We start from the raw sequence: 60,948 nt of genomic DNA on the forward strand, positions 1-60,948 counted from the left end.
CTGAGTAAAGGAAGGGTTGCTTCCCTCAACCTCCTGGCTGATAATACAATTGAGGAAATGGACTTTCTTTGCTACCAGAGTACACTGATATATTTAGCTGGGGTCTACTAAGACCTCTGTGTCTTCCTCTGCAGAGCTGTTCTTCACACACTGAGTTTTCTGAGGCAGCTCTTGCTCAGAGTCCTGTAAGGCATTGCTGAGCTGGGGGAAGGTGATGAGTGATTGCCTTTGCATCACTGGTGTGGGGATGGTTTACCCACTTCTTTCCTTCACTCATAAAATTGTTGATGTCAATTGATTAACTTCTTCACCTTTGCTCTTGCTGTTCTCTCTCCAGTCCTGCTGGGAAAGAAGGATTGTGTGGTGCTTAGCAGCTGACCAGGGTCAACTCATAACAATTAGATACAGAAATACTGGGGATGGCAGTGCCAAAAGCCTTGCTGCAGTTAAGGTAAAAACATCTACTGCTGCCTCCTTATCTACAAACTCAGTTATGTTATTCTAAAAGGAACTCACATGCCATACCTTTTTTAAATCCATGCTGACTTTCCAAGCTTCTGCTCATAAGTGCATTCCAAGGAGACTTGCTCCATGATTTTTGAAGAGAAAAAAGAGAGGCCTGATCAGTCTGTCACTTCTTTAGTTGTCCTTTAAGTTTTAAATGAAGCCAATGAATATTTGCTCTCCTTCAGCTCCTGGGATCTTCCCCACTCTATTCAGTACATCAAAGATGAGAGAGAGCATCCACAGTGTGATGCACACCAGCCAGTTCTCTCAGCACTTTTGCATGCAGCCTGTCCACTCTTCTGGGTCTGAATGAATTGATCTCAGGTGATTCCTGACCTCATCTGACCTACATCCACTGTTGGTGGTTCCTTCTCTTTAAGGAGAGAGGCCTGGAAGACATTGCTGCTGAAGATTGAGGCAAAACAGCAACTGAGCATCTCCTCCCAGTGTGCTCCAGATGGCACTAGAGCACCTGCCCTGGTCAGCAATGGGCCATGCTTTCTTTGAACAGCCTTTGCCACTGATTTAGAGTTTTCTTGATGCCCACTTAATTCCTGATGCTCTTTGATATCCTGTATAGCATTCTTACATGAGTGGGCAAGGTCTCTTAAACCCTCCTTTGTTGTTTGTTTTTGCTGAAAAACAAATCTAGCACATATTTTAATGTGGCAGCAGCTCTCTAGCCACAGAGAGAAACACACAACTCTCCCAACCGTCGTCCTGGGAAAGGCTGTGAAAAGATCATAGAAAAGAATAAGAAACAATTCTTATCTTAACTTACTACACCTAGTATTATAAACATATAAAATGTATTATAGAAATTTGTTTACCAAAAAGTAATTTCCTAACTTACCAAGAGTAATAGTGTTTGAATGAAGAAACCAATCAATTCCATATCATAACTATCTATAGACCAATAAGTTTCTTAATAAAAAAAATTAATCAACTTCTATAAATCATAAAATCAATACTGATTATTGCCCCTTTGGGGACCAGTTATACTACAACATTTAATAGATAAAAGCAATGAGAAGGAGTAGGTAGGAAAGGAAAGAGAGTGAAAGAAAACCAAATAACCAATGCTAAAATGCTAAGGACAGGCTCAATGTTCTACATGCATTCAAGAAAATTTGAACTGTAAATAATTGAGCTGACTTGAAAAATCTTTTGAATTTCTGATATGTATTTATTTTTGGGAGAGCAGAAGGACCAATGTTCATAGAAGTTTCCCAGACAGGCCCAGAATTCCAGTTCCCAGACTCTTTCACTGTCTAGCTTCTGAGTCATTGTTGCCAGTGCTAAATGGCCATTGCTAAATACTACAATTAAGCTATACAAAGAAGCATAAATCCAAATCTGGACCAAAATGACCAGTCTTGGAAAATAAGTTTTTGCTCTGAAACACTTTCCAAATCATTGATGGTTTGGTAGGGTTTCTTTTTTATTTTTTCACTTTATTAGCAGCAGTATCACTACAAAATTATATCTCTTTAAGAAAAAAAAATAATAAACAAGAGCATCAAGATTGATTAATCTTCTTTATAAGATGTGACTTAGTGGCTACATGAGGAATTTGCCTTACCTTCTGTTGGAGATCAAACCTCCCATAGATCAATATGTAAGATTTCTGCAACAAGGGTGTTAAGAAGCTATTTCAGGCCTCAGCTGAAATATATCATAAATCAAGAAGTCCATCTGCCATTGCTTCTGAAAAGAAGCTAATTCTACCAGCTAAAAATGATAAATAGAAGTGCTTGAGGTTAAATTTGTTAAACAGTCTCTAGACTTGCAATCATTTGCAGCTCTTCTGAACCTAAATCAATGGACAGCCTCATTTTGCTTTTGCTCCTACTGTTTTATTTTAAAGCAATCTTTTACTTACTTTTTGACATTGTCATGATACTTTCAACTTTCCTTACAAAGGTCATCCCAATGGGTATCTCTTTATTTGCTCTCTCTCTGTATGATATAGATGCTATTGAGGCATGTTCACAGGAGCAGAAGAATACAACACAAAAATAAGAAGAGAAAATCTAGATATAGCTCCTGTGTTCTTTCTCTTACCCACTCAGGCAAAATAAAACTGTGACAAAAGAGTAGAGGAGTATAAAGTTAATGGCAGGTAAGTAGAACAGATTGAATATAAAAATTTGCAGAAATGAGATGTCAGGTATCAGCTAGACTAGAGCACAGACAACAATGGATCACAGTAATAGTTATTCATCATGACACAATGAGGATGGCACACTGCAAATAGTATTTTTAGTCATATGTAATTAAGACACAATGGATTTATTTTATGCTTTACCCTTAACATTATAATTTTTTCACCAGTGATTTCACAAAAAGACTCTAGTTACAGAGAGACTGTGCCACCCACTCATGATCTGATTTAGGACATAAAAACTGCTTGCTTGTGTCCAAGTACAAATTTCTGCTCATTGACAATATTATTTGTTCAGAAGTTCCATCCCTGTTCACTTCTGATATTCATATTTTGCCTTATTTTAATTAGAGTAACAATTTCCACTAAAGCAATTAGATTTTTTCTCCCTAGCAAATCTATCCTTAGTTTTTTCTCTTTTCTATCCTTAGTTTTCTTTCTCTCTACAAGATAAGGTCAGACAACTCCTTTTAACATCACACAGGCTGCTATTTCCAGAAGCCTTTTTCCCTTTCCATCCTTCCCTATCTTAAAGGTGGTAGGCATTATAAACACCACCAAAATGTTTCCTCTGGTGCGGCAGCTGCCCACGTCCCGGGCAATGAGTGACCAACGATGTTGTGTTTGTGTAACATGTTAAGGGTGTTTGAGGAGTGCAGGGAGCTGTTGATGGCCTCAGTAGCAACATGGGAACGCCTTCTCCCAAAGAGGTCACAGAAATCACTGAAGGCAGATGTGCACAGCACTCCCCAAAAGAGTATCTCACCAGGAACATGAGCTGTTTGGAAAGTATGCATCCTTCAAAGCAGGTGACTGACCGTCTTAGTTCAGCACATTTCCTGTATTGCTGACTATGGTGGAATTTTTATCTAACTTCAGCCACAAATTAAAGCTGATTGCAAGACAGCAGAGTCTGCAGCACCTGACAGCAGTGAAAGCATCCTCTGCATCCTCAGAGAGTAAGTCCACCTGTGGCAGAACTGCCTTCATTGTATTCCTCTGCTACAGTTTGCCAGCAGAGATAAACTGGGCTGTCTGCCTTAGGAAAGCCACTGTGTTTACTTTGAACAATCCAGGCAATGAGTCACAGGCACCCTGTCAAGGAATCTTCTCAACCCTAGCATGCAGCAGGGAGACAAAAATCTGACAATGAAAACCGTGTATACTGAAAACCAATACTCATTATACCTGCTTTAATGATCCTTCTCCTCCTTTCTTAAAAAAAAAAGGGTGATGAATATGCCAAGGGCAGATTCACAGCAAGAAAAATCTGTGCATGCTACATTGATCATTGATTGCTTATTTGCTGGCTTGCCTGGGGAATGATTTACACACACACACCCCCCCTGCATGGGTGATGATAAGAGGATGCACACACGTTCTCCTGTCGTCTTCCTCACCCCGGTGCTGGAGGTGCGTATATCATGTGTGTGTATTTTTTGTTTCCCTTGACACTGCATTATTTGAACCTGGAATTAAACAAAGCCAAAGGATGACATGGCTATCTCCATCACATTCACTTGGAGTTTACCAGCATCATTGCTGAAGAAAACAATAATACTCCATCTCTTTATTCTGAATGCTCTGTCATTTAAAAAAGAAGGGCATATCCTCTGCAGAGGACAACCCAGAGTCTGCATAAATTGCCCAGTACAAGTTCAGAAACAAAACAAAACAAAACAAAACAAATGAAACAAAAAAAAAGAAGAGACAAATAGAGTATTCTATTAAAAATGGGGATTTTATAGCAATTATTTCTGAAATACATAGAAAAATTTTTTCCATTGATGACTCCTGGTTGCTTTACACTTTATTGCAACAGAAGTGCCAGAAAAGAAAGACAAAATTCCAACCTCGATAATGCCATTGGAATTATTGCCATAAAACAGAAAAAAATATTGTCTACCCTGCACATCAATGTTACAAGCAAGTATCAACCATTCTCTTCAGATGTCTTAGAAATATAAGTGATCATCTGAAACTCACAATAACCTGGATCTCTTTTCAGATCAAAGCTGACTATTCTCTGGTGCTGCAGAGCCTCAATAAATGACTCAAAAAACAGCAGTGTAATCATTCCTTGCACAAGCCCAGTGGTAAAAGTATAAAACAAAATGTGGTTTATTAGGCCAGCTGGCATGTATACTTTGTCTTTTTGAAGCCTGCATGCACCCTTTTTTTGCAGCCTGACTCACAGTCAACTAGTTTATTTTTAATTTAGCTCTGCTGGGGATGAACTTCCCCAGATGTACTGAATTGCAGAAGTTCATACCATGCCTTGAATATTTTCTTTTAGGAGATTAATCTGGCTTTGGACCAAAACAAAGCAGGAGCACAAATCACATGTAGTCACATACCAGTGCTTAAGACGCTGTGCTGAAAATCTTATAATGGAAAAATACTGTTGAACTTCAACGCAGAAGTTTTATTAGGAAACAAATTGGTAATTTTTAAAGCAAACATCAGGGAAAAGGTTCTACTGGATAGATGGCAGTGGTGGTCCATTAAATCCCCTCCCCCAAACCATCCCTTCCAAATATGTGTAGGCACAAAGTGTCAGGAAAGCAAGAGACCACAGACATCATATAATGCTGTAGGTAGCAGAGGCACCAAGGAACAGCTCAGGCTCCCCAGTGTGCAAGTTTTGGGTAACCTCTACAGGACTCTCTCCTCATTTGCAGGTTTCCTGGAGGAATACCTTTTCAATGTCTGAAGCCTGTGCCTAAAACTATCTGGGTGAAACTACACTCCATGTAAGAGAGGGGCTAGCAGTTGTAAACTGGAGACAAACACATGCAAAGGTCACTTGCAAGAGAGATTCCTGTTGGCTCTGTGCTCCAGACTGTCAGAGCCCCCCACTAAAAGGCAGCACACTCTCTATGAAACAACACTGCACTCCCAGCTCTCCATCACCTGTCAGCTTGCTGAACCTGCACTTGCACCATCATCCAGGGCATTGAAGGAGTGCTAAACTGGACTGGACCCAATATTGTCCCCTGGGGCACTTTAGCGACAGGCTGAGCTAATCTCTTGTGACCAGCAGTTCAGCCAGTTTTCAAGCCACATCACAGTTATTTCTTTAGACACGATTTCTTCATTAGGACAGTGGTAAAATCCACATTAAAATTGAGCTCCAGGGATTTCCACTACTCTGCCCTGATTCAGGAAGGCTATTGCATTGGTCAGCTGCTATTTCCTCACCATCCATGGTGACTAATCCAGATCACCAATTTCCCCTTAGAAATGGTTTCCAGGAGGATTTTCTCTTATCACCTTCCCAGGGAACAAGGCAAAGCTGACCTTATTCAGATCTTCCTTGTGGTTCATCTGAAGTGATATTTTCTTTCCTCCAGCCCTTGGGAATCTCTCCTGGTAGTCATGACCTTTCAGTGATAATCTAGAGTGGACTCACAATCTACATGTTGAATACATAAATAGAAACAGTGGATAATAATGTACTCACAGAATACAGATTCCCTCATTCCCCAAAACTTTGTCAGCAATGTCAGTTGATTAAATGAAAAAGCCTTTATAGTTAGTGAGATTAATATGAACAAGATCAGTTGTGTTTCTTCATGTGTTTGAAAGCCTCTAGCATGCTACAGGCACTGTAAGAAACAATGAATGAAAGAAGAAATATTTCCACCACATCTATAGAACAGTTTACAGATTTATGCTCTCGTTTTTATTTACCATTTGTGCATTCATAAGTTTCTTTTTCTCAAAAAAAAAAAACAAACCTATATTCTTTTGATACCAATAAATGGAGGAAACTACCTGGAAGCTATTTTTTCTTGGAAGCATTCATTTGATCTTTTCTGAATTAAAGTTTGCATATATTTTATTAGTATATATAGCTGTGTAAACTGAAGGACACCGTTATCCAAACAGGGATTTCAAAATACATCTTATCTGTAAAGCAAAGACAAAAACTGTATGCAGATCTTGGCAATGCATATATAAAAGATGTATATTTCTATTTGAAGGTACATATATTTATTTGAATTTATTTTTTATACTTGGATATATACATGCACATCTACAAAGAGAAAAAAGATGTTTTACACACCCCATTTAAAAAAGAAAAAGTGAAACAACTACAAACTGCTGAGAGAATTATTATTCCCATGGCCTCTAGGTAATGAAAGTTCTGAATGGACTCTGTTAGCAAGTTTTACAAGCATGAAAAATGTTTACATTTACCTTAAAATGCAGTACTCTCTGTGTGCAAATTTGTAAGAGCCTTAACAAACTTGCCCATGGGTAGATAAATATAGCCATTTCTACTTAGGAATTACCTTTCTGTTTGGGAATATTTCAAAAATAGCTCAAAGAAATATCAGTATGTTCTGCTTCTCATAGGAGCAGATATTTTAAAAACTAATGTGTGTGAAATTCTTAGGCATCCAAAAATTTATTTAAAAAACATGACAGTGTTCATCTCTCCTCCTCCTATTTGTGTTTTCTCTAGCTGTTTTAGGCAAGGAAAATATAAAAAATTTACTACCATTAAGTTGTGCCTCTGGGGTGTCCATTGCAAAGCCACCCCTTCCCAACAAGCCTAGGAACTGTAACATGAAAAAAGGGAAAGAGATTCTGCCTTTAAAACAGTGTCTTACAAAGGCCACAAGCTGATACTTGACTGTAGTTTTGGTAGCTCATGTACTGCTCCTTTCTCATCCTTGCAGAACACAAAAAGGTGGCATAAAGAGTGGTTTATCTACAGGAACCTGTTCCCACCATAAGGAGGAGAGTGCAGTATTATCTTAGTCTCAAAGTAGTGATCTGTGAGAATCACAAGAAGGGAGCTGGCATTTATCTGGAAAACAGAGGGGTTTTTACAGACACACAGGATGTACAGATGCACACAGAAGTGCCTATTTCAACATCTGCCTCCAACCAAAAATGCTGAGTAGTTACAGCCCCATAATTCTGCTTCAGTCTGGTTTGATGTTCATAAATCAAGGGCAAGTGACACCATTTTCTCACAACATGCAAAAAACTGAAAACATTGAGGAGTACTGGAAGCAGCCTTGATGATCTTCCAGCAAGTTACCATACAATGCATTACAAAAAAATAAGGAAACCTAATCAATCATCCATGCAATTGAGTTAAAAGCAGATTAGAAATGAATATTGCAGACTGATGGAGCTCTACAAAACTGCTGTTTTCAAACCAACAGTAGAACCTCCTTTTTTAATAAGAACAATTGGCTTGGAGTGCTTTGTCAACATGACAAACCTTTTCCACCACAAATGAAGCATTTATTCAAATGCTAATGAAAGTGAATGTAATTTGTAGTGGTGCTGAATCAACTTTTCAAGACTGTAATTTGCATTTCTATAAAAGTCTGATTCTTTCAAAATGAAATATATTTGAATAGGGTTTTCAGACTAAACAAATTGATACACTGTTTTTTCCATCAATTCAAAAGCATTTTGATTTCTTTATGTGAGGCAACTCTAATAATACAGAGCAGCTTTTTATATTTACACTGTCTTCAACTAGAGAACAGACACAAAATTAATTAAAATTATCTATAGCTCTTATATTAAACCATTGTTATCAAATATCACAATTTCAACAAATCAACTTTTCATATTCTGCTAATGTAGATTCATCTCTTATTTACCATAACTGACCAGGGCTTCTAGATAGTAACTTTCGGTGATGTAATATTCTTCTTATAATCACTAGCAGGCGCACAGTGATTCTCCCATTTTCATTCCTCCATGACATTCCAAAACCCATAAAAGAATATAAAATTATATTGAAAATATTGTTGCTATTTATTATATAATGACTGTCATGTCTGAAACTGGAGTACTGGATTCAGAGTTGGTCTTCCCAACTCAGATGATGCATAACTGAATTAAATCGATCCAGAGCTGGAGACATAAATTTTTTTAATTTGAGGAGCAGGGATAAATCTGAAGATGTCAGGTTAAGATGCAGAATGGCAGCGCTACCCAGAAAAGAAAAGTCCCTTTTACACACAGTGAAATTGAGACACTAATAAATTGGTTGTGCAAAGCCATCAACATACCAAACTGCTGAATATATAAATATTCAGTGAGAACATCAATTTTTACATCATAGAAAATAAATGTTGCAAGCATATGACTTTGTGGGAGCCATAAAACTCAAAGCTGAGTTACAAGCAGGTCATCTCATATCTGCTGCTGTAAGTGTTCTTCTATTCTTCTTTTTAAAAACTCAGCTGCAGAATAATGGATCAAATAGGTCAATTTAGTACAATTCTTCACTACCTAGACCTGCAGCTGAATTTGTCCATTTAAACAGGGCATTTTTGAGTCAGATACATTTAAAATTAACTCTGGCATGGTGTTGACCAAGGTTTTAAAAAGCATGAAGTCTTCAGATATAGGCATCTGATATGCTATCTGCTATGGACACTACTTTAGCCAAGCATGGAGCCTGACAAAATATTTCCATCCTCAACAGCACAGAATTATTATCATCTGGGAAGCAGCATCAGCAAGGATACAGCACAACATTCAGATAAAACATGCAGTGTGCATTTTCTATATGGTTTATGTGACAACACATCCTTGTATAGTAACAGTAATTGTTATTAGGCCGCATCAAGTATTACTGCTGGAAAAGAATTTGCATTACATTCAGGACAGGTTTCCAAAAAGTTGAATTGAATATATTGGAATAGTAACACCTTCACTGTAATGATCTAGTTGAATAAAAACTGAACAACATAACCTGCCCAGTGAATGCTCTGAGAAGTTGTAATGAAAACCCATTATGATTGCTTGGCACTATTAAAAAAACCCCAAGAATCTGAAAGCATAAGAAATATATATTTAAATGATTATAGAAAAATGAAGGGGTGAGGAAGACACTTTCATCTGAAGAAATCGCCACATGACATTTCTGTTGGGCAAGGAAGACAGAAATAATTTTGTCCCATGAGTCTCCCTAAAAGCAGGACATATCTGAAGCTAACACCTACCAGTGGATGCAGTTGATAAAAACAACAAAAAACACACCTTGTCAAAAAACCAAGAAAACAAACAAACAAACAAAACCCAATGAGATGACTTCACTGCGTTCCTGAATATAAGCAGCAGCTGATGTGATAATTATCAGTTGTACAGCTATACTGAGAGTAACTGGAGAGTAAAAAGGATGTCACAGGAGTAAGGAATAGCTCATGAATTTGCAGAACTTCTGTTTATATATATATATATATATATATATATATATATATATATATATATATATATATATATATATATATATATATATATACACATGAGCAGTCATTTGTAAAATCAGAGCTGGGGGAAACCAGACACAAGGCCTCTGCTACAAAATCTGTGTTGTGGGTTCATATATATTAAAATGTACACATTCCCTATGTGGCCTCATCTTCAGATAAACTAGATGCAAACAAAACACTAAATTTCAGCAAATATAGGCTTGGAGGGTTATTTCAAAATGCATTTAAAAGTCCATTATTTCAGGGATACAATGTGGGACAAGAACTCGTATACTCATATATGCCGATCTGTATCAGGCAGTGATCTGAGCTGGGAGGCTTTGTTCATTTCCTACTTTACTTTAAGCTTTTAGACAGAGAAACATGAACATATAAAGATAGAAAGAAACTTATGAGCAGAATTCCTACTTATATTACTAGCAAAACCTACTTTAACTAATACTCTTATTCCTCATTTCCCGTTCCAAAAGTAAAATTTGAACAATTAAGCCAAAACCTGTGGCTTTGGGGCTTAATTTCCAAAGGAAACAAGCAGACAGCAATACACAACACACTCCCCAGGACTCATGAAAAATAGGACAGGGCTTCTGTGTGAAACAGATTCAACAAGCATAGCACACCAGTTGGTACTGCTCTCCTCACAAAGTTGGGCAGAACAAGGTACTGACAGAGCACAAGCAAATTTTACTAAATAAAGCAGTGTTTGCAAATCTACTCAAAAAGATTCATCTCAGCAATCTAAATCCCCTTAGGACAAAACATTTCATTTTGTGTAAAACACTGTGTGATTAATGACAAATCATGGTTGCTGATAACTGGAAATGGTGAAAGGAACAAGTTAGTTCTCGATTTCAAAATTGCCAATGAACTATTCTTTGCAACACAGCCCCCCTTACTCCAAGAGCTTATGAGACCCAATCAACCTGTACTTTTACTCTCAATAACCCCTCTCTCTCCAACCCCTCACCCCTATGCTGTTCAATATCTAAGGTGCCATTCAGTAATTTCAACCTTTAAAATGGACACAGAAGTGATGTTATGTGATTCTGCCATTTCTTTCATCTGGCCTTGTAATTTTCCAAAAGAAACTTCTCAAGATACTCAGTATCTTCAGACACTGCTAAAAAATCCTATTCATTCTATTTCTGCCAATATGCTAGATTTCCTGAATTGAAATCCTGAATGAGAGAAGAGGGAAGGAAAAGGAAAGGAAAAAAAGGGGTAAGAAACATGCCAATACTACTTCTGCTTCCAGGTGCAGGAAAGTCAGCTTTAGTTTAGTAGCAGCAAACTGAAAAAAATTGGCATGATCTTAATAATTTGATAAGTCAACCCTCTTTTAAAAACTGTAGTTTAAAAGAGAAATTTCAACGTTGACCCTGTTTCACAAATTCAGAATAGCACTAAGAAACTACTGAGAAAATAGGCCATAAGCAATGCTCTGGGACAGCAGCTTTAGCACAACCACTAGTCCTTGTTAGCAGCATAAAAATTGCAAACCTCTAAATGAAACTGCACACAATCTTCACTATTTCTTTTAAATAACAAAAGTATTGTGTAACAAATTCTGTAATTTTGAGGAAAAGCAGATATGTGGTATTTCTATAATAGAAGAAAATCAAAAGATGTTTAAAAAGCCACCCTCCTAAGTTGAGAAAATTTCGTAAAACACACCCTATATGCTTTTCTAAAAGAAATACTGAGTCATAAATCAGTATTATCTAATTACAGAGAAACAAAATGCAATTAAGAAAAACACAGCTTTTACTGCAAGCCTTTTCCATCTCCATGATTCCTGTATTTCAGAGGTCCTCCTCGATCAGTGTTGCTGAAGAAACTTCCTCCTCAGGTAACACACAGTGATGTTTGCTGGAGTTGTTTGAGCTTTGGGCTTTGCACCATGCAGTTATAAATTTAATAATAACCTGCAACAATTTTTTGTGGTTCTAAGATATCATAAAGCTCACAAGCTTAACTAAGGATTTACCCCTAAATCACCCAAATGTTTTAATTTTGCTGAGGATTGACAAAGGAGAGGAGAAATGCGCAGACGCCAACTGTACGTCTGTCAAATGCAACGTACACAGTCAGAAAAGGACACTCAGCTGTCAGTATCCCAAAGGGTGCCATGCAGTGACCTGCAGTATTGCCAAAATGGTCACTGCAACTCCTGGATTGTGGGATGGAAGTCTGAAAATGAATACCTGCAAGAGATATGGGGAAAGCTGAAGCTAGCAGTCAGAAAATCATTGCTTTTTCTGTAATCTCCAAGCACTTTCGAGTGGAACAGAAAACCCTAAGCTGAGAATGCACATGATACAGTAAGTGCTTTTTCCAAACAAGCCCCAGCCAACAGAAGGTGGTTAAAGATTTATCTTTATTATTCTAAAACTAGTAGGTTGTTCTTTCATTAATAGTTTTGAAAAATATGTAAAGCTGATTCACTGATGCGAAATGCTGACATTTGCATTGTGTTCATCATTTGCATGAGTTCAAAATTAGAGTACTTTTGAAGAAGAAACACTTCTGTTCCTTTTTATGTGCTTAAGATTAAAAAACGCAGCTTGCAATTACTGTAAGCCACCTCTCTCTATGGAGTATTTCTGTAGAGATTGCATGACAGAGATTGATATAACCACTCTGTTGAAGAACTCCTGCACAAAATTTTAGTTGATATCTTCCAAGGTTACTTAAATAATCACTGCACAGGTTATATCATAACCTTACTTCCAGGAACTTCACTGGAATGTTTCTTCTTTAAACACATGGTTTTATTCTAATGGATCATTCTATTTTTTCCATTTTTTTTAAAAATTTACCTACCAGTTAACTAATAATGACTAGAAAACAACAAAAGTTGCAGTAAGTGATGTGGTTCTGATTATGTGTAAGTCAAAACAAAACAACAATTCCTCCCAGGAAATAAATAATGATTTGCCTAAAACATTTACTCACACTTTGTGTTTATCTTTAAAGGCCTAAGCATGACTTGGAATCGAGGAGACAACATGGATGTTTAGAAGTCAGAAAAAGCAGAGGGAAGAGAGCAGGGCTCTGAAGAGAAGCCTGAATGACTTAATTTTACTTTTCCACCTATCTGTACTCCAAATCTCTCTTGTTAGAAAGACAACCACACACTTCAGTAATATACTTCCAGCCTCTTTATTTTGCAGCAGGTGGCCATACATAAGGGCAACTACTTTCAAAATACCTTATTTTCTATGTCTTCAATTTCAGAAGATTAATTTAATAATCTGAGAAAGTACTTACCAAGCAATATTATTCCATCAACCAAATTCAACACAACTGGTGAGTTTGCACATAAATTAAACCACAAATGTTTCAGAGACAGGAATGAAAACAATTTCAAAAGAATTATGCAGGAAGATCTAATAAGCATTAAAATGCTGTGTTGCAAATTTTGAGACATGATGTGATGGAAAAGCTAATTATTTAAAGAGAACTTTGGAGTTGAAATTTTTCAGTAACCTTTGTGTGGAACATCCTTGACATTCATTCCCTTTGGCAGTTATTGTCATTGTGCAAGAAGAAAATATACAAGCAGTCTCAGAAGTATCGAGGAAGTGTTCAAGTAAATATTGGCAAGTCAGTAATATATTTCATGATTCACAGATCATTGTGCAACATATTTATTCTGTAACTTCTTTATGTATATATTACAGGAAAAGATACATGATGTAATGTGAACATACAGTTATGCTTGTACAAGTGCAGAAGTTTTTAGTTTATACAGGAACCCAATCTTAAGACAAAAAATCAAGGCACTGAGACAGTCCAATATGAAACATCTCTAAAAAACCATACACTTCAAAGGCCAGCCTGGTTGGTTGTCATTTAAAAGGTTTCATGTTCCTGTTGGAAAGGTCAATAGGGAAAGTTAACCTTTGTGCGACTACTGACAGAACTTTTGGCAGTAACTTTTAGTCAAAAACAGATGTGTAAAAGGAAGTATTTTGTATTAAAAAGATATAGGAAAAGCTCAACATTTAGCTCCAAACATCCTGCAAATATCGTTTTGCTTCTCGAAGCATGGCCAGGATCTTCATTGCTTCCAATTTGTCAGCTTCCATTTCCATGCTCAAAATGTCTACTACAGCATCACTTACATCATCAGCCATGTGCTTCTTATCTCTGAAAAATAAAAAATAGAGGAGGAAAAGTGTGATAGTGTATTTTTCCATTTATCAATAGCTTCAGAGGCAGGACAACAGAGGAAAGAATCATTAAAAAAATCCCAAACAAAAATAGAGTTTTTATATTGTACAGCATGATTCTCAAGAGTTTTCCTGTAGCTGAGCATTGACATTAACTAGGGTTTCTCTCAATCAAACACCACATAGTTTTCAGTATGCTGTAATTCATAAGTAAAAAACCTTGCCACCCTAGTTGAGCTGGCAGAGAATAATTGGTTTCTTTAAGGAAGAACTGGACCTGCTGAATGAGTTGATTCCTGTATCACTATATGGTTCCAATATTAAAGAAAAAAACCCCAAAAATTGGTACCAAACCCCTCACTTATTAATAATGTTATTTTCAATACAAATAGCTGATATTTACACCTGCAGGAGAACACATTAACATTGGGCCCTATATTCAAACAGTTTGTCCATTTATCAACAAACTTTCTAAAAAACTTGAACCTCCAGGTAAGTTAGCATCCACAAACAAAACCTCCCCCTGTAAAATTTTTTACTATGATAGAGCTTTAGCATTCTGGAGCACCTAAACCTGGAACACAGATGACTGCTATTGTCTCACAGATGAGGAGTTTCTCATCACATCTACTCACATATATAATTTTCCAAAGAGAAATCAATTGGCTTGAAATCTCCTATTATTTAACTGAATACTGAACAATAAAAGGAAAATAAATAATAAGTGACTAAAACAATCAGTGGAACTGTGGTTACAAACTGTATTTCAAGATTATACTGGGAAACAGAGGTCACAGGGATGGCAGTCTAGCTCTGCAGGAAGGCTCTTTCAGCATCATATTGGTCCTTTCTTTCAGACAGCTCTAAGTCTTTCCAATGCCTCAAACTTCTGCTACTCTCTTTCTGAACAGTCCATTTCCACTCCACTCACCCACATATATAGAAGTAACCTCCATCTTTCAGCAGGACTCTGGCAACTTCCTTAGCACAAAGCCTAAGGAGATCTTGCACATATTTAGGTGGGGCCACTTCCGCAGTTGAAGAGTCTCTTGAGAAACAAACCTTAAGATGAGTTAAGGTTCCATTTTTAAGAAAACATCGGAGCTCATCTCTGAAAGGTAATAAAAACCTGTTAGCAATGGCTCAGAGATGAGCATTCCCTCATGAATACAAAAGAGATGTTAAATGGTGAACTTGCTTGAACAAATAGTCTCGATCGTGATGCCGGCAACCAAAGAACAGCCATGTTTCTCCAAATTCCCAGTCTCTATGTTGTTCCCTGAGCTTTTGCCTAAAGAAAAAAAATTCAATCATTTTTTATCAAGTGCAGAATCTGAAACATATATAACCTAATTTTTAATTATAATATTTTAACAAACCTCTGGACTGGCAGAAACGTAAAACGATTTAGGTAAATCAAAGTCAAACCCTCATTTGATTTTCTTGACTACTCACTTTCAGACTAGCTCAAGATCAATCAATTTTTTTTTTTTTGCCACAGTTTCATATTGGAATAGTCAAGACTGACACATCCAAACATCTCACAAAATAATCCTGACTGATTCACTACCTAGGTAATCACTGCCTTTTATCCTTCATTGGAAGCTATGTGAAACCACCTGGGAGAACTCAGCAGTTTTAGGCAGCTTTCCATTTAGATGTAGATACCTGCTAGATATTATGAATAACAATTTATTAACCACCACACCATCAGAAAAATTATTTCATTTTCTTGAAATAATGCTGGAAGTGTTATTTTAAAGGAGTTTTAGCTGCCATTTTCTAGTTACACCACGAGAGAGATATTTCATTTATACTTTAAAATAAAATGCAAAATACTTTTGAGAGGTAAAGGTATATTTGAGAATCAAAATTAAGGAGTACACAATGATTTGGCTAAAGCAAAGCATGGAGTTAGATACACCATGTCAAAATTTCACTTTTCTCTCAAATAAAATGTTTTGAAAATTGCTATAGGACCCAAGAAACTCCATTACCTTGCTGGAACTAATGAGTCACATTGGAATATGCATTGGTTACCTTCAAAACTTAGAACCATTCCCACCCAAATACTTCACTCCTACTGTTCTTTTCCTCAGAATGATCAAGGTTTTACATATTCTTGGTGATGTGCTGTCACTTTTTGAACAAACATCTCTTTGCCTTGCAAAATTACATTGCTGTAACTGGAGAGGGAAAATAAAGAGATCCACCTTCCCTCACACACAAACTCTCAAGCACCAAGACTACTGCTGAGTTGAAGGTTCTGGTGCCAAGCTCCTTATCTTAAAACACCAAAATGTAAACCACACAGAAATAAGAGAATATGGGAGAAATCTAGACATTCACCATGCCTTTTAATATAGATGCTGTTTCTCAAGGAAGTGGATTGAATAAAAAACTTAAGCCAATCAACACATTATAAAGAACTATCATACTCTTACAGGCCTTCCACCAGCAACACAAAGAGATAAAGGATTGAATTTCTTATTACTATTTCTGTAATTCACCCAACTTCTCATATATCTACTACGAATAGTAAATACAGTCAGATGAAAATGTAAGTTTTACTACTTTGAAAAACAAATAAATACATGAAAAATGCTTGTTTAAAATTATTAAAACTGCTTATAATCAGGATATCACCATTACATAAAGGAAAAAAATTAACTGCATTTACACTCAAACCCTCAGGCTGTATTTCTCCTCGACATAAAAAGGCTGCTCTCCAGATAACAACTTGGTACATACCTATGTTGTAGGAAACCAATAAATGGTGCAATTCCTGTTCCTGGACCAACCATAATGAATGGCACAGATGGGTCTGTAGGTAAGTGGAAAGCATTGTTTGGACGAGGAAAAATAGAGATCTAAAATAAAATCAGGTAAAATATAATTGATGGGTATTCTTAAGCCTTAAAAACACCATGACATTTTTAGAACCTTCAGGATATTTACACAGCATATGTACCCACACACCCTTCCAAATCCTGAGCTTGAGAGTTCATCTTTAATGCCACACAGACATTTAGAATAAAATCTTGCAGAAGTCTCCGGAGGAAAAAAAACCAAACAAGCAACAAAACCACACCATATTTACAAACCTATTAATCCATCTGGAGGAAAACTGGGATATAAACCTCACAGACATGAGTTGCTGAATATGAAAACTGACTGCACCACAAATTTGGGGAATACTGTTAGAGAATGCATGGAAAGATTGCTGTTGGCATTCAAAGAGAAGCAAAGCTAGTTTATTGCTATCAAAGGCAACTCAACCTTTTTTCATATTGTTGGAGGTCAGGATTTCTTTATAGTGAATTGAAGCCTGCTGGTAAAGAGCCTGCTTTCTTAATTTTCATAAAAGTTTGACATGATTTCCAAAAGTGCATATGGGTGAGGGGAGGCACATAACAGCTCTAAGATCTTGGAAAATGTTTTATATAATCCCAGTGATAAACAGTAATTCTAATTTTCATATCTGTATCAGAAAGGAAGTCATATTTTCATATGAGCTCCATAGCTATCCTCTGACACACAGTCAAAAAAATCTATAGAAAACAAGAGATTACTGTTTTTAATTCCAAGAGATTATTCAAGACTCAGCAGCAGCCATAGCAAAGCTTCATACATTAAAGTCATAAGTAAACATCTAATTTGTTTTGTACATTAATTATGAAAGGATTTGAATTTACTTTCAAGTTTAATGAAGGAGAAAGGCACTAGACCAAGTTATTTAAACTACGTTGTGTAAATCTGAAAGGTTTAGCACTGCTAATTTTTTAATAGCTTAATTCACTACAGATATAACAATGTTAAAGAGCACTATTTTCCTAGTTTCATGATGATAAAAAAATAGAATAATTCTTGCTGGTGGGGAATGATACTTTATATACATACACTTCACACCACACTTGAGTTAGGAGGATATTTACCCTATTAATGATTCCAAACTGGTCATTCGTTCAAAACAGACTGCAAATGGTAAACACATTTATACTGTAAAGTGTATTCAATTAATCTAATATATTTTTGCATAAGATCACACTCATCTGTTTTGCGTGGTTATCCCATATATTTCTGCAATCTATGTGCACTGCTGGCCATTTATCTATGCTGAATTCTAGGTTGTGTGATAGACAAAATTGTTTCTAAACTTTATCCAGACTAATTTTGTAATTCTATTTTTTTTTCTTTTTATCCACCTCTTTTTCTTTTTTGATCTTCAATTAATTTCAAATCAATTATACTTTAAATAAAGAGCAGACATGAATACTGGAATAAGATATATGATGCACATATTTATCTTTGCATTAGTTTTAAAAAATGAAGATAACTTGTATGTTTTTTTTCCCTATTTTGTCTGGCTGATACCTTGAATTATTGGCACAGTTTTCTTTCAACCAAATTCTACTCTTGTCTCCATTTTTCATAATCAAATATAGATTAGGCTGCCAGTAGTTCTTTTAGAGAAAAAATATGTATATCACACATATCAATTATATAGCAGAATTCCTATTTTTAAAAATTAGCTTAGACGTAGTGACTTAGAGATGGATTAATTACACAGAATCTCTGCCACAAAATGAAATGAGGGGAAAAAAATAAAGAAGTACCTTCTCCTAGTAATATCAACTGTGCCAAACAATCACTGATACATGTCAGAAAAAACCACAGAGGACTGTCCCCTGCGTCATATTCAATAACTTGGCCTTTGCAAACTCTGGAAGACCTGACAAGAAATGTGAGTTTTACAGTTTCTCCCCTATTACCTGCCACTGCTTCCTGGAAATGACCCAGTGCCTCATTCTTGTGATGCAAACAGTCATGACCATTTAATTACACAGTAGTAGTTTAGTCCACGAAAACATCCTTCAAGATACACTTAGAGCAACAGAGGGGTGGAAAACAACTCTGGCCTTTCAGCAATGGGAAATTTCACAATTTAGGTATGCATAGATAAGTAAAATTTAAATTTAGTGTTTAAGAATCAAGTTCTGAACATGTTATACAGAAGTAGGGTAGAACTGCAAAATTAAGGTTTATGCTGCCAAACCACATGCACTACATCACAACAGTGAACAAAGAAACCTGCAGTTTTTTCAGACATGCATACATTTAATAGTTAATGACTTTAGAGCTAATATTCATACCTTTTCAGTTGAAGAGCTTTCTCCTTTTGTACCCTGAGAGTTTTTACTGGGGTGCAGTAGAGGTGCAACTAACTCAGCAAGCCACCCTGTACAAACTCCTTTCCGTGAGACTGGTCTAGAGGGACCGGCAGGGAACTCCACAACATTAAATACAAAGCACAGCCTTCCTGGCTGATATAAGTTTGAACTGCAAAGACAAAAATATTAAAAACCAACCTAAAACCTGAGAGACAGCTGTACAGTGTTGCAGTGGGTCCGTTTGCAGCCCCAGCCATTTCAATTGAATCAAGATTCTCAATGTTCAGCTAGCTGCATAATATTTATATTTAGTTGGAAATTGTTTTAAGGCTGGACTCAAAAGCCAGTGTCTACAGAAGGGAATCCGAATTCCTACCAGATTTACCTGTGTGTGAGCTTGTTCTTGAGACCTTTACCAAAGTCTTGTCACACACTCAAAAAAATATTCTTTGAAATAGTCTATGTTTTTTGCAATAGGACCACAACTATGTTTTCTCCTTTACTCCTCTCCTTCCTCAGATTCTAACGTACACAAACATATTTGGGAAAAACCCCATATCTAAATAACTAAGAAGATACAATTTGAATATTTCATTACCTTGAGACAGAGTAGGATCTGGCTTGTAATTTAGGAAGATGTTCTGAAGAACAGAAAAAAAAAGTTATCACTTATTAGATTCACCCCAATGAAGATATTGTATAATGAGTGTTTACACTACAACAGATTACAAGGTATTTTAATTGAACTGTAATTTTACTCTAGTAACATTCAGTGTTTGTGGTTCAGAAACAAGCAATTAAGACCTGAACTCTGTTTTGAATGCGTTTTACACTTTGTGGAACATCAATTAGAGATCCTATACAATGAGACTATAACACTTAATTTATGAGGTTCTTGGTCAAGCAAAAGTGACTGTAAGGTGTACAGAAGAGCTGCCAGTTGCTTTACCTCAGATGATGTGAAGCTTGAAATTTAATTTTCCCCACCTTCCCTCTATGAGCTCAAAAGCTCTCACAATAGAAACTGCTTTATTGAATGTTTTCCCATAATGTCCTAGAAGCAGATGTGCCAGCTTAATTTCAAACCACTGATTACCTATGCAAAGTTTTGAAGTCTTAGCTGAAAAAACAAGACACAGGAATTCATGGGGCATTTTTTGAACAAGCAACCCCCTACATATATCACATAAACATTTTTGTCTATGTATGTACAGGAGCAGAACTACTCTTTTTGTCAGCACATGCACACCCTGACATATTTTAAAGGTGCTCTGCTACATAATATAGTTGCTAGGCGGAGTTAAGAAAAGGTAGTGCAGTGAAATTACTAAAACAAGACACTAAACCCTTTCAGCAGTTTTGGGTAAAGGTGGACAAAATGACTGCAAGAACATGGAAAGCAATTTCTTTTGACTCCTATTATGAAACATATCAAGAAACTCTGGATTTTAATTTGAAAAATAACTGCCAGCAATTTCAGATGTATTTGACATCGTTACAGCTGCAGTCCCATCCTTTCAGTATTTTATATCAGTGTTAGACCAGTGAGTGTGTTAGACACAGCATAAATACAGATATACTGGGAAGAGCATTCTGTTTTAACAGGTAGAAGTGCAAGAAAAGACCATGTAGGCAGAGAAATTAGGAGTTGCAAAAATATGTCTTTTATAGTTGTAACCAATTGATGAACTAATTCACAAAGACTCTAATCCTGCAAGCACCTTATGCTTACTTTTTATGTACTGGAGTAATGAAGAGTCAAAGCATTGGTATGAACCTAAATGTTTGCAGAAAGAAAGCCAAAGACTATGAACCATAGAACAGAGCTATGTTCCTCAACAAGACTTTCAGCTTGATCACTATAGAAACTATATTCCTAAATCAGTTAACTCAACTGTTACTCCCCTTTCTTGGGAAATTGAACATTTAGCCTGACACATTTTCAGAAACCAATCCTAATTAAATCTAAATCAGTCTTTTACCAATTAACAGGCTAAGTGAAGGCTTGCAGCTTGGAAAAGCATGAAGTAAATCCAGGAGGCAAACATTAGAATCTCTAATAAAGTGAGTATAATCAGAGGCTCCTTGTCTGCTGCAAAGCTCTTGAAGTCTCCGTTTTTCTCCCGCATCACTGGTACATTCTACAAGAGCTCGCAAAAATGCCTGTAGAGAAGAAAGGAAAGAGTGAAGGGTAAAAAACTTGTCCATTTGGGAAAATTATCACAAAACTGGGAAAAACTTGGGTTGCCTGGGGACAGGAATTAGGTGAATGGATAATAGACTTTTTTTTTTTTTATTGCTCTTCTAATGTCTACAACAAGTAGGCACATCAGAAAATCCTACTTAGCGTGGGCGAGGAAGAGACAAAATACAGGCACAAGCCATTTCCCCCCAAAATTCCAAATTTTTTAAAGGTGTTCTTTTGCCCCTATTTACACTTTAGTTAGGCAGCTCCATAACACAATTCAAGACAAAACACCATTTGCTAGGGTAGAGAAGCCAGGAAACAGTAACAAAAATCTTAGAAGAGGTATGACTATAAATAAAGTATGGTATTAAATGAGTCATGTTAACATTGTTGTGGTGCTTTATTCTATACTTTATGCCTACACACTGGTAGTGTAAACTTTTCTTAAAGGGAAGCTAAATTGAACATTGTAAGATAAAGTGAAGATCAGATGTAAGTAGTTACAAGGTTTTTTTTCAAAAAAGAAAGATTGAAATAGACACACTGCATAAAAGAAAAGTGATAGAAAACACCAAATGCAATCAGATGACACATTCTACACAAAGGAATACTTGAAAAATAATGTGTGCTCAACCATAGAGCTTCCAGACAATAGTTTTGAGTATGGAGTCACATAAGCACACTTCAGGCTGAAGACTTAATACAGCAGACAGGTTATAAAAACTGGCTTCAGTGATATTCCCCAGCCAGTACTCTCTGCCTACTCTTATTGCTGAGACGCATTTTCAAAAATATTAAATGCGGATTTGAAAAGGTTGGAATAACAGGAATATTCCCTTCTGCTGCAAAATCCACTAAATTGAGTAAAAAGGTCCTCCCAAAAACTGATTTCCCTCAGAGACCTGACCACACAATCATTTAGCTTCACATTTAGCTTCATCTTTCACATAAAGTTATCTTTAAATATGTTTTGACAATACCAGAAATACAGATACGTTTTCAGTTAGAAGCTTTGATTTTTTTTACATGCACAAAATGAAAGGAAAATAATACATACATGTTGTGAGAACACATACTAAAAAAGCAAAAATCTTTTGAATTCTTCTATGTTACTGAAATGTTAAAGAAAAGCTCTAAAATTTCACAGATTTCCCACAACATTGTGAGTTGGAAAGGGCTGACAAAGAACATCAACTCCAGCTCTTAAGTGAATGGCCCACCCAGGGTTACCAGCACCATGCTCTGACTGAGCTATTGTAAAGGACACTGTGGTACTTTTGTATACAGCAACATGTGTATTTTAGCAACAGAATTTGACAGATGTGGCTTCCTCTGATTAAAAAAACTGTTTACTTTAAAATGACTGTGGGGCTAGGTTCAGTCAGCCTTCCCAGTTATCTGGCACTGAGTCATCTAATACTTTTTTGCTTACTTGCAGACTAGTCATGAATCAAGATACTGCAGAACAGGAATGTCTGCCAGATAAACTACCAGAAGTGACTTTTCTCAGAGTAAAGTACAAACAGTAGCATACAAACTGACAATCCTTATTCACCAGGAGATACCATAACTACACACAAAGCAAGGACAGATCTGTAAGAGACCATATAGCATAGAATGACTGATTTGTTTTTAGAAGAAAAAACACATAAGCACCTTTTTGGGAATTGCTCTTATTTCCAGACACCAGGTTAGAATGAATCTGAGAGTGCTTCTTTCAGGGATGTGTTGTGGACGAACTGCTCCTAGTTCAGGGGGAGAACAAAACACAAAAAGTAAAATGTGCATCTATTAATATACAGAAGCGGCATCACACATCTCATACTTAATGGACAACTTGTGCAGCCCTCAAAAGTGCAGGGAATCTTGTGGTGAGAATTGATTTACCTATAAACCAGAACAACAAAGAGCCTTCCACCACCCTATGGAAATAAAGGCACAACTTGGCGGCACTATTAAGACCCCAACTGCAATACAAGAAAGGAGTAATTCACACAGGTCCAGCGAGCAGTGCACAGGCATGCTTTGAATCTGAAGCCACTCCTTCTAAGTATGACATCCTAAGACTCAGCAGAACACATCCATAGACCTACAAGTCCATTAAAAGGCACCTTGCAACAGCATTAAAGCTTGTCCTTGAGGAGTGCGGACCTCTTAGGATGTAAAACAGACTGACATGCAGTGTTGTGCAAGGAGATTTTACTTTCAAGTAAGGGATTGTAAGGTTATGTGATTAAAGCCTTATCTCCACAAACATGAAGGAGCACAGAGTAAGAATGAGATGGATGGATGCCAATGCCAGGCTGCCGTTCCCAGTCAAGAGCTCAACTACAGTAAAACCAGCAGCATTCTTATGCATCCTCTTTTTTAACACATCACTGTGAGTTCCAACATGCCTCCATGAAAGACAGCTGTGTTCCCATACTAAAGGTAAAAATATTCAAAAGTATGTACACCAACTCCTACCAACACAGAAAGGAGTGCTGTTCCATGAGCAGTGCATCACACCATACCTTTTTTTTTAGTGCCCTGCTTAACTTTTACACAAATGATGTCATCTCCTTTTTCAGAAAGCCCCAAAATGTGAAGAAGATTTTCCACTTCACTGACATTGTTGGGACATATTACACAGAAGGCATCTCCAGGCTGGTACTCAAAAGCTGTATCCTGTTTTAAAACATGAAACATTTCTATTAAATCTTACTACAAAACAAGGCATTCCCATCCCTGACAACAACCTTCCTACTATTGTGCTCCCATTAAGTCAAATTTTTTTACTCTGTAGTAACACTTTGCTGTTTTGAGCACATCAGAAATGAAGTAGTCATGTTTTCTTTTCAGGCTTAACCTTAACTAATTAGAAAAAGTCTTTCCTTATCTGGTTTAAATATTTGGACACTGTTTAATGAGAACTGCTGAGCAGCCCAAACAGAAAGAAAGTAAATACGCATTAAGAGGTTGTGTTATATAATCAGCCCAGATCATTAATTACTGATGTTCTACATTTTCTGGTTTGAGAAGAGCAGAGAAATAAAGTCCTCATAATTAATGTAACTTTTTATAGATACACATTATCACTAAAATAAAATTTGCTGGTTAAACTATTTGATGAATTGTGACAGAAATGATCAGAATTCCTTTTATTTTTTGGAGGAAAAGAAGAAAAAAAACAGACAAATGCACAGTGAAAATTCAAATCTTAAGATCTAGATTCTAGTTAGCCACCTGAGATTCTTGTGTGCAACTGCTGAAACTGTTGTGTGCAACTCAAGCTTCTGCCTGTTAAAGGAACATGCAGAATTATACTTACATCATTATGTTTCCCTTATGCATCAGGTGCTGTGTATCCATTATGCATACACAGACTAGCAAGAATGTTAGGTGAAAAAGGCAAGAAAATGCTTATATTTTCAGTGGGGGCTGATGACAGAATGCATGTAAACATACAAATGCATGCAAAAAACCATGTCACTCAAAGAATCAGTTGCTCAAAACTTAATAGAATCTATTCATAAGAGATTTAAAGATGTCTCATGCATATTGAGACAGATTAGGCTAAGAGAGTCCAACAAAAGGTGCTGCCAAAAGTAATATTCTATCAATTTGGGAAACTGCTCAAAAGTAACATTCTTTCCTTTTCAAGCTTTCCTATAAAGTAATATCAAGCACTCTGTGCCTGCCTTTCATCTTCAAACCAGTATACAAAATACGATCTTCACTGAATAAACTAAACCAGTTTTTTAACTGAGGGTAACCAAGGTTGACAGTTTGAGTAGCATGTTAACAAGGCAGAGCAAATGAATGTCAAAGGCAGAAACAGTGCTCAAGGGCTAATTCCTATTGCTTGATACTGTTAATGAAATTACTGCTTGTGTGAATTACCCACCATAATAAACAGCCACAATTTACTACATAGTTCCTGAATATCCTTCAAGTTGTATACTTATAAACTGAACAATTACTCGTTTTCAATACTCCCTTACTGCCTTTCTCCACTGCAAATTCCCTTCATAAAGGTATTTCACTCAATATGATATCCGTGGAACAACAAAGTAATTAACTTGACACTTCATTCCTGTTTTGACTTCCATGGAGTCCTGTTTTTCGGCAAATAAATTAACCTTTACATTTACAAAATGGATCAGCATAAGCTGACATCCTATTGAATACAGAAGTATTTTTTCTTTTTGAACAGTCAAATAAATAATTTTCCCCCCTCAGTTATTATACATAACATGTTTTTCACCCTTTATTTTAACCCACTAAAGAAAAAGCCATCACCAACTTACTGCAATATCAAGCTCTAAGAGCAATGCGGTCTTTACTGCATCTTCCCTAGTGAGCTGAACTGCTTTTGTAACTGGCACTTCAAAGGTTCTTCCCTCTGAGATAAGTGAAGACAGATGCAGATTCTGAAAAAGACAACACAAAAACTTACACTAAAAATGCAAATCAGCTTTATGACATCTTACTATGACATACAGGAATTGGTGTTGATACAGGTTGTTTTTGAAACAATCTTAGAAAATAACTCAAAACAATAAGGAAAAACATGAATCTTCTATACACATATAGTATTTTGCTCTTTTTAAAAAATCACATCTAAGCAATAACTGGAATATATTCAATTACAAACAGTCAGTAGGCTTGAACAGTCTAATGGGCCTACATTATTATCAAATGCAGCGAGCTGTTTCATTTTTCAAAAACTGCCTTGAAAATAGCCAATTAGAGAATGGCATTTATGTTAAACCCCAGAATACTCCTGCCTAATTAAAGCATTATTAGGTGTATAGAATGGACATAAGAAGTAAGAACAGAAGTTACATCATTGTAGGTTTACAGCTTAAGGCCTTGGGGTCCATTTGGGGTCTACTATTACAGGCAACTTATAAAAGGATTTTTAAATTAGAGCTAATGAGCAAAACCCACTCTACAAGTCAGTATCATGTTATAACACAACATTTCTACACAGGTAAGAATGTGTCTCAAGTATGACAAATGGGCACCAGAATAATTCCAGATCACATATGTCAAAGGCTGCCACTTTAAGATCAGAATACAGCCCTCACTTTTCCATCACTATAGTAAGCAAGTTTCATTTGAGATCAATGCAGACAAAAATAAAAAGAGGCAGGAGGGATACCAAATGCCTTTAATAATACTCTGTCAAATGTAAAAGAATCATCCTACTAATAGGAGAGTATTTGTTAATCTGAAGATCTATTTAAAAAAGGAGACAAGAGCATCACTTGAGACCAACAGTTGGAAGTTTCTTTGTTTTCTTAGGATTTTAACATGGTGATTAATAGCTTGGGCCATATCAAGTCATTGTGCATCAGCTGGACTGTTGTAACTGTCTATATTTGTATTCCCTTCAAATCAAATTCAAGGCATAATGAAATCAAGATTTAAGCTAAATTGTATTATCTTACACTTCCCAGAAAGGCTTTAGATCAACTCACTATTCTGCTCTGCTATTGGTATGCAGCAACTTGCTAATTCAACTCTGAGACTCAACAGCCCAAGACAAGATCATTTAAGTAACTGGAGAGATCATGTACCAGGCCTTCTTCAAATGGCAGGAAGTCTCTGTTTGGAAATATCCAAACCTCACCTTGATGAATTTCAAAACACATCAACCTCAGCTCTCCTTGGCAAAAAATATTCATAGATGCTGTTGCAACGTGAAATACCAAAAAAGTACATGAACTGTGTGTGTTATCTGCAAAACTAAACATGACCCTACATAGACTCTACTTGTTGACAAGGTCTAGCCAACTATGTCAAAAATAGTTCCAAAGGAAAAAAACCCACAAACATGCATTTGATTCTTTCCAGGGCTCAAGATGATCACCCCGTTTTATATCTGAAATCTGGACTATAATCTGTCACTGAGTTCCAGATTAGCAGCTTCAGCTTTTTCCATTTGCTGTTCCAAAGCAAAAGTACCTTTTTTTTTCTACATACAGAAAGGGCATCAGTATTAGAACCTGGTGAACTATTTCAGAGATCAGTCTGAATATATGCTGACTTTAAGAAAATGGGCTCTTTTAAGGACTGTAGCAGCACATTCAACCCAACACCTGTAAATCATAAACCTGAAGAATTTGGATTATTAAATTTAACAACCCGAGCAAAAACAACAGTATGAGGTTTAAAAGAAAAGCAAAATTATCCAGTTTTTAAATCGATACACTCTTCCATAACTATATTAGCTAGACTAAGTGATTCTCTCAGCATTTTCATTAACAGTCTCAATAGAGAGAGTGTCAGAGTCTGAGGATACTAAAGGACTTTCATGATCATGAGCAGCCACACCAGAGGACTGGGCCCAGAACCCCCACCTCAGCTCAGTACTGGTTCTTCAGCCCTGGCCTCAGCTACATTACAGCAGCACTGGTCGGCAGCTGAACCACAACCATGCCCATGACTGGACACAGATCCTGGTGATCCAGGCCTAGATCTTGAGACCAGTTTCTTGGCTTGGGCCAAGATTCCCACAAACTTGCCTGATGATCTGCACTCTTGGCTGATCCGGGCTGCCACCTCCTGCTTTGCATTGCTTACAAGAGAGATATCCAGAGAGTGGATAGCAATGCTGGATTTGTTACCACACTCAGGTCCTGGCTCCCTGTCATTTAAAGAGCAGCCAGACTTCACTGCTTCCTTGCATGGATAACTAAAACATCTGCCCTCTGCAGGCAACCAGAAAAGTTGAGTCACTCCTGCCAAGTGGAGATGATTTTCAGCTCATGATAATTCTCTTAGTACAGCAGGTCTTTGTTCAATGTGGCTTCAATAGGAAAAGCATACCAGCTTTTGATCTACAGTTCATCTTCCATTTCCCTCAGTACAATAATGATCATGTTTTCACAATGACAAGTTTCTCCATTACTAAGTATGCAGCAAGATTTTGAGCAATTTTACAGCCTCTTAGTGCACTCTGAAAAGACGAAAAATTTGAACAGAAACTTTACTCCTCACTACAGCAAGATGTTTTCACTGTTATAAGCCACAGAGGTTTTGAATTCTTTCCTTCCTGACAGTGCAATACCAACTTACTATTTAGCTGAATTATATCTTGACATAAGTGTCCATAACCCATATGGTGGCACCTACATTCAGTATAAATGGACTTTTTACTTAAAATTCAAAAGCCTCCTGCATTTGGGGACATATTTCTGTTATGCAAGCATTCACTTGCTCTTTTGAGCCTCATGTAGGAGTATACACTCATACTCCTACAGGAGCTAGAGGCTTCCATCACTCAAAGGGAAGTCCTTACCTCACCCTGGGTGTCCTGAAACTCCACCTCTATATATTCTGGTGGCAGGGCAGGAATATTAAGAGCAGACTGAGAGACAGGAGGGACAGAATGAACAAGTGAAGGTTCGATGTCTCTAGCTGGAGCCACAAGATTGATGTCATCCAGTTTCTGTGACAGAATATCAGACCTCCTTGCTCCCTCATCTTCTAGCTTCAAGTTCTGCACTTCAGAGCTTAACTTTAGCTCATGCACAGCATGTGGAGCTGTAGAGAGAGAGCTGGAAACAGCATTGACAGCATTGTTCATGCCTTCTTTATCTTTCTGCAATTGTAATGCTTCCTTGAGAGCAAGCCAAAGTCCATCAATCCAAGGATCAACCACTAATTCCAAACTGGGAATGGAGGGGAAAAAAAAAGAAGAAATGCACAGATGAATTATTGTGACTTCCTGGACTGGTAATTTACAGATAATGAAAGACCACAGAAGCAAAAAACACTATTCACTTTCCATTTCTAATATATATCTGCAGCTGTTATCAAGATTACTTCTTTGTAAAAAAAAAAAATTTAGTTGTTACCACTATGCAAATTTACAGAGTCTAAAATGTCTAAAAGCCTGGCTCTTCTATCAGTTTCTCATTTTTATTTTCATATGCTGAACTTTATGACAGAAAGTTGAAGGAATGGCAGCAGAATATGCAACTTTTCATTGTGCAACAGCAACATCAATAGCTTACACTAATGGCCCATTTTTATTATTTCAGAACACAAGAGATAAGTTTTATGGTTATGACAATGTTTGTGTTCAACTGCCTTGCACAGAACCAATAAAAGCAGCAGCTGAAAATAACTAAGCCAAGACTGCAGCCTACTGGCCAGAAAGAATAGCAGAACAGGGAGTTGTTTTCTTACATAATTCCTCTACAGCAAAGAGAGAAATCTTCTTACATAATTACTCTAAAGTGATCCTCTGCCCATCCCCAAAAGAGAAAAATGAAAAAAAAAAAAGAAAAAAGAAACTACATTTTCAAACCCCTCTACTTACTCTAACTTATTTAATTTCTAGAACTGCTAAATACTAATTTTCCAGGCATTACAGATGTTTCCTCACACTTTAAAAATGGAATTTTAATTAATGGCAATCAAGACTGAAAAGGCATACTGTGCTCAGGCAGAACTCATTTCTAGGAGGTGCTGAGTATCCAGCTTAAATGGACTTCAAACAGTTCAGAACATTTAGCCAAATGCCTACACAAGTATTGCATCATGAAGAAATAAAATCCAAACCCATTCAGCTCTTACCCAACACAGTCATCTGCTAATCCTGTGTCATAGAAGTGCTGGGCACCAAGTTCTTGAAGTCGCCGGTCTACTGTCCTTCCCCCATTACAAAAGAACATGTACTCTGAATCTCCCAGACCTAGCAAATTCAAGGAAAGAGGAATTGTGTCAACCAGGCAGCTTCCCAGGCTACACAAAGTCAGGACAGACTTTTCTTGCAGGCAAACAGAAGAATCAGGTATGTTGGAGCAAGTCCACAAGAGGGCACCAAGATGATTAGAGGGATGGAGCACCACTCCTAGGAGGAAAGGCTCAGATAATTGGGTTTGTTCAGCCTTGAAAAGAGAAGGCTTTGGAGTGACCTAACTGTGGCCTTCCAGTACCTGAAGGGAGACTGCAAGAAAGACACAAGGGATTTTTTACAAAGGACATGTGATGACAGGACAAGAAGGAATGGCTTCAAACCCAGAGTAGGTTTATACTGGATGACAGCAAGGAATTCTTTACTTTGAAGGTGGTGAGGCACTGGCACAGGTTGCCCAAAGACGTTGTGGATGCCTCCTCCCTGGAAGTGTTAAAGGTCATGCTGGATAGGACTTTGACCAACCTGGTCTTGTGGAAGGTGTCCCTGTCCACAGCAGGGGGTTTGAACTGGATGATCTTAAAGGCCCCGTCCAACAAAGGCCTTCTATGATTCCATGATAAATATAATTATGGTATCTAGATATACTTAAACACTTGCATATATAAGTGTATTATTCAGAGGCTACATTGAAATATACATACGTGTATATGAATTTCAAACAAAATTGTGTTTGTCCCAAAATAGGGCTGAAAAACTGTCACCCTCCTTCCCAAATGTAAGACAGAGAAATACTCTGAAAACACTTTGCTTTCAATATTTCACGTCAGAAGAATGGTGCTTTAGTTTGAGGCTTTTAAAATATACAAAATTCCTCTAACAGGAAAAATATAAGGAACTGAAAACTGATAAACTATGTGTGAATTACCAAAATAAATGATCTTTCAGGATTAAGTTGTTAATAATGTCAACAACATGAAAAAGTATTAAGAGAAATTAAAAAGTATTAGAAACTTGAGGGGAAAGAAAGGATCAAACATAGCAGTGATTTTAAACAAGAAGAAAGCTGAAACATCTGCATGAGGGACAACAGTCCAACAACTTCCTCTGCAGGAATCAAAGATTTCTTTGCAGATCTTGTTTCACCTGCATTGGGTTTTCTGCTCCCTAACTGTTATGAAGCTGTTTTCGATGAATATGCTCCTTGTTACCAGTTGAACAGTCAGTGCACTCAGGAGGTTATGTTCATGGAAGATCCAAGAGTTTAAGAGGTCAACCAAATCACTGACCCACCCCACAAAAATTACCAAATATCCTTTAGAGACGCTTGCCCAGCAATCTTAAAGACCATTGGTTTTAGGTCCATCTTCACAAATTCTCTAAGTAATCCACACCACTGGTTCACTATTGCTATCATAATTTTTCACAGCCTGACCCTTCCTTGTGTGCAATTTCAAACCACTAGATCTGGATTATTTCCGCTTGTGCTGGTTTTGGCTGGAATAGTGCTAGTTTTCCTCATCATAGCTAGTATGGGGCTGTATTTTGGATTTGTGCTGGAAACAGTGTTGATAACTCAGGGATGCTTGGTATTGCTGAGCAGCACTTATATATATATATACATACATATATATAGCCAAGGCCTCTCCCCTTCCCTCCCCTCTCCTCTCCCCACCAGCAAGGGGAGTGAGGGCGCACAAAGCGGACACAGCTGGGACAGATGACCCCAACAGAATGACCAAAGGGACATGCCACATGGCATCATGGCATCATGCTCAGCACATAAAGCTGGACAAAGAAGAGGCAAGGGGAGGACATTTGCAGTGATGCCATTTATTTTCCCAAATCACTTCTACATGTGATGGAGCTCTGCTTTGCTGGAGATGGCTGAAACACCTGCCTGCCCATAGGGTAGGGTGAGTGAATTCCTTGTCTTGCTTTAACTGTGTTCATGGCTTTTGCCTTCCCTAATAAACTGTCATTATCTCAACCCACAAGTGTAATCACTTTTACCATTTCCATTCACTCCCCCATCCCACCAGGGAGGACTTGGGTGAAGGAGAGAGTAGCTGAGTGGGGCTTGGTTTCTGGCTGTGGTTAAACCATGATGCCAACTAATAGAGGAGCACTCCCCTCTCCTTTTAACACCCTTTTATTTTTTTTTCCCTTTTAAGAGGACTTTTGCTTTCTCTCAAGTACAGTACTTAGAGCAAACATTTAATTGGAACAATTTAGATGGACACCATGAATATATTTTAAGACTGATAACTTGTTAAACTTGAATCACATTGTAACTTAGACACCTTAATAATTTCTGCCATAATAAAATTCAGGATTAATATAATACTTATCTTTACACATACAAATATGCATGCAGTCAGCTGTGAAAAACCTGCCCATTTCACAAACTGCTATATGTAACTAGGCAATAGCATAACAGCTTCTCAAAATGCTACATGATTAGGATGCATATCGTTCAGACTTCCACATTATATATCCAGGAGAAACTTCCCTCTAATGAGTCCCTTCCTTATTAGAAACTTAGAAGTTTCCTCATTCCCATCTATCAAATTAAATTTGTCAGGTAGAAATAACCTAGGTTTAAATAGACATTTCTTGAGTCTGTTTATAAATGAAATTTGAAAACTGAACAAACTAACCTTACAATCAGCTCAAGATAGATAATGTATTTTGCCAAATCTGTATTTTGCTTATCCATCTTTAAGCTGAAGGTACATTCATACATGTTGATGAGTACAACATTCAAAACTAAAGTATTATTGCAAATTTAAATGGATGGGAAGATTTAAGGTTTTTACTTCTAAGAACATTTTATACTGCCTTTTCCTCTGTAGAGAAAAAACCCAACGACTCACACAGCCAAGTAAACTAATCTAGTTTACTAATCTCTGTAGAGACTTGACATGAAATTTAAATTTCAAACAGCTATAAATAGCTTACATCATATAGTTTTTATGCAGAGAGAAAATTAAGCTGTAAAATATTACATTGGTAGCTTACATTCAGATAATTTTTGTGATGTTTTTCCTTTATTGCTCATAGAAGACATTACACAAAACTGCTGTTTATAAAAATAAATGTTTTATGAGCACTTAAAAAAGCCGAAACCACCTATTCAGAAATAAAAGAAATATAAAAATTATTCACTGACAGACAAGTTCTGCAATAATATAGAAAATACTAAGTCACCTAGCAATCCATACTGGAGATGTGCGAAATGGTCAGGAGGCAAGGTCTTGTCTTGAATTTTCTTCACAAACTTGCGGGCAGTGTCTGGTGGCTCTCCTGTCCCAGTAGTGGAAATAACAATAACTACAGGATCCTTTTCTGTTTCCAGGTTATACTACAAGCAATAAAACAAGTTAAGTTACAAGGTGCCATTTGATACATAATTGTGCCCTTAGATACTCTATCTCCCACTTTTCTACTTCCCAAGTGTACACAAAACCCATTTAATCACATTTTACCTATATTAAGCCACAGGAAGTCTTTCAAGTTAATTACAAGCAATTTTGGGGATGTAACTTATGATCATATTTGGAATTTTCAAGACCAGACTTGATAAAGTCCTGAAGAACCTGCTCTGACCTCAACTGACCTAGCTGCAAGATGACCTCATGAAGCTTCTTCCAACCTGACATATCCTATGATCCCATATACAGATGTCCAAGGGCAGCATTTTGAGCAGGCTAGTACGTACATGAAGAATACTTCACAACTGCACTCAGACAGCTTAAATACACAGTTCTAAAAGTATTTTATTTGTCAAGTGGAAGAAGTATTTTTGTGTATATGATCACAGTCACACAGCCAAAATCCTCATGATTTCACGCAGATAAGTGGGGTGTGGCCATACAAACTGAAGGGATAATTTCTAAGTCCCATAAAATATGATATGGTCCTGTCTGATAACTTCCATGTTATAGAATCACAGTATCACAGAATTAACTAGGTTGGAAAAGACCTTTGAGATCATTATACCCCAAAAATCTCCCAGTCCTTTTGGGAGAACTAAGGTAACTCTGAACAGTGTAACAGACACCGTGCTCTACAGTCTGATTAATTCTGGCCCATTCACCCTTCCCTCAATTCACTTGTCTCTCCTTTGCTAATACTGGTCTCCCACATTCCCCAGAGTTCCATGAAGCTACTCCCATTATACCAGCTTGAAAGAATTGCCTGTAGTAGGGACTGTGTGTCAGTTCCATAAATTCACATCTCATGCAACCATTTATTACTTCTCAAGTAAAAAGCCCTCAGAATCTTTGACTTTCCCATCTTTAGCAGGCTGCAGCACTGTGCCAGTGTGCTGTCACTCAGGGCACCCATACAAATGGCTCTTGCAGCAACCCCTACAGCCTGTGGGTAGTGACCTCTGTGACACACAGCTCCAATCTAGTGCTTGGGAGTGACCTCTGGAGACCACTTAGTCCCACCTCAAGTGAGACTAACAGACAGTGCTGCACTCGGTCAGCTATAACTGGCTGAATTTTGAAAACTTCTCAGGGTAGAGATTTCCCTTTTTTGGGCAGCTTCTTCCATGCAGAACTTCTCCACCAGTGTCAAATCAGAGTTTATCAGGCAGCACCCAATGGATTTGGCCTCCTGTTGTCCAGTTTGGCTCACACAGGCTGCTATTAGAGCATTCCCTAGCCACTTTTTTGCCATAATAACCTAAGCTCCTTCTACTATTCCCTGTGGGTTGTAGTTTAAATCATCTCCCAGCACTCTAAGTTTAATAAAAATAACAGGACTATGAGAAAATAGAAAGATTGCAAGAGGTGCTGTGTTCCACTCAGCAGTTTCAAGACTGCAATTCAAAACTTCAGATTTTGAGGAGTTATGTTCTAAACACCTCCCTCAATAAATCACTCAAACTTTATCTCCTTGTCAAGCCATGTAAAAAACTACCTGATACCTACAACCCAAAAAGGCCAGGAATACACAGAAATAGACTAAAGCAGTTTTGCTTTTGGCAATGTTTCCAAATCTTTCCTGAAGAAGCTAAAAGCAGTTGCATGGTAAACTTAAATTACTACGTGTCTTGCTTCAGACAGTGGCCTAAAGCAGAAGCCTAGAGAAGCACAAGTAAACAGAGTAAACGTACAAGGATATCCCAGGGCACTTTGCCAGACTTCAATGAGTTGTGGCCCAGGAACCTTCCAAACACAGCTTTTGTCTTTTACAAGTTCAGGCAAACCCCATGTACTCACAAAATCCTGACACTTTCAAAACTGAACTCTAAGTTGTACAAAAAAAGGCCTTAAGGGTCCTGTTGCAATAAGGACTCATATTTTCAAAGCTTCCACAGCTGATTTGATAACACAGACCCAGAGCTTCTGCAGTGCATTGCCACAGGTGACTACCACATTCACAAAGAAAAGCAAATTCTTGAAGTAAAGAAGAGAAGGGTCTACTGGTATCACATGAGAATATACACTAAAATGAGCTCCATTAGAAAACCAAAAAAGATACAAGCTCAGGAAGTATGAAGTGGTGTATTAGAACAGAAAAATGATTAGCTCACTACGTTCTTGCTTACTCCACTGCAGATTTTCATCTGCAAACTTGGACACCTTTTGAAAACTAAACATTTGGTGATACAGGTTCTGCAATAATTTGTGTCTGTCACTTTGCTCTTGTAAACTTCTTCTAAGCCTTCTGATGTTTACATTTTTGTAATGGAGTTTCTCACGCACTTTTCATGTAAATAATGATTGTTTAGCATTCCTTTCTGGAGGAGGAGAGAATTGATGGACTGTTGGTTTGAACAGTGTGGTTGGAGAGGTGGCAATTTCATCCTCCAATCTATGGTTACTTTTGGAATTCTATAAATATTGAGGTCCGGAAACAAACACACCTTTTTTGCCTTGGACATCTCAGTGTGTGAGTGTTGTTCATTTCGTGTTGTACTGCGACATGTGTCAATTACTGTGAGGTTTGCTACATTACCAGACCAGCAAGAACCTAATACAACTACAAAGTTTTTACTCTACCTTCCACTTTCTCCTATATCCTTTGTATTTCAGGTTTGTCTCCCTCTTTCTCTTTCCTTCAAACAATCTCCTCAGCTGAGGACAGCAATGCCACACAAGAGCAGTGAGCAGCCTGCTCAAGCTGCGCATAGTTGCTGAAAGAAGAGGATGGGCTCAAAGCAGCCAGGTTTGTCTCATCCAGAATAATACATATAATGACAAATGTACTTATTCAGATAATTCATCTAAGGCTGACTACACACTGTGAACCAAGATGACCTCCATTTAGCCTCCCATTTTTTACTGCTCCTCACTTCCACATAATTTCAGTCTTCATAAAATGTAATCACCATAATCAACTAAAGATTTATGACCTTATCTCACCCCAGGACTGTAGGTGAGAAACATTACTTGGAAACAGCCAGTGTTCCTGAGACCTGAGCAGTATTTGACCATTCACTTTTGAATGGCAAGAATTATTATTACTGGCTCTGCAACTACCTACTCCATCCACAAACCTTCACAAGGTCTGAAAATACCCAAAAGCTACATAAAGACAGACTTTCTAACTGCAAGTAGAGGGGAAAAAACAGAAGCTTATCTGTGACAAGATTTACAAAGCTGCAGAAGTTACTTGTTTCCTCAGTGCCCAATTCTCAGATTCTCAAGTCATGATTAATTTGCAGCTCTGAATTGTCTTGCCAAATTTGGCAAAATACATTTATTTAAGTGGCAGGCCAATAACAGGGCTAGAAATGTTCTGACTATCACTTTCCTAAACTAATCTCCAAACCTGTCAAATGCAGAAGAAATTAAATGCAAGAATATAAGGAGAATCTTCACATTCCCTGCTGGCTGCATCAAAGACTCTTTCTAACACTCAGCTCTGTACTTAGTGCACATTCATTCAAAATGTCTCACATATTCAAGTGCATGAAAAAAAAACTTTTAGATGTTATTTTCTCCTCATTTCATATGGAATACCAGGGTATCAAGTTTTGATTGTTTGTTTTTTATATGTTTTTGTTTGAGGGCATACAGTTGAGAGTACTTTGTGAAGGAAATTACAGTCCAAAATGCTTTCAGTTACAGAACAAAGTTTTCACATTCTTACTCTTGGATAACAGCAAGTAATAAAAAGCCACTTCCTTGTCCCAGCCAAGCATTTTATTTTGTTCTAGAACATAATTTGAAGTCAGTCCTGTGGGAATTGAAATGAATGCATATGCTAAGCAACACATGAAGACCCACAAAAGCTCCGGGACATGCTGGAGCCCACAGTTAACACAAAACAGAACATCAATGCAACAAAAGAAAAAAAAACCCAACGAAACAAACAAAAAAACCCCACAAAAACAAGCAATCAAACAAAAAAAAAACCCAGAAAAACCAAGAAGAAAAAGCATAATTTCTAGTAACAACAGATCTGACCTGTAAATACAGAATTTATTCACTACTGCATACATAAAAAGTTTTCAAGAAGTCACCGAATCATTGTTAGAAGAGAGATAAAGACATATTAATTTACAGTTCCAATAAGAAAAATCATAAGATTTATCTTTGGCAGAAGACTATTAAGCAACTGTGAGTATTGGTTGAAATTACTGATTCACAAAGAAGAATTTGACACTAGGTGGTGTTTTTCAGGTGGGTGCATCAGCTAGCCTTCGTGACATCCAGAGCCACCACTCTAGCATGCAAAGAAGAATTCAGTTCTTCAATACATATTTTTCAAAACAGCATGGAGTATCTCACCTTATCCATTTCACTTATACAGTGTATATCAGCTTCAAGTCCATGGGCACCTGCTTGCTGCCATATTTCCTCAGCTATGGCTTTTGCCTGCCCCTTTTGTGTTGCATAGAGGAGTAAAAATCTCCTTTTTGACTCACAGCACATTCTATTTTTTTTTAGAGAAACTGCAGGGGAAAAAAGAATTAAAAAAGTGAATTTCCTGTAAGCAGAAAAGCAAGATTTTACTCTGCTTATGAGATTAAAAAGAGATAAAGATAGCAGCATTGGTGTTTAACTTGGAAATGAGGCATCTGCTCTAAAGTGAAGCCATTTCTCACAAGCAAGCTTTGTAGATCAGGTTGCAAAGGATGTGTGGTGTTGGTCTATGTGCTGTACTGCCTTGATGCTCCAGTAATATAGCAATATCTCTGATATCAACAATTTAGTTTGTAAATAATGTAACATGAAAACTTTTAAAATTAATTATATACTATTTTTATTATATTATTATATATTTTCTATTTCAATTTAGTGACTGTTTTGTTCACTTTTCGGAGCTGTCTTTGAAAACAAAACAAAACATAGACCTAGTGAAGTCAAACTACAAAGCCTGATGAAAAAAAAATAAACTCTCAGTTTCTTCTTTTCTGAAATCAGTATTTTTTTGCTGCAATGACTTTACACTTTATTGTCCACGATGTATTTTGGAGAACAAACACTGACTTCAATCTTGTATTTCAAAAGGGAGCTCCTTACACAAGTGCAACCTGACCGTGAGGTTAGCTCAGGTGCTCAGAACACAATGCTAATAACACCAAGGTGTTGCTTTTGATCCCCATATTGGCCATTCACTTTGGAGGAGTTGGACTTCATGATACTTCTGGGTCCCTTCCAACACAGACTACTCTGTGATTCTGTGAACTACAGAATTGACTCTTTGGGGTTTTATTCTCCTAAGAGTAAGAAACAATCTTAGAGAAATCTGTCGAGGTGTCACCAAGTCCCTTGCAAGCAGCAGGATGAATGAAATGCATATCCTTATCCATTCACCTGTCCCATGAAAATCTGAATGCAAGAAGTTTTCCATTATTTTGACACAGAGAACACCACAGATTTAACTTCAGGCAGCAGTTATGGAAACCTGTGGCTCCATAATTTGAGATATCTCTTTTTTCTCTTTCTCTCAAGGGAAAACAAACATAGTTCAATTGTATAAGAATACTGTACTCCATAGATATGGCAGGATATTTCTCCCGACAGTACTGCAAAAGGTTTTTCCTACAGGATTTTTTTTAAAAAGCATAATTATACATCAAAAGTAGCAAAACTAAATGATAGGTTCTTAAGAATGCCTGTAACATATGTGAATTTCATGAAAAATGTAATTACTATAAAATGTTGAGGTTTTAATTGCATTTTCTTCTACTGTGTAGAAGAAAATTCCATTTTAGTTTTCATTTTAAATTAATTACATATATTATCTAAAATTATAAGTAATTACCTTAACAGCCACCTTTAAATAAATTCATTTACATAACTGGTTTTATGTGAATGTGTGCACAGAAGGTGCATACAACAAAACAATGCTCAAAATGATTCTTCACCTTCCTTTTCCAAATGAAAAAATGTGCTAATTATGATGATTCATATAAAATAGCATAAATACAGTTTAAATACTCTCAGATCCCTGTAGTAATACAGATTCATCCTGGTCATGTGCTGTGTTTTCACCTAACCCTCTTGGCAGCAGGTGGCATCACCCGACCACAAATGAACAAAACCAAAAAAGACAAAGCAGCACTTCATTACTACACTCTTCCTCACACCTCAAAAAGGGAGAAAGATAATAAGATCCCACAAAGATCACACCATAGCACAGAAACCTTCTATACAAGAAAAGCTGAGGGGTAAGCTGCCAACATTATAGCCCAGGCATTACCAACAAGTCTGTTAGAACAAGAGTCAGCTTGGGAAGCTGTTAATGTTTGAGAAACACAAAAATTTGCAACAGCAGGAGAAATGGAGAGGGAAACAGAAGGAACAGCAGCCAAGATGTGGTCTGACATGGTCAGATGTTGCCTTAACAGTGCTATGTTAACAGACCCCTAACAGACCTCTGCCTAGGTCAGGCAGAGCAGCCTGGATTCCTGTAAGACATTGTGAGCTTTCTATTCCATCTAGAATAGCAACAATAAAGGGTGCAAAAAGTAGCCACACACATTTTCGGTACATATATGTGAACCTAAAGAGAAGTTTTTTCCACTGGTGAATGGTCCAGTAGGTTGTATGAAGACACAAAATCTGGAGCAACTGCACCTCTCACAGACAGCATGTGGAAACAAGACAACCCACACAGCCAGAAGATCCAATGATGCTGGAGATGCACATGCAAGACCTCCTGAGACAGGGTACTGTATGTGTATGCAACAGTGCAAATGCATCCTTGTGGCAATTGGAGAGAACACAATTAGACAATTCCTTGGAATTAGATACAGAAAGCTGTTTATATATTTGTGGCATTTATTAACGTTTTCTGGGAGCTTAGTGTTACATGTGTTGCATTGTTGCTATTAATCTTAAATACATAATTCAATTAACTGACTAGTTTATTTAATTCCCTAAAAGTTAATTATGTCAACAATACACTAATAAATTCCTTTGATCATGATTTGATCTAAACTGGACGAGTTGAAGAGTTTCACCCTGCAAACACATCTCCTCTCTGTCATCAACCATAAGATCTTTGTGCACAGACTGCCAAGTGACGTTGCTCAAAGAGAAAAATCAGTCATGCCTACCTGCAGATGAACAACCATAAACCAGGAAAACACTTGCTCTCAGACGAGCATGCTGCCCACACTGTTCTTGCTTTGCTGTTCTATACACTCTTCAAAGATGCTACGCCAATTCCACTTACACAATACAAGTTCAACTGGAATAAAGAAGGAAAAAAGCTAATTCATGAGCTATCGAGCTTTCTGAAGAATCCCTATAACTTTAATAGTACTACCACACCAGCAGCCTTTAACACGTTATCGTAGTGGTAGACACACATCAAAATACAATGTTTAAGCTGGGAACACGACCTGTGATTTGCTGCATCACACCAGGGCTTAACAGGAAACTAAGAATGAAATTCCAAACAACAGCTCTCCTGATCCGATACTTGGAAAAGTCAGAGAGCTAACAGTCCATGGAAGAATAGCAGGGAGTCCAGTGGCTCCCTAAGGCAACAGAGTGTAGGAGAATCCATGCAGGAATGCCGCTGAACCAACCACACGTGCTGCCCCAGCAGTGCCGCAGCTGCACGGCAAGGCCAGACCACGCACGTCACCGAGCTGCTCTGTCAGATATGAACTGCGCGGCCAGGGACCGGGGAAAAAAAGCAAGAAACGTCAGTGCACACACTGCTAACTATGTCATCAGTCGAGGGATAAACTCCTTAGATCCTCATTCAACCTGAGCTGTACACATGGAGGAGTTTCACCCTTCTGAAAGTTAGAAGAACGTCTTCTGTCAGTAACCAGAAGAGCTTCACGCACTCCTCTGTGGCTTTAACCCAGGTTGTGGCACCGTGCCTTGAGCCACGAAGCCATTCCCAAGCCACTTTTTCAACAGCTTGCGACTTGCCCAGAAGCACTATAGGGCCAAGAAAAATATAACACCGAAATATACACCCTCCGCCCCGCCCACCCACTCCGCCGGGCTCCGGTGTCCCCCGAGCAGGGAACGGCAGTACTTGCGCTGGAGGACGCGGTGACACGGACACGAATCCCGCTTCCAAGCAAGGGCCAGTGCCAGCCCCCGTTCCGCGAGTGCCCGGGCAGCGCTGGGCCGGGCCGGAGGCGGCGGCAGCAGCAGCAGTGAGGGGAGGAGGCAGGGCCGGGGCGGGCGGCGGCGCCGGAAGGTCCCGGCAGGCGCCGCGCTGCTCGTGATGGCCGCCGAGGTGAGGCGGCCGCGGTGCCCCGGCACGGCTGGGTGCTCCGGCACGGCCGGGTGTCCCCCGGGGCGGAGCGGCGCGGCCCCGGCCCGCGGCAGCGGCACTAGCAGCAGTAGGTGCTGGGGCGGACGGGGATGGAGGGGCCACGCCGGTGTCGCCCCGGCCGCAGGGGTGGCGGGCAAAGTCTCGTGGTCGTCTGCCGGCGTGTCCTTGCGGGAACACGGGGCAGCCTGTCACACGGGGATCGCCGTTCCCAGCATTTCTGCTCTCTGTGCTCGGGGAGAGGGATCATACCCATTTTTCCAGTCATCAAAAGGATTGGGGTTGTTTTTTTTCTGCATTTTAGTGACCCTGGTGGTTTTGCAGACTACATATCTGTTTTTCTCCCCCTAGGTATCATTTCAGAACTCACTTGATTCAATATGGCTTTGATTAGCCGAAAAAGCTTCCAGCTGTATTCATCCAGCACACCAGCGAGCAGGTCTGCTTTGATGACCCTAAGCCGAAGGTTGAACTTCATCAGTGGGCAGCGAAAACCCCAAAACTGTAGCTCTGTGGCCATGAGGATGATGTGTGTCGAAGATAAATCTCAGTATACGTTTTGTAGGAAAAAGCATGTACAACTGCAGATGCAGTCACTTTCTGTTAATGAAGCTGTGCATCTTTGTGGAGATACGAGGAACTGTACTAAATCAAATAATGTGTGGATGGATGAGCAATCGTTTTTCAAGAGGTTGAACAGCCTTTGTACATCAAAAGAGATTTTATATTTTCTTAGCTCTCTAGAAGCCATGTCTGATACAATGGCCTCAGCAGCCCTGCAGAAGATTTCTGAACTTGAGGTGGATGACAATGGTCTTAAAAACCCTGCACTGTTAGAGAATGAAGTTTTCAGGGCATTGTGCTTCCAGTTTGAATTTGAATCCTCAAAACTGTCAAACACGGGGCTGCTGAATGCCTTGCAGGCTTTGATAAATCTGCGTATAGACCCGCAGAGCACGCTGATGACAAGCCTGCTTTCGGAGAGCGAGGAGCGGCTTGGCAGGGGACAGCTGACTGCTGAACATCTCTGTGCTCTTGGAGAGAGTTTGCTCGAATTAGAAGGCCCAAGCTCTGCGACGCTGGAACAAATTGTGAACCACATGCAAGAAAGAGACGTTAAGAGTTGGAGTCCCAGGGAAATAGTAATGGTTTATAAGATACTGGAAGTGACTGTGAGGGAAGGGAAACAATGGCAAAGCTTGCTAAACAGACTGAACGGTGTCACTTTACATGCAGTTTCCCAGCTGAGCCCAAACTTTGTAAGTGTAATACTGAATTCACTGGTGGTTCTTCATCAGACTCAGGCAGTTCTCTTAGTCACTGCACTGTGTAAACATTCAGTGCAGCATGTTCCCTATTTCACAGATCATGAACTGGTAAATGTACTGGAAGCTTTCCTATACTTTGGTCAAAAAATGCAAATTTTCACAGAGGCACTGGAAAGACATGTCCCCAAGTCCATCCACACTATGCATCCTCAAACGGTCAGCAAGGTCATGCAGTATTGCTGCAAAAAGATGATCCTTTCAAAGCCCATCTTTGATGCAGTGGCAGAAGGTTTCATTTCCAGTGCTGACAGACTTACCACTGACCAGATTGCTGCATATGTTATCCCATTTGGGACTCTTAACTACCTCCCTCCAAGTGTTTCTTCCTTGTTTAGGAAGCTTGAAACTGTGCTGCGTACCCGCCTGAGGCACTTTCAGCCTCACACCTTGCTGAACCTGCTACACTCGTGTGTCCTTATTCAACGTTACCCGATAAATTTCCTGCCAAAAATATTTAGTCCCTATTTTCTGCAAAAGCTTCAAGGTAAGGAGCAGAATTTCTCCCAGGATGTTCCACATTTGTTTCTATTATGGAGTTTGTCTCTTGTCAAGCACCTATTTTTTTATCAATTTAATTTGTCAAATCAGCAGTGACCTAATTGAAGTGGCTGGAAAATTGTGATCACAAGGCCAAAGGCTGATGCTTCCTTGTCACAGTTGCCATTGTCTTTCATGTATGTCATTTAGTTGAGTTTGAAAATTGCACTGTACAGTTTTAAAACTTGAATTTTAAGACTTGAATTTCCTTAAAAGAATTATTTCAGTTAATCCTTCCAGTTTTCTAAAAAAATGTGACCTGGTGTTCCCCATGTTTGTCCTTGTCTTATACATGATGCTAGAACATCCCCCATGTGGTGGCCTGTTCTTGACCCTAATTATTGCATATTTCAATGCTTCTGGACACAAATCTATTATGAATAACACATCATTTTGATATTTGATACGAAAGCATTTTTTAGCATTTCAAAGCATTTCATTGTAGAGAGAGGTAAGCTATGCCAGCAAGAGGACTGACTCAATAAGATTTCAGCTAAGATTGCTCTACAAATAAAACTAAGCTAAAGTTTTCAAAATGATTAGAAGTTTTGGTCACTTAATTTTTCAACAACATGAAATACCTGAAGGAGTTGATTTTTTCAAAGCAGATACATCTCCAGAAATTTTTTGGTATTATCCACAACTTGCAGATAAAAAAAAAAAAAAAAAAAGAAACAAGAAACTGTGAGAAAGAACCTGGGATTATAACTTGGGGAAAAGTGGTTATAAGAAGGAGATATTTATCTAATACCTCAACTCAAATTTATTCTTCTGTGTAGAATGTCATGCATCTTTTGGATGGTCATTTTTTTTGTGAAAAAATATGGCAGTTTTAACTAAGATCTTGCTAGTTTTGTATTTTTGTATTGATATTTCTGTAAATAATTTTCTCATTTTTCTACCTGTTTAATTTCATACTGATCTTTCTGTTAGTTTAAACAAATGCTGAGAATTTTAATGATTAAGTAGCTTTTCTGCATATCATACTGAATAATTTTTCCTAATTTCTAATTCTGTCGTTGGTAAGTATTATGGTTTGTGTAAAGATACTTTATGGAAGATACATATTTCTGCTCCTGAAAACCTGAATGTTGTTGTTTCAGCTCAGCCACCTGGTTTGAACAGAGTTGTAATGTCCCAGCTAACCCAGCTTTTTCTGACTGTCACCCTGGAGTGCCCATTTTATGAGGTACAGTACATGTGAAACCAGAAGTGATGTTAACAAGAGGTGATTAAGGTCATTAGGGCCCTGCTTTCACTCAGTTGTGCGTATTTCCCATAAAGCGCTTTGGAATTAGACAAACCAATTTTCCTTGATGAAAATATGGAGCATTTCTACCTGGTTGAATGACTTGATATATTTGTATGAATGGAGACAGCTGTGCATTTCTCATGAACATGATAGCATTGAAGCTTCCTGAGGATGTTCTGGTGGTTGTTTGGGTGATTTTAAGTTTCCAGCAAATCATACCTCAGACTGTAGGTCTCTCAATAGACTTGGCTTTGAAATGCACAGAATACATTTTGCTATGTTAATATGAGGTAATTACAAAAATGTTATCTCCCTTTTTTGATTTGGTCTTCTGTCCCTATCTAGGGTCCAAAACTCCTTTCCAAGTACCAGGTAAAGGCCTTTCCTACACCTCAGAGTTCTCTGGATGTTCACCTCTTTAAAAGGGTGAAGACAGGATTACTTGATTTACTGAAAAAAAGAATATATTTTGCATCAGAGGTATCAACACCATATTTCTATGTAGTTGGTAAGTATAATTTCTTTAGATTAGTAATTAAGTATGTGTGTGTATGTTGTCAAAACTATCATTTCCTTTGTGGGCAGCCTAAATTGTGCAAATACAGAAAAAGTAAACTGGGATACCAATTTCTGTAAAAGATCTGAAATTTGGGAACTTTAAATAAATAATTTTTAGAGTCAGAGAAAGGAAAATGGAGATAAAAGCACTGCAGATTGGTATTTAGGCAGCCAGTCTGTACTGAAAACTCTCTGCTTTAGTGGTGAGTAGAGAAAGGAAGGTGGTCAGCTGTGTGCCCTGCTCAGCTGGGCTCCTCTCCCCTCAGCAAGAGCTGCTGACAGCACAGTTGGTGGGAGTTTGTGCCTGGTGAGACAGGAGTGAGCAAAGCTGAGTGTTGTGTGCAGCAGGAAACAGAAGGCAGTGATGAGGAAAGGCGTGTGCCCAGGAGGGGTGGATGATAAGATGTTGAGGGAAGGGAGTCTTGGACACCATGGATGTCAGAGAGATTTTTAAAAAATCAAAAAGGGGGATGATTACAAAGTCACTCTGTGTGTCAGCTTTCATGAGGATGTTGAAGCTAGAAGAGGGAGAGAGTGTGTCTCTCCCCAAAGCCCTCAAAATTCCAGAAACCCCAGCTAGCACAGCAAAGCACCATTTAACTATATTACAGTTTTGAGTGGACTTGGAATACTACTTTCTTTGTTAGCATCATAAAAGGCTGAATTGTTACTAATTATCACTCATTTGTGTTAAGTCTACACAACTTTTGCCAGCCTCTGTGATTCAAAAAAAAAATGGTGATAGTATTATAGTTGTTTAATAAAACAACTGTGAGAAGATGAGAATTACAGTAGAAAGTTTGTTGTAAGAAATGACGTTTAATATCACTTCTCTTTTTTCATCTACACAAGATATTGAGATTAAATTAGATGAAGAAGGTTTTGTATTACCTGCAGCCCAACTTGAAGAAGTACACAGACGGTAAGAGAATAAAAGAAACCACTGGTAAAATGTTGATTTACACTAGGAAAGAGTATCCAGGGTGAAAAACTGGCTAAATTTAAGCTATTTGCAGTTTTGCCATTGACTTCAACAAAGTTCAGGTCTCACACTGAACCCACTGGCAGAAGGACAAGATTAACAATCTTTTGCTCATTGTTTTGTCACCTGACTATGCAGTGTCAGACAGTTGGTTTCTTTACTCAATGACAGATTCAAGTGATCCTTATTTGGATTAATCTGTTTTGATATTCTGGAATTAATTTTCAAATTAAAACTAAATTCTAACCGAGTGTATTTGCACTGATTTAACAGATTTGAGTTCACAAATTTACTTCTGCAAGGAATCCTGAATAATAAGGATATTTACTACAGATGCAGGTTGTTTTTTTTTTCATTGAGAAATACATAGGTGTTTAACAGTTTATTAAAGAAGGGTTACTGTGGGAAGCCTTGGATACAAAGTTAAGCAACCTGCCTGTGTGATAATTGTAACTGCAGTGTGAACAAAGCAAGAGTCTTTGTAGAGGTTAGGCTTTCTCTTCTGTTGTGGTTTAAGCTGAAACCAGGACACCTTCACATTTACAGGACTCAGATACTAATACAGGTTCTTTCCGAGAACCCATGCTTAAGAATGAGCTTCAGTGTTGGGGTTTTTTTAAGTAGTAGCTTTTATAAAGTAAATAAAGTCACAGTATACTTAACATACTGAAAATTTAAGCAACTTTTTAACAGTAGATATAAAAACCTTGAATTAAGTTGCTGGGATTTTTATCACCCAGAAGAAAAAATATTGTTACAATACATGCTGCCAAACATATGTTCAGATTTAACTTAAAACAGACATAGTTTGAACTTAATTTAAACTCTACTGGATTTAACAGGTAAATTACTAAGTTAAATATATTTAGATGCTGAAATATTTTCTAGCTGAGGCAAGTTTTTTTACGTTTTTCTTTCTAGAAAAATTCAAAACAGTTTACTAATCATAGCATTAAAAAAACCTCTCTTTAACTTGCATGGTAATTTTTGTTCAGAGCAAATAAAAAAGCTTTTCAGATCAGTTTCACTAAGTTTCAGGGTTTCATCTCCCACCCTTAAACTGGGTGATTTGAATTATCCTGGACTAGATAACACGAGTTCTAAGAGGGAGGTATTGTCTCATGCTTCTTAGGAACTGCAGTAGTTGTGGTGATTAAAATAACTGATTGTTGTGGGTTTGCTGGGGTTTTTTTGATATTACACTTATGCTTAATTTTAGAATTGCCCTGTGTGTTGATGGTCAAAATAGATTTTGTGCTCATAGCCACAATCTGTTGGGAGAAGAAGCTATTAAACAGAGACACCTTCAGTTACTTGGTTATGAAGTTGTGCAGGTAAAGTATAAAGACACTGATTTACTTTTGCTCTAAGAAAACAAGCAAAAAGTTATTTTACAATACTTTAAACTGTAGTTTCAATTAATTCCTAAAGCAGATATAGTCTTGTTCTTTCTATATTGCGTTCTCTCTGCCTAGTTTTTGCTTTTTAAGGGTGTACGGAACTACCTTTTTCTTCCTTGGATGAATTAGTGTATTCTGTCTGTGTTTTTTGCCACATAGTTGCTGTTTGAACGAGTACTTCTCTTCAGTGATTAAGATTCAAATCTTGAATTAAAGGAAAATGTTATGTAAGAGTCCATTAGAATTGGAATTTTTAATTAAATACTTTTTTAAAAGGTTTGGAGTTTAAAAAAAAGAGTTAAAAAATGCTGATCTGTATCAGTTGTGAAAATATTTTCACAACAGAGTATAACCTTTATTTTGACTATTGAATTAATAGAAGTATATTTTTCTTGAAACATACTTTGAATGAAAACTGTTCGTTTCTTGAGATTTTATTTTTCACTTATCACTTATTACATAAGCCTAACTTCATAATATTTAGCTTAGTTTAAACTGTTAGAAATATCACTCTTTTTTTTTTTAATAGTAATCTCTCTTCAGGTCATTTATGGATCAATAGTACATTTAGGATTAAATCTTTAGTTTTAAAACAAAATAAGTATTTAATGTGTAGTTTTGCAACTGCTTAATGAACATCAGTCTTACCCAGTTGTTTATTAAAAGGTATTTTCAGCAATCATTTCTGGTTTGTTTCCAGATTCCATTTTTTGAGATAGAAAGTCTACAAAATACCAGAAAAATAGCAGATTATCTACACAAAAAAATCTTTCCTTGTACATATGGACTCAGCAACTGACACTGGAGAATACTACTGGATAACAGGCTGACCTTCTATACTACAAAGTGTAAATTCTGTGCATGGAAGAAAAACTATTTTTTCTAAGTAACTCTACCTCAGAAAATGTGAGCTCCTGAGTGTGAAACCTTCCAATATTTGGAACAAGTGACATGTAAAGAGTAATAAAGAGCATAATATTTTCTTAAGATTTGTATCAATATTCATTACAAGTGTACAGATATAAGTGCCAGACAGGCAGTGCTTCTTTTCCCTTGTATTTTTAACTGATTCTAATTCACAGCTGCAAGCAGCCACGTGTGACTGCTGAAGGATACTGGCCAGTCTGGATCTACAGAATATGCCCACAGAATACCTACTAATCAAGGCTTTTCTTGACAGTATAAAAAGAAATTGTGCAATTTACGTACCACTGCTCATGTAATTTCCCAAGTGTTTCATAAAACTAAAATTTGAAGTAGTTACAGAAGCAGTATTGGCTTATTGGTTTTACTTAAGAGATGCAGAGTGCTGTTCAATAAATAGCAGTGCCTTACAGAAAATGAGAAGATTTTTAATAAAAAGGATTTGCTTCATTTTGTAAAGTAACAGCTGCCATAGGATATGGACTTGTACAACTGTCTCTGTGGGGCCACCCAATGTTCCAGATATATTCTATTTGTCATTTTGCCTTTGGTGGCAGTTTTAGCTGAATTGTCTAAATGGGGTCATGTATGTGCTCCAGAGTTCCTCTGGGTTACAGAAACTCTATGCTCTGAAGCTCAGAAGAACCGTGTCCCATGGCAGCCCTTTTTTATGTATGAACAGAAATTCTGGAACTGAGAACCAGTACCCACTTCAGCCAGAACAAGTGCACTAACTTGGGTCAGTACATTGCCTTGCAGATGATGAAGGGAAAACAGGAAAACTTTAGTTCTGATTATATCATGTGTTCTTGATGAACTGCCATGTAACACATTTTCTTGTCTTGTGCTTCCTCTCTGTGTGGAACTACTATTTATGAGTAGCAAAGCAGAATTCCCAGCATTACCTAGTTTGAGTTTCATTGTTGTTTTGATACAAAAAAGTGAAGCTTTCACATCACTGACATTCTGTGTATTTCACCAGTAGATAGAGAATGTGGCCAGTTTTTCCTTCCAATAATTTGTGAGTTGCAGGTGTCTGTCAATTGCCCCAACAAACTACTGGATGCAAAATCCAGATGCAGAATATGCTTTACATTGTATACACTGTCCATTAATTTGTTGCATGTATAAAACTCTTCCTCACAGTAGTATGTCAACACTGACAGGTGAGGGAGTGCCAAAAGGTACTTTCCAATGTGTAATAGTAAGATCAGAACATCAATAACCTAAGAATTTGTCATTCTAGCAAGAAAGATGTTGAAGGAGAGTTGAAATGGCTTTGTAAATGTTTATAAGGAACTTATCACTCATACAGAAGAAATTGTCAGGGTGTTGTTCTGAGACTGAGCACTGAAGGTAGAAGTGAACCATTCAGAACTGAATGGGAAACAAGTAGTGGGAGGAACAACCTGTGAAAGACCTTCCAAAGTGAGTACAGATGGGAAGGGTGTGACATAAGCAAAGAAATTATTTTGGAAAACTCAAACTGGTGTTAGGATGTTTTTGGTGGAAGTGATGCCTATTTCTCACACAGGCCAGAAGGTGGTGGTATTCTCAAACAAATTTGATTTCCAATAGTTTTTCAAACACAGATGGTCTGTAAATATAGTAAGGCTACTTCAAAAAAGCAATTTGTACTGACTGTCCCAAAGTAAAAATAACCTGCTAAGAATATGGCCATGTTCCATCTCATTCTTCACTGGTATAACTTTGATACTGATTTTTGGAAAAGCATTGTGGTATTAGAAAACATTTCCTTCTCCCTTGGTTCTTACTATGATTCCTTTCATTTAATGCTGCTGAATTTGTTTAGTGAAGTGATTATTTTTGGAAAGGAATGTAGCTATTAATGTCCTTTTGTCCATAGCCCATTGAGTGTAGAAGAACTGTGTCACAGACATCTTTTCATGAAAATCCTTTCCTTGGGATTTTTTTCCTCCTGAGAAGCTGTGAGGACTTAGGGACAAAATGTAAATAATGGCCATCTGCTGCTGTGGATTGCAACAGGTGGGTCTGTGATTGGTCTCATGTGCTTGTTTGTAATTAATGGCCAATCACAGCACAGCTGGCTCTCTCTCTGTCCGAGCCACAAACCTTTGTTATTCATTCCTTTCTATTCTTAGCTTAGCTAGCCTTCTGAGAACCTTTTCTTCTATTCTTTTAATGTAGTTTTAATGTAATATATATCATAAAATAATAAATCAAGCCTTCTGAAATATGGAGTCAAATCCTCATCTCTTCCCTCATCCAAAGACCCCTGTGACCACTGTCACAGAACTGCAGGTCATGAATAATGAAAGTAACAAACACCTCTCAGAATGGGCTGCTCTATGTGCTCTGCTTCTCAAACCATGCCAAACAAGTGCTATTGATTGCCTAATTTAGTACTTTTTCAGGTCCCATATTTAGAAGGTTTTTGTTTCTCTCTTTTTTTTTTTCCACTAGGTGTCTCACTGCATTTACCAATGACACAGATTTCCTGTGTCTAAATACCTGACAAAACCAGTGTCAGTGACAGCTGTGGACTTCCAGTCCTTTTCCTGCTATGATCAAGCTTGCTGCTCCTTTCTGAACGACACTGCTTCAGCCTTAAATAACAATAGGATCAATAGCTCTTGAGAACCAAACTGATGCATACTCTGCAGGAGAAACTCCTCCTGAAATTACCTTAAAATTAAAGTACTGGATTCTGTGAAAGTACAAGGCATCAAATGTTTCATCAGATTTAGACATTTGTGCTAAATATGCTTTTTAAATGGCTACTGCTCAAATCCTTTTGTTTTTTTCACCCCTTCTACCAATTAGTGCTCGTTCTGCTAGTATTTTTAGTCTATGTTCCCATTTTTTTCAGATTCGATACAGAACCAATGATGATTTTTCTTGTTAAATCAGTCAGATGCCATTCCTAGAGTGGGTCAGTGAAATGAATGTCTGAATTCAGCTAAATCCAGATTTTGTCTCTTCAAATGCCAAGTGCTCAGAAGCTCCTTTTAACTTGAGTTCCACTTGAAGTCTAGTGAAGCTGCTAAGCACATAAGGCCATACATTTTTGAAAATTCTGAGCTGAATATCCATTTCAGGTTTTGTGTACATAAAACAAGGTCTCACAATTCTCTAGCAACTCTGTAAGGATTGAAAAATCCGTGACTACTGATACCTTGAGAGACAAGCTTGTTTAAAATGTTAGGTCTGTGAATGGTTATGTAGATGCAGTGCCCAGAATTGCAGACTCAGCTTTTGACCCAACAGGTCTCATTCCCAGTGTTACTGCCTAAAAAGTTCTTATTGGTGCTGCCCTTTATGAGATTTTATGAGAATGTAAGACATGTATTTTAATTAGCATGAGAAAAAGTGCAGCTGCTATTTCACCCTATTTTTAATCCAGATAATTCTCATTAAATAAACTGTAGAGAAAAAGGCAAAAGCACCACATTGCTTTTCAAAGTGTTGGGCTTTTTCCCAGCTAAATGTTGCTGGTGATGAGAGATACAAGAGATTTCCCATGGATCCAGGCCTGGAGAAGGTTTTTTAATGAGCGGGGTGGCTGCTTTCCCCATAGATTGCTGCGTGCAGGCTATGAACCCTGGCATGCTCTCTGGTTGGTGGGTCTAAGAGCTTATCTATGCGCTTCCCATACTCTGAAGATGTCAGCACAGGAACAGTTCTTGCCATTTCCTGTGAAAACACAAAAGTCGCCTTAGAAGAAAATCACAGGGTGAATAAAAAACATGGCAGTTTTCTATTGCTAAATGTGCTGTGACCAGGGGTAAAATAACTGACACAACTGTACAGCATCTGCAATATGCATGTGTATTTGTTTAGCACCCTTACTGTTCTATCCCTCCCCTAGTTTTTTATGTTATTTTTATCTTAGTAAAACATGAATGTGTCACTAGATGACAAGATGATAAGATACAGAGCTGTGGACTGATAATTTTTTTACACAAAGACATACACATGTGATTGCCATGTGATTACTGGGAAACTAAATGAATACCATGTGATTACTGGGTAACTAAATGCTAGAAAAACACTGATTTTATTTTTATTTTTCTTGTGCACTGAGTTTCATGATTCTTTTGAAAAACAGGAGAGATTTGTGCCCCCTGTTACAGGAACACCTACCCTGCTTGCACAATTCAGTGAAAGCACAGCATGAAAAAAATCAAAGTCTAAAGAAAAACCCTGAGCAACCACTAGCCCATGCAAGCTTTCCCTGAAGGAAATAAAGCATACACTACTTTATTTCTGCACAATGAAAGGTTTTACTAAAAATACTTGTAGCTGTAAGATTACAGAAATATCTGCTTTGCCATGATGGAAAGTGGACTTGATGAAAAACAACCTGACCAAGAAAAGATTTTAAGCTTGTTCTTAGTAAGCTGCACTTTAAGTGGCTGTGCAATCACTATCTGAATCTGCAGTTCCTTCCTGTGTTAGAGCAACAGGGAGCTACAGAGTCAGAAGGGAAAGACAGGATTTGTTTGTTTTTCTTTCCCTAGCCAAAGGTCTCAGATTTATCCAGCTGCTTGTGTATTTGCACACTGAATAACATAGTAAGCCTTGGTCTGCAATGTGTTTTTCTTGTCTTATAATACACATAGTATCTAACAGACAAATCAAAATGCAGATGCCACACCATAGTTCAAGTGCAAGCAAATGACTACTTTGCTACAACAGACACAAGCCTGAACAAATCAGCACTTATGTCCTGCAAGGATGCTGGTGGGAGCACTGATTGGTGGGATCTCATAGCAGGGCAGTCAGCTGAGAGACATTTCCAGCCTCATGGCCAGAACCTGAGATTCTTGGAAAGATGCTGTAAACACTTTTTAAAAACAAACAAACAAACTAACTAACTAACTAATTAAACCACACAATACAAAAGCTCATTTCAAAACAACCATTTATCTCCCAGTTCTCCTGCCCACCTTACTCTACCCTATTAAAAGCTATACAGTACACCAACTTTTAACCCCAGCAGAATGAAAATCAAGTCAAGAAGACTGGCAGGCAAAATTAAGATAATTTCCTCCCCTGCCCTAGTTGTGGATAAATGCTGAAAAATGAGAAACTAAAAAATCTTTGTACCATCAAGAAAGACTTTGTTAGAAATTCAGGGTTTACAGTGCTAATGACAGGCAGCAGTATGTAATTCCAACAGTTTGTGTTCCTTTTAAATAAATAAGTTTATTTAAAATCAGTTTTCAGCATCCTTGGTAGCACAGTGCTGACTGTGCACACTGGCATTTCATCTTTGTGGGTTTGGCATTCAGTGGGTTTCAGATTTTCCAACAGTTGGCTGGGAAGCATCCTGCTGCCCGCCCTCGCAGTGTGTAATTCTAGCACTGTTAGCACTTGCAATCAGCAATGGCAGCCCTGAGCACACACTCCACTGCAGTTACTCAGCTGCATGTAGCTAAACCGAGTATCTCTCACTGTACTCTTGAATTCCCTGGGTGCAGCCAGGTTACCTGCAGGAAATGACGGGCTTACTTGCAGTGGTTTGCTTTTTTCTAGCTCAGGTAAAGCAGTGTGCTATGGTGGGTACAGTCTGTCTGTGTTCAGTGTTGAATTAGAAAGATGTCAATTGTGGTATTTTTATTTATTATATTGTATAATTTAGTTATTATTATATAAAGCCTGAGAGGGCCACTGTGATAAAGATGAATTGAGTATGTGATCTGCACTTAGTTATGGTTACAGTGTTGGGTGTCATGACATGCAGGAGGATCATGCTGTAGTATTAAATCACTGTGGGTTTGATTGGTATCCATGCTAATTAAAGGGCTGGATTAAGGGACACTTTTTGTTTGGACAGTCCCTTGTGTGCACTGCCCAGCACAGCTGGTATGAATTCTGGGCCATACAAGTTTGCTCTAGGAAGAAAGCCAATTGGAAAGTGAGTTTTGTTGATACAAGAGCTCAGTAAAAACCTGTAATTTTATATTGATGAACTTTCTACACAAATTTCCTACTTGAAAAATATGCTTGGTACTAGGGGAGGGAGGTTGTCTTTGTTTTGTTTAAATAAAAAGTTTAATTTCTAATTGGAGTAGTCATTTACATAGATACACAGTTTGCAATTGAGTTATTAGGTATGAGCAGGTGATGCTAATGGGCACTCCTGGGATTCCTTTGGGAGCATCTAATGCTTCTTGCACTGTCTGATAGAGTTGAAGGACATTATGGCTACACACTTGCACAGAAATGTCTGGCATATATAACTGCTAGTGAGACGAATCCCAAGCAGTAGGCTTTGTCAGAAAAAAACAATTTTATTGAACAGAAGTTAGAGCAATTTGAACTCTTGTGTCATTCTTCCTTCTTCCTTCTCTATAACCATCAAAGCAGGCAGCCATCCCTACGTCCCTAGCCTACTCATCTCTCTAATATCTCAAGAACTCATTGGGATTTTGAGGTCATTACTGCACAGTGGTTGCACTTCATTTGGTTTATGACAGCCTTTGCCTCTGTGTGCAGTTTCGTGTGTGTATGCATAAATATAACTATATACACAGACGGTGGTATATATGTGTATTATTCAGATGCTGCATGCAAAAATACATCTACATACATTTATCATATATATTATAGTGTTTCTGTTCCCAAGGGAGTATTTACCTATCAGGCTGCACATCAAACAGAGATTCTGCTGGCCTCAAACACTTGCCCATCCTTTCCCAGGTATGCCCATGTGTTCTGATTGACCACACCTTTGCACTAGCTCCCTATGAATTTCCTTCCCACAGGGTAATCTGGTGTAGGTTTTCCTAACAAACTCACCAGTTTCAGAGACTTGGGCTTTCACAGCAAATGCTGGTGTAGAGAGGGTGGGTGTCAGAGGACAGTAGTGAAGTCATGGCCTCTGAATCCAGTCCTCTCAGGGAAAAGAGTTTTTAAGCACCACAGAAATAAATGCAGAACCACCTGAAGTACAACTCTTGAGGGGCACAGATGGTTCACAGTACACCCTGCACTCTGCAAGAGAGGATTTGCCTCTTCCCCCTAGCTTTAACTTGCATATGTCTTGTCACCTGGAAATCTTCAGGATATGAAAGAGCAAGAGCTAATTTGGGTGTCTTCAAGCTAATTTGGGTGTCTTCATGGGATAATGCTTTCTCCTAAACCTGAAGGCTGATGTCCTCCTTCCAATTCCTTTCTCACAATATGGGCTACATTATAAGGGGTAAAACAATGCCTAGAGCTTCCAGTCATGTCAAAAAGTACAAAACACCTTAAACAAAGATAATTATGAATTTATCAAAGGGTTACCTCCTCATTAATTTTAAGGCCATGAGCCTTTGCGTGTTTTCTGTCACATCGTGGAAGATATTGGTCATAATCGTCTGGTATTCCAAAAGCAGCATCATAGGTGAAAAAATCTCCTGTCTTGAGAAAAGGGGGAAAATGGCTAATTCACATAATTGCTTTACTTTACAGATTACAGAATACATGTAGTCAAATCAATATCTACATAGTGCATATATTGCATTAGATGATGACAACTGTAATATTACTGACCTCATTAGGAAGTTTGGGCCAGTCCTTTTGAATAGTTTGCAAAATTACCTAATGACATGTGGTATTATATATTAACTTCGTTCAGCTCTGAAATTTCCCTTGTGGCAATTTACTTCTTTCCGCCTCCTGTAATCTGTTGTAATTTTGGAAATTGATCTGATCTCTTTAATTTTCTGCACTTAATATTCTCCTTCCTAAATTTCTGTATTTGTCAAATGATCTGGCACATTTATGTAAAAGCAAAACAGGGGCTTTCAAATAGACAAAGGTACCCTGCACTGTAAACATAATTTCTGATTAGAGCAGAATTGAGAAATGTGCCACAGAGGTAATCCTGTGATCCAGTGGTATGCATGACACACGTATGTCAGGCATTAAAATAAAGCACACCCCAAGCCATAATATTGTTGCTGAACTGTTGACATAGTTTGCTTCCAAATACGCAACATAAAAGATCTGCTGTTCTAACAAAGGTGTTTGTGAAATCCAGTCAAGAAGATCTCATAAATGGAATCAAAGCAATTTCAAAACTAAAAAAAAAACTTTTCAAAGAAAAAAAAAAAAAAAACAAAAAGAAAATCCCCTACTGAAATATGCTGCCAGTTGTTACTGAACTTCATTAAGGGTCGATATTCTGTTAAAAATGTCAAAAATGATCAAAAATGATCATCAAATCATCAATGGCTTTGTGCATGGCTGACTAAAAGAATGGTGCATTTTGTTGGGCTTTTTTTTGTCCTCTAATTTTACAGTGTGTCCAATTTAACCTTTTAAAATCTCATGTACTTTGAGATTTTCAAATTACAGTATTTAAAATACAGTGGTATTCTCCAAATATAGTCAAGTCATGGCAGGTAAAGAAGGTTAAAATAATTCCATTAAAATGAAACCATAGTTAAGAGCACTAGGGAGACACTGCTGTAATTTCAGGCTTTGTTCGTAAAGGTATCTCCAATACCTGGCTCTGCCAAGAGGAGAGATTATTTTGTATTTAACCTATCTACCCCTTCACTACTCAGAAACCATTGAGCTTCAAAGGATTTCAGGCATGTTCAAGAGCACCCTGCAATGATTGTCATCTCCATGATTATTTCCATGCTTCCTTGCTTCTCCTTTCCTCCCCACACTACCAGTTTCATTCAGTGAGCATTTAATTCGTACTCACCACTCTTTGCTGGTATTCATGTCGTATTATTTGTTACTTGTTTCAGAGTAAGAAAGAGTAAGTGTTACCTGTTGCTCATGTCAGAGCAGATAATTCATCCTTTCTGGAATTTGGAGTCAGCCAACCTATTATACCTAAAACTAGCTCTGTCCCAGGTATCTGTTTAGATTTTCTGCCAGATTCGTAGAGACAACACTTCTTTGCTCAATACACTGATAACATTCTGCTGCTGTTTCTCTTTGTTGTAAATGATAACTTGGTTGGCCTGGGTGGTGGTGGTGGTGGTGGCATCAAGCTGTTTCTTAAACCCATCAGAGCGAGTGAGTCACACAGAGCTGATGATAAATGTGCACTCAGGGTGGGCATCCTCTGTGTACTGCTGCTAAAGCTAAATGCTTTGCAAGCATTCATTAGTATTCCAGACACACATAAAATAGGTAATAGCTTTCTCCACATCTCAGAAGAGGAAACACCAGGCACACTGGCTACAGTAACTTATGTAAAGCAATCCAGGGAGTAACTGTCAACCAAAGGATTAAAAGGAAGGAATTTCTGGCTTCTGGCCATGCAATGAGCCCATCTTCTTCCTACTTCTCTCTGCTTCAGTCTCTGATACATGGTTGGTTTTAGGTATTTAAGCTGCAAAAAGAAATTAGATTCCTTTTGCTCTATAAATAAAAACATTCAACTTGTCTAATTCCTAAATTTTGCAGAAGAATGGGTTGAATCTGCTTCCTCCCCTATGGCCAAGGCCTGGGCTGTGAAGAAACCTATTAAACAGCTGTTATCACTTTTTGTTTCCATGCCACTGGAGCAGCTTTTTTCCACAAACCAGGCTGTTGTGAGTGTGAAAGCAGACTAGGAAAAGCTCTGCCATAGGGCTGCTAATTCTGTGCAGTCTGGTGAGCTCCACCAGCTCCAAGGGCACAATGCCAGCCCTCTGACCTGCCCTTACCTTACTCTTGTTGTGCTCTCCCTACTGTTTTGTGAAGGATGGCACCAACTGTGCCTTCTTACCTTTGGGTCAGATCACCCTGCCAAGGCAATGTTGGAATCAACACAAAAGAGACACAAGAGAAATCTTCTTGTCTTTTAGCAGGGCCACCTGGTCAATGCAGGAAATTTGCTGTTCATTCAATACCCAGCACAGTGTTTTGGTCTGTACCCTGCCCACATCCCAGGGACACAGGACCTGCAAACTCTCACAAACCACCAGTCAGCGCTGCCCAGTGCTTGGTGCATTCAACAGCTTGTCACTTGGGTGAGGAGAGGACTCATGGGTTGTATTTATTGTTATAAATTGCCATAGCATTGCTATGTTACATTGACATAATAGGTATTTCAGAACTTTTTTATACTATCTTTTTTTTTTTGAGAAAAAAGCTGGTTAACTTCAATGTCTCATATGACACTTCATAGAAAAGCTCACCACCCAGGAACTGTAGCTCAGGTGAGCCAGAATGTGTAAGATTGTTTTCATTTCTGATTTTAAATATGAGGACAGAATGAGAAGCAATGGTGACATAATGCAGTGAGGAGTGAGGAGTGAGGCTCCCTGCCAGCACACTTGAGTTACCACACAATGAGTGGCAACGTACCACCTTCAGAAGCATTCAGTTACAGAGGCATATATTATGTATCTGTAACATATATAGGTTACTGGTTTGAGTAGCTCTAGTGATTTTATTAAAGCTGACCACGCAGAAAATTCATGCAATGCACATGGAAAATCTTTTCCCTCAAATGAGAATAGAGAAGTTTCTGATTAAAGGGTTCCCAAGACTGTGTGTTACAACAAAATCCACTGGTGCTGCATCAAACCCTAGTGACAGATGACACCTTTCCTAGAGTTCCTCCTAAAAATGCCTCACATTTCATTGATACCAAGTGGCCTATTCATCCTCAATCCCTGGGAAATAATGTCTCTGCCTTTTCTTGTTATCCAGTGAAAAGACCTTACCCTCATTTGTCATCCACAAGTAGCAACGCACTTTGCAAAGGCCTCTGATGGTGACTCTTGTTATTTTGGCATTAGATAGCCTAGTAATAGAGATTTATGTCCCACATTTCTGTATCAGAAAAAATTTTTCCCTGTGAGTGTGGTGAGGAACTAGAACAGGTTGCCCAGAGAAGCTGTGGATGCCTTATCCCTGGAGGTGTTCAAGGCCAGGTTGGACAGGACCTGGTCTGCTGGAAGGTATCCCTGCCCGTGGCAGGGGGTTGGAACTGGATGGCCTTTAAGATCCCTTCCAACCCAAATCATTCTATGATGCTATGACAATTTTTGGCACCTGTCTGCCCAGGTCGCTCATGATGAGCACGGAGCTCTGCACCGGGTCCAAACAGAGGGTCTACACTGCTCAGAGACCCACGGGGAAAGCTGGTCCCTGCGCTGCTCCCCGCCTGTCCGGCTCGCTCGCTTCACTCCCTCACCTTGTGCGGCCGGTTGTAATAGCTGAGCTCCGGAGGCCCTTCCCGTTTGGGCGGGACGAAGCTGAAGGCAGAGAAGGAAGCGAGGGCAGGCCGCCTCCTCCCCGGCGCGTTGCCGAGCGCCTCCTGCGCCAAGCGCGTCCCGCTGGCGGCCATGCTGCCCCGCCGCCGTTACCCGGCAGCGCCCTCGGGCACCGCCCGGCCGGGCAGCCCGGCCGCAGCCGCCCGGGCGCGGATGGGCTCCGGTGCTCGGGGACTCCCGCAGAGCTCTGTCAAACCTGAAGTGTGAGTTCTGGACACCCGATAGCGGAGTTTTGGTCTCAGTCTTGTGCAGCGACCTCAGCTCCCTGGTCCTTTGTGTCCTTGGAAGCTGGGGACCAAGGTTAGAGGAAAGCCTAGCCGCACGGGACTGACCTTTTTCTGTGACAGCTTGCACTAGGCCCCAAATACCCCTCTAAGTGGGCAAGTTGAATAAAACCACACCACAGCATGGAATTCCCACCAAAAAAAGGAGCCAGTGTCATGAGGACCTTGGGCTCTCTTTGGATAGTAGCTCACCTACTCAGGCACAGGCTTTCACACACTTCTTGAGCTCTGTCAGGCTGTGACCACTTCCTTGGGGAGTCTGATGCAGTCCCCAACCACCCTCTGGGTGAAGAACCTTTGTATAATATCCAGCCTAAACCTCTACAGACACAGCTTCAGGCCCTTCCCTCAGGTCCTGTCACTGGTCACCACAGAGAAGAGATCAGTGTCTGTCCCTCCTCTTCCTCTCATAAGGAAGCTGTAACTGCAATGAGATCTCCCTTCAGTCTCCTCCAGGCTGAACAGACCAAGTGACCTCAGCTGCTCCTCATATGACTTCCCCTCCAGACCCTTCACCATCTTTGTTGCCATCCTCTGGATGCTCTGTAATAGCTTAATGTCCTTCTGAAATTGTGACACCCAAACCTGAACACAGGACTTGAGATGAGGCCGCCCCAGACCAGAATACAGCAAGACAATCCCCTCCCTTTCCCAGCTGTCCATGCTGTGCCTGATGC

General features: G+C 38.4%; 3 protein-coding genes across 6 annotated transcripts; 1 reads left to right on the forward strand and 2 right to left on the reverse strand.

Annotated features, from left to right (window-relative positions):
• Positions 1-13,070: 13,070 nt before the first annotated feature.
• MTRR (5-methyltetrahydrofolate-homocysteine methyltransferase reductase) lies at positions 13,071-41,658 on the reverse strand. Of its 2 annotated transcripts, XM_036403125.2 has the most exons (16): positions 41,563-41,658; positions 40,622-40,755; positions 37,845-38,008; positions 33,304-33,457; positions 30,033-30,150; positions 28,750-29,122; positions 25,751-25,873; positions 23,975-24,128; positions 23,118-23,206; positions 21,256-21,436; positions 19,872-19,914; positions 19,256-19,442; positions 16,854-16,972; positions 15,301-15,393; positions 15,034-15,213; positions 13,071-14,079 (listed from the first exon to the last, which is right to left on the reverse strand). In XM_036403125.2, the coding sequence occupies exons 3-16, from the start codon at positions 37,986-37,988 to the stop codon at positions 13,935-13,937; spliced, it is 2,103 nt and encodes a 700-aa protein (XP_036259018.1). In that variant the 5' UTR covers positions 37,989-38,008; positions 40,622-40,755; positions 41,563-41,658; the 3' UTR covers positions 13,071-13,934. The 2 variants fall into 2 exon arrangements, with proteins under 2 accessions (XP_036259018.1, XP_036259036.1); XM_036403143.2 differs by lacking the exon at positions 37,845-38,008 and having other exon boundaries at positions 41,563-41,657.
• A 3-nt stretch (positions 41,659-41,661) lies between these two features.
• Positions 41,662-48,849, forward strand: FASTKD3 (FAST kinase domains 3). Of its 3 annotated transcripts, none has more exons than XM_036403165.1 (7): positions 41,662-41,769; positions 42,157-43,617; positions 44,774-44,859; positions 45,268-45,430; positions 46,333-46,402; positions 47,682-47,796; positions 48,563-48,849. In XM_036403165.1, the coding sequence occupies exons 2-7, from the start codon at positions 42,186-42,188 to the stop codon at positions 48,659-48,661; spliced, it is 1,965 nt and encodes a 654-aa protein (XP_036259058.1). In that variant the 5' UTR covers positions 41,662-41,769; positions 42,157-42,185; the 3' UTR covers positions 48,662-48,849. The 3 variants fall into 3 exon arrangements, with proteins under 3 accessions (XP_036259058.1, XP_036259066.1, XP_036259049.1); XM_036403173.2 differs by lacking the exon at positions 41,662-41,769 and adding an exon at positions 41,781-41,879; XM_036403156.1 differs by lacking the exon at positions 41,662-41,769 and adding an exon at positions 41,781-41,875.
• A 3,442-nt stretch (positions 48,850-52,291) lies between these two features.
• CFAP90 (cilia and flagella associated protein 90) lies at positions 52,292-60,061 on the reverse strand. Its single transcript, XM_036395774.2, has 3 exons — positions 59,909-60,061; positions 56,062-56,178; positions 52,292-52,461 (listed from the first exon to the last, which is right to left on the reverse strand). The coding sequence occupies exons 1-3, from the start codon at positions 60,059-60,061 to the stop codon at positions 52,315-52,317; spliced, it is 417 nt and encodes a 138-aa protein (XP_036251667.1). The 3' UTR covers positions 52,292-52,314.
• Positions 60,062-60,948: the final 887 nt, after the last annotated feature.

This window comes from Molothrus ater, chromosome 1 (genome assembly GCF_012460135.2).
Source record: "Molothrus ater isolate BHLD 08-10-18 breed brown headed cowbird chromosome 1, BPBGC_Mater_1.1, whole genome shotgun sequence".
NCBI classification, from domain to species: Eukaryota; Metazoa; Chordata; class Aves; order Passeriformes; family Icteridae; genus Molothrus; species Molothrus ater.

What these genes read in the sequence shown, in the direction of transcription:
- CFAP90 (XM_036395774.2), bottom strand. Translation starts at nt 60,061, where the DNA reads ATGGCCGCCAGCGGGACGCGCTTGGCGCAGGAGGCGCTCGGCAACGCG. An exon ending in ATTACAACCGGCCGCACAAG is followed by an intron (nt 56,179 to 59,908) that starts GTGAGGGAGTGA and finishes CCTTTTCTCAAG; the next exon opens with ACAGGAGATTTTTTCACCTA. An exon ending in GCCTTAAAATTAATGAGGAG is followed by an intron (nt 52,462 to 56,061) that starts GTAACCCTTTGA and finishes GTGTTTTCACAG; the next exon opens with GAAATGGCAAGAACTGTTCC.
- FASTKD3 (XM_036403165.1), top strand. Translation starts at nt 42,186, where the DNA reads ATGGCTTTGATTAGCCGAAAAAGCTTCCAGCTGTATTCATCCAGCACA. An exon ending in ACCATATTTCTATGTAGTTG is followed by an intron (nt 45,431 to 46,332) that starts GTAAGTATAATT and finishes CATCTACACAAG; the next exon opens with ATATTGAGATTAAATTAGAT. An exon ending in TTGGTTATGAAGTTGTGCAG is followed by an intron (nt 47,797 to 48,562) that starts GTAAAGTATAAA and finishes GTTTGTTTCCAG; the next exon opens with ATTCCATTTTTTGAGATAGA.
- MTRR (XM_036403125.2), bottom strand. Translation starts at nt 37,988, where the DNA reads ATGTGCTGTGAGTCAAAAAGGAGATTTTTACTCCTCTATGCAACACAA. An exon ending in TCTCCAGTATGGATTGCTAG is followed by an intron (nt 30,151 to 33,303) that starts GTGACTTAGTAT and finishes TGAATTTGCTAG; the next exon opens with GTCTGGGAGATTCAGAGTAC. An exon ending in ATTGGTTTCCTACAACATAG is followed by an intron (nt 15,394 to 16,853) that starts GTATGTACCAAG and finishes TTTTTTCTTTAG; the next exon opens with GCAAAAGCTCAGGGAACAAC.